Source organism: Miscanthus floridulus, chromosome 4 (genome assembly GCF_019320115.1).
Source record: "Miscanthus floridulus cultivar M001 chromosome 4, ASM1932011v1, whole genome shotgun sequence".
NCBI lineage: Eukaryota > Viridiplantae > Streptophyta > Magnoliopsida > Poales > Poaceae > Miscanthus > Miscanthus floridulus.
The window spans coordinates 38,108,029-38,180,117 of NC_089583.1; the positions used below are offsets into that span (position 1 = coordinate 38,108,029).

At 44.3% G+C, this 72,089-nt stretch overlaps 1 protein-coding gene and 2 pseudogenes across 1 annotated transcript; 2 read left to right on the forward strand and 1 right to left on the reverse strand.

Moving 5' to 3' along the window:
* Positions 1-29,155: 29,155 nt before the first annotated feature.
* On the forward strand, positions 29,156-29,645 carry LOC136551355 (zinc finger protein JAGGED-like). Its single transcript, XM_066542921.1, has one exon. The coding sequence runs from the start codon at positions 29,320-29,322 to the stop codon at positions 29,623-29,625; it is 306 nt and encodes a 101-aa protein (XP_066399018.1). The 5' UTR covers positions 29,156-29,319; the 3' UTR covers positions 29,626-29,645.
* Positions 29,646-53,314: 23,669 nt separating this feature from the next.
* LOC136548402 (uncharacterized) lies at positions 53,315-57,360 on the reverse strand (annotated as a pseudogene).
* Positions 57,361-59,357: 1,997 nt separating this feature from the next.
* On the forward strand, positions 59,358-63,251 carry LOC136548403 (uncharacterized; annotated as a pseudogene).
* The last annotated feature ends 8,838 nt before the right edge of the window (positions 63,252-72,089 follow it).

The window sequence follows — 72,089 nt, forward strand, 5'->3', positions numbered from 1 at the left end:
TCTCCAAATTCCCCGAAGTCCATCGAACTTCTCACTTCCCTTTCGGGATCCAAACCTTCTTGATGCTCTTCATGTTGGAAATGATTTCCTTTGGCACCCAAAAGTGTTTGACCCCATTGTTGGCTTGCTTGTTCACCTTGATGGCCACCACCTTGTCATTTTTCTTTTTCTTTAACAAGTATGGTGTGGAGGCCTTCTTGTCCACCTTGTTGGTGTAGGTGTTGGAGAGCTTGCTTGTTTGCTTCTTCTCTTTCTTCTTTGCTCCTCCCCCATTCTTCACCTTGCACAAATAGGACTTGTGACCCTCCTTGTGGCACACGTAGCAAACCACGGTTTGTCCTTCATCAAGCTTCTTCACTCCCTTGATAGTGTTATCTTGATGAAGTTGGGCTTGCTTCGCCTTGCCATTCACTTGAGTCAAGTCCTTGGTGAGGCGAGCTACTTCTTGCTTGAGATGCTCATTCTCCTTTGCAACATCTTGTGTGCATGTATCTACAATAGCTTTCTCAACACAAACTTGGTTGCACAAAGATGAGTCTAAACATAAATCATTACAAGAAATAGAGGCATCCTTTTTAGACATGTTAAAGATAGAACTTTTCTTTTTAGATGCCTTGGTGGTGGTTGTGCTAACGGCTTCAAGATTAGCAACTTTATTTGTTAGCTCATCACAATGTTTGCATATGGTTTCCATTTTAGCAAGCAAACTTTTATAAGTATCTTGTGAGCTAGCTAACTTTTCTTTTAATTTTTCATTTTTCTTTACAAGTTGCTCATCATTGATTGTGCATGCATTTGTTGTTGCACTAGCCTTAAGTTGCTCAATTTTAGTAGATAGTTCAATATTAAGATTAGCAAATGTCTCATATTGTTCAAGCAAAGTTTTATAAGCTTCTTGTGAACTATCTAGCTTTTCTTTTAATTTTTCAAGCTTCTTTTGTTTACTAGTGCAAACTTTAGCATAATTAAGATTTTGTTCCACAATTTCATCATAAGAAGGCATTTCATCATCACTATCACTTTCACTAGAGGATGAGCTTTCATTACCTCGTGCCATAAGGCACACACGAGAAGCGCTTGATGATGAGTGCTTGCGGCCTCGCCTCTTGTGATGGTGTTCTTCTTCACATGAAGAATCATCCCATGACCTTATTGATGTGAGGGCTTGGTTCTTGCATGCCATCTTCTTTGTCTTGGGTGTGGGCTTATTTGGACAAACTTCCACAAAGTGCCCTAACTCGCCACATCCATAGCATCCTCTCTTTCTTTGCTCATTTCTTTGATTGGTGAAGATGATATCTTGAATTTGGATGGGCACACCCTTGACATTGAGCCTTTGGATCATCTTCTCTACCTTGTTGATAAGTTTGATTGATTCTTCATCAAGGTCGGAGGTGGAGGAGGAAGATTGATCATCATCACTTGAATCTTCATCATCATCTTCTTTTTCATCTTCACTTGAGGAGCTTCAGCTTGAGCTTGTCTCAACTTTCTTGCCCTTCATCTTCTTTTTCTCGCTACATGCGAGAGCTTTGCCTTTGCTTGATGAAAAGGTTTCTTCTTGACCCATCTTGCGTGACATTTCAAATGCCACTATATTGCCAATGACTATGGCCGAGGTCATGGCGCTCAAGTCCTCCATGTTGTGAAGGATGGTGATGATGCTTGCATATTTCTTTTATGGTAGCACAGAGATGATCTTCCTTATGATGTCTGCATCATCTAGCTTTGTTAGTCCTATTCAATGGAGCTGAATTAATAATCAGATTCAAACGAGAATACATATCACAAACAAGCTCATCATCATTCATTATAAAGGAATCATAATTTTGTTTAGCTAGACAATGTTTTTGCTCACAGACATTAGATGTGCCATTATGGAGCTCTTGGAGTTTTAACCAAACTTCATGTGCCATATTTAAAGTAAACACTTGGTTAAACACATCCATGCTAAAAGATTCAAATAAGTAATTCTTAGCTCTAGCATTGAAATGTATTTCCTTTTCTTCACTCTTTGTGGGTTTATTAGGATTCTTAATGGGTTTCATCCCATCACGAGTGACTCTCCAAACTCCCAAATCAACCACCTCAAGGTAGCAAGCCATTCTAGCTTTATAATAGGGGAAGTTAGTGTCGTCAAATTGCGGAGGTCTAGAGGTATCCATCCCAACCACTCTAAATAGCATCGGCTCAATGGCGGTTAAGCCAAAGGTCCAAATTGAACCAACCGGCTCTGATACCACTTGTAGAGGACCGTGACGCCTAAGAGGGGGTGAATTAGGCAACTTAAAATTCTAACTCTAAACTATGGCCTTTTTTCTAACCTTAGCAAAACATATGCAAAAGATAAACTATCTAAATGTGCAACTATGGTTTTGCTAGTGTGTTGCTATCTCTACCGCAAAAGGAGTAAAGTAATCAATGTAAATGCGGAAGCTAAAGAGCAAGGTAGAGATATGCAAACTCCCGTCGACAACTCTGGTATTTTTATCAAGGTATTGAGAAGCGCTCAAGCTTCCCCCTAGTCCTCGTTGGAGCCCCTCACAAGGAATCCCTTACAAGGGCCAAGCTCCCGGTCGGGTAACTCCATGGATAGCCTCGGGCCTTCTCCACGCGTAAGTGGGTCTCTAATGTGCCTTTTGGCAAGCCTCTCCTGGATGCTCCCCAACGTCTTCACTATCAAGCTTCTAGCCAAAACGCCATAGGCCTTGTTCCCTCTGGTACATGGTGGCAGGCCACACCACAACCGTGGTTGGTGTGATCTCACAAGACTACAATGATGGTGCGCGCAAGCACGGAGTGGTAAGAGGTATGCAAACCTCACTAAACATTAAGCCTAAACCTAGAGCAAGTGCATAAGCGGTGGTCTAATCAACCTAAGCACTTCGCAAAGCACCTACGCTAATTACCTAATGAATCACTAAGCACTATGCAAGTGGAGATCACTAAAATGGTGTATCAACACCCTTGATATGTTTCCTTAGCTCCACACACTTCATTTGGTCGGTTGGGGTGTATTTATAAGCCCCACTTGCGAAAGTAGCCGTTGGGGATGAAATCCCGCTTTTCTACTACTGACCTGGACGCTTAGGTCGTCCTGATCAGACGCGTCCAGTTGTCCTAACCGTTAGAGCCTCGATCAACTGATTGAATGCTGCTAGCGTCCGGTCATATGCCATTGGACTGCATCCGGACGCAATTTCATCGCTCTAGAACCTCTTTGTACTCGACCGAACTCTGTTGTCCTACGTTCGGTCAATATGCTTGTTGAGTGTCCGATTGCTACTGTTGTCGAGCCTCTTGATCTGGGTGTCTGGTCACTGTGCTACCAGCATCCTGATCCATCATCCGGTCACCTCTGTGAGCTTGTTTCTTCACGATCTTGCGTCCGGCTTGGTTCCTATCTTCGTGCTTGGACTTTGCTTGATATCTTGGGTCTTCTCTTGTGCTTCTAAGGTCTTGCTTATGGTGTTGATCATCGGATCATGATGCCGCCTTTGTCCAAGTCACGTCTTGCACCCTATTGAACTACAAAATAATCACATGCAAATCCATTAGTCTAATTTGGTTGTGTTAGTCATCAAACACCAAAATCCAAAGTTAATGGGCCTAGGGTCCATTTTCCTTACACTAAAGAGCCCCTCTAGTTTTTTGTTGAAAAACCCATGGTCCAAAGTGTATTTTCAGGACACGCTTTCTTCTTTTGAAAGCGTAGTTTCCTCGGTTTAGATCCAAAATACGTTTTCACTTATTTACAGATTTGCCACTAATTTTGTTTTAGCCATAACTTCTCTGTTTCAACTCTGATTTGACCCATTGAAATTGTGTTAGGTTTGTAATTTCATAATCTACATGTTCATACTACTGTTAGATATATTTTTAACTTTTAAAATTCATGATTAGATTTAAACTATTATTTTATTAAAGGAAATCTTGTTTAATTCATATCTTCTACGTTTTAAGCTCTGTTTTAGCCCATTCAAGTTGCATTGGATTCGTAATAACATAAACTACACATTGCTAACAATGTTTATCATGTCACTATTTCTAGAATTTCATGGTTTAACTCCTAGCTTGAATAATAATTATGCAATTGGATTCTATAAATAAAATATGATTTGTTTTACTTTAGTTTTATAATTCGAATCTAAATTTGACTTAATTCAATTTATATAAGCTTTTATATAGTTAAAATAAATGAAGCCTATAGTTTTTTTCCATGTATAAACCAGATCTATCGGTAGATGTATCTTTTTAACCGTAGCTCCGATTAGTGTGCCTCTCGCGTATGTGTGTTCGTAGCGATGCGTAGAATCATATTTCAAACTCTTTCACTTATTTTTCTATGAATGGTGTAGTGTTGTAATTTAGATCTATTGGTTGCTTCATGTATGATTGCATGGATGCTTGTGTGGTGCTTCATGATTACGCCCAGTGAGTGAGATATATGTGGTGATCAAGAAGAAGAAGAAGAACGTTGAAGATTAAAGCTTACCGAAGGATCGATGTTTTAAGGCAAGTATAGCATGGGTCTTCCTTGTTATCCTATACACCTTTAATCATTTAATTCATACTACATGTGTCTACCTTGACTGCCACTAAGGATTTCCTAGTACTTTGTACCTTGTGCCTTGATTCCTATGGGGTATTGCATTGGGTAGTATGATGCTAGTGCTCAACTACAACCATGATCTTGTAACTTGACTAATGATATATGCAATAAACATTAAAATATGCTTTTTAGCAACATGGAACAAGGGGGGCTAGAGCATTGGGTTGTTTTTATGGTGCTCTAGATTCCTCTCACTAAGGAACTTATCTATAAGTGATCATCCGGGACTTACAGTACAATTATGAGGGATATATGGCTCTGGCTTTAGCTTAGTATGAGGAACCTTTTCTAGCTTGTTAGTGGTTACCTTTATTGGTATTAGAATGGCTTGCCAAATCAGGTATATGAATGCCTCTACTCTTATGTGTATGGCCATGATGGAATTGTGCCATTCGACAAGAGGGTTCCTATATCTATTTGTCGAGTGAATCTAATGGTCCTAACTTGTTAGACGAACCTTTGAAAGGCTTCATAGTGAACCCTGTCGACCTTCCTTGATAGTGGGTCAAGAGGCTGATCACCTCGGACGAAAGGGTAAATCACGACTCACAGTGAAAGTGTACAACCTCTATAGAGTGTAAAACTGGTATATCAGCCATGCTCATGGACACGAGTGGCATTGGAACATTTACGGAATAGATGATGAACACTGATGATACTGATGATAAAGATTCTCATTAATGATTACTATTTATGCTATTTATTATTCATGCTTACCTAATCATGTGTTTATGGGCTTGTGATAAACTTGTTGCTACTCCTATGCTAAAATTGTGACAATTAAAGCTAATCATAGTTAAACCTGTGTCAACCTTTTGAGCCTCATGAACCCCATGTTATATTTGTTGAGTACGACATGTACTTACGCTTGCTTTATTTTTTCAATTATTTGGATAAAAATCCCAGATGGGTGCCAGATTGCTAGAGTTTGGAGAAATTAGGCTTAGTGATCAACCAGTTAGTTGTCCCTGTGGATTTGGAGTACTTGCCTGAAGATTGAAGTTGTCTTTCCACTGTCTATACTCTGAGGTTATAATCTTTATACTAATACAGCTATGTACTTGAGCATTGTCTATTGATATTACCCTTATTTGTAGCTATATGTGATATTTGACTTCTAGGGATCACATATGGTGTGTATCTAGTTTTGTTCTTAAAATCGGGTGCTACAGAAGGTTAGTGACCATGCTCTTTGGCACTCAAATAGCTTTCTTCTTTGAGCTCATCCATGGTGCACCAATGAACTTAGCCTTCTATTTACACCAAAATTTGGAAGAAGAATCATAGGGACTCGAAAGCTCCCAAGATCATGTCATCAAGGAATCAATTACGTGTAGGTCGATATCAGCTGATTCGAATGCAACACTAGAATCAGCTTTCTTTAGATAGCTGCCAGCTGATAACGACAAAGGCTATGATCAGGCGCTGGGACAAGGCATGTTGGACTCTACAAAAAGGGAAAGATTAGAGTCCAAGTTATCTTAAATTCGGAATGTTTTCTCTAGGGCCAAAAATTGTGATGAGTCATGCTTAGGTAGGAATCATGCGTAGGTTCCAGGTATAAATATTGGACCCTGGCTATTGTAAAGGACACACAATCAATCAAATACAAGTTTCTTACTTTTTTGGCTCTAGCCACCCCTTAGGAGTAGGAGTAGAGTAGATCTTGGCGAGTTCTTTAGCAAGTAAGGCTGCATCGATCTGATCAACCTCTACTGCTTGCCTGTAAGTACTGTCATGGCTTATACTTCTATTCGTACGGCTACATCGATCTGGTCGACCTCCACTACTGACTCTAGTATAAGCTAGTTATCAACTCTTGTCTAGTTCAAGTAAGGCTGCATCGATCCGGTTGACCTCCACTGCTCGAACTAGATTAAGGTCAAGTTATCGGCTCTATCTAAGGGTGGCGTTCCTTCAGATAGATTCATTAAGTTATCGATATTGCTTATTGCTTCCATTATTTATTTGAATTACAGCAGTATCACTTCGCCTGATTGGGATTGACCTAGATCGGCCTTATATCCTTTTTAGCCCATCATTTGTTAATCTAAATTTGATCTAATCTACACTTTAAATGATGAGTTATGTTTCATTGGCTATTTTATGTCAATCTTGATTGTGCATAGTGTGCGGTTAAGGCATGTCTGATCTTGAGTAGATCTGTTGGCTAACGAAAACTATTTCATGGCCCGTTATCACGGCCTATGTGATTCTACCTCACATCCCACTGTTAGCACCGTGGAGTGGAGATCACTACTTGGTAGATTTGTTCCTGATAGGGCATGACCTTAACTATGCGCTATGCCTGAATAGGCTATTTTAGCCGATATCGAGTGCTTTCACGAATAGTTCACGTCAAGAGACCGTTGAAGTAAAGATAGGTTGAAAGATGTGTTAGCCCTATGATCTTATTATTGTATTATGGCCTGCATAATTCTGCCTCATGCCCCATTGATATTAGTAATAAGTTAGGGTCGTCGAATCTGTTGTTATTTGTATGACCTGCATGATTCTGCCTCATGCCCCACTGGTCATAGCGATAGATGAGATCTAATATGTTCATTAGATTTATCTTTATTAAATGGTTAAATGATGATGAGCTGTTTCTTTTATATAAAAAGGGATTTGGTTACTTGCAGTCATTGGCTTAGCATAAATTAATCATTGTTGGCATCCTTTTGCCATAGACTAATGTTTGTCTAAATAACGAGATCTATCCTGAGCGATAACTGATTTACCTTCCATAATTCTATGAGCTTTAATTGATTTATTCTTATGAGTATGATGAATCGACTATTTAGTCGATATCCTTTCATATCGGCTCTCAGAACCACACATTCAGGACTGTTTGGCAACACCAGCATGTTCTGTCTTAAATTACTGATTAGCTTTCTCTCCTTGTCAATTACAGGTTCAAATTAACTGGCACATCTCAAGAGGAGTGCATAGGATCCACCATCCCTATGCTAAAGCTAGGCGGATCTCCAGCTCCATCGAGCGGACCCTTCCGGCTTGCTCATGTGCCCTCAGCACAGGATGAAATTTCTTGCCGACACACATTCTTGGCATGCTCAGTGGGACACCACAATCATCATGGTGGTTCACAACAATAATGACATCCTTATGGTACATTATGAAGATCTACCTGATGAAGATAAAGATGTCATCGGCAAAGCTATAGAAGAGTTTCAGAACAAGTGTTTGTTGTCATACACCAAAACATGTGACAACACAATTGTTCAGAAATATCCACTACCAAGAGTTCTATTGCATGGGTAGATAGATAGAGTTGAAGCTGAAGACAGGTGTTTCTTTACTGGAAGCTATAAACAAATCTGTTCATGATGCCGTATCAAGCCATAATGAAGCTTTCTTGGATATGTTCCATAATGCCATGAAAGAGGTGTTTCATGGGTTTTCAGTTGGTCAAGTTGGGCCATCTTATTACAACATTCCACATCCGTCGACCCAAGGGACTAATCAAGTCGGTACCACCATCAAGAAGCAGCACCAATTGGTAATGATGATGCCCTAGGCGGTTCAGAGTTCATCTGAACAAGCTCAAGGTATTACTATGAATCAGATATAGTATAATCCTGGATTGTCGGTGCAGCATGTGCAATAGCCAATGGAGCAAGGTCAGAACTAGGTGATTAATTTTGGCACATCAGGCCACATACCGTCGTTGGCTCAAAAAATAGCACCATTAGTTTAAAGGATCCATAGAGATATAGATCCTCATGTCTATAATTAGAGACTTCAAGCAGCAAACCAACAAAGGACCCAGCAGATAGAGATTCCACAAGGGTATTATTATGGCACAGATTATAGCACCCTTCACATGATTATGAATCCAGGGTATCAAGGCACACAGGATTTCAATCCACAGATGGGTAAGCAGGTGCAGAGAAATCCAAATTCACATGCTGATGAGTTGTTGCTAAAGGTGACCGAGATGATGAAGAATCAGTTCGGTCTGAAGCCAAAAGGGCTGACCTTTTTGTACAAACGCCCATATCTAGAATGGTATGATTTGGTCGCTCTTTCTGCAAATTATAGGCTTCCAGAGTTTGCTAAGTTCACCAGCTAAGACAGTACAAGCACAATAGAATATGTCAGTCGATATCTTACACAATTGAGCGAGGCATCAGTTGAAGAGGCCCATCGAGTTTGTTTCTTCTCCTTGTCCCTGTCAAGGGCTAGCCTTCGCTTTGTTTTCATCAGCTGCCGATCAACTCCATTGCCAATTGGGCTGATCTAGAAAAGAAATTTTATACATATTTTTATACTAGGGACTAGAGAAAAGAAGATTACCGATCTTACAACTATAAGGTAGAAGACTAATGAATCGGGCACTGAGTTTCTTCAGAGGTTTCAAAAGACTAGGAACTTATGCTTCTCATTAAACTTGGCTGATGATCAGCTAGCTGCTTTAGCCGTTCAAGGAATGCTGCCAATGTGGAAAGAAAACTGTTGGGACAAGAATTTGACAACTTGGGTCAATTGGCTCAACGAGTGGCAACGCTCAATAGTTCCAGAGTATACGTAGAGATACCCGATTCCTAGAAGAGTACAACAGTGGCCAAAGCTTATAATCCATACTCAGTTGATGACAGCTATGAAGATGAAGAAGAAGAGGTTGCTGTGGCTGAATGGAATTGGGGTAAAAAGACAGTAATGGTGCCAAATCCTTGGGGAAGAGGAGTCGAGGAGAGTTATGACTTTGATGTCACAAAATCGATCAAGCTCTTTGATTTCTTACTTGAGAAGGGACAGATCAAGTTGCCCGATAATCATGTTATGTTGCTCCCTGATCAGCTGAAGAATAGGAAGTTCTGCAAGTTCCATAAAGCTGCTTCTCATTCCACTAAAGAATGTAGAATTTTTCGATAGCATATACAGAGGGCTATTCAGCAAGGAAGGCTCAAATTTGATACTGCCTTGGAAAATGAAAGTTGATGATAATCCTTTCCTAGGAGATCAAAACATGGTTGATGCTAGGCTGCTCAAAAGAAAGACTAAGGTCCTAACATCAACCAAATCAAGAGAAGCTGGAACAGTCGATCATGAGAGGTAAATATCGGCCGATGAATACAGGGAAATTAAAAGACGTCGTGACTAAGCAAAAGATATTCAACTCGGTTTGATCCAAGGACAAGCTTCTTCACACCTCATTTCAAGGATTATCTTGTACCATGTTGAGTTAAACACTTATAGCTCATTTTCTAGATTAAACACTAGGTTCAAATGCCCACAAACATGTCATATGCTACCACTAGATCAAGTCAAACATAGAAGCAATAGTGGTACCATATAAGCATCAAATTCATTTGATTTTCATAAATGAGCCTATAAGACATGAAGAATGACTAGATGCACTAAACAAGTCCTTAGCAAAGGATGTATGCATGCCAATCAACTTTTACCTTGGTTGCTCGAAGGAGAGGCATGTCATATAAAGGGGGGGTGCATCAACACATACTTGAGAAATCCAATATGTTCAACTCATTCCTTAGCTAGCAAAACCTCTTATAAGGCATCACGCACTTATATGAATCACACGCCTAACCCACAATTGGGTGCTGCACAACCAACACAAGATGAGGATCATACAAGCCACGAGCAATCCACTAGAGTACCTTTTGGCTCTCCACTGAGGAAAGGTCAAGAACCCCTCATAATCACTACAATCAGAGCTAGAGACAATCACCAACCTCTACTTGATGATCCTTGCTGCACCAAGCCATCTATGTGGTGGCAACCACCAAGAGTAACAAGCGAATCCCATAGCGAAACACTAGCACCAAGTGCCTCTAGATGCAATCACTCGAGCAATGCACTTGGATTCACTCCTAATCTCACAAAGATGATGAATCAATGATGGAGATGAGTGAGAGGGCTTTGGCTAAGCTCATAAGGTTGCTATGTCAATGTAAATAGCCAAGAGAGTGAGCTTGAGCCAGTTATGAGGCTTAAATAGAGAGCCCCCACGAATAGAGTCAATGGGCACCACGGGCCACTCGCTGCTGGCCGACCAGATGCGCCAGTCAGAGGTGATCAGACACATGCCTCTAGCGTCTAGTCACCAGATGAGCGCCATGTGGTCCCACCTTCAAACGTGAGCCATAGATCTCCAACAATCAACTCGCTCACACGTCGCTGCTTAAGTTATGACCGGATGCACCGCTCCAGGCGATCAGACGCGCCGGTGCTCACACTACTCACGTGCGCACCAGAGCCACCAAGGCCTGACCAAACGTGTTGCTCCCTCCAGCTCTCGTGCGTTAGGTCACTTCCAGAGAGGTTCTCCTCCTCTACCAGACCCAGCTCAGCATCCGGTGAGTTCTCCTCCTCTGCGCGCCAAGTTTCGCACCCGACATCAGCAGTACGTCACTTGTGACCGGACGCAGGCCCTGCACGTCTGGTCACTTTTACTGTATAGCATCTAGTCACAAGACCTGAAGCTAAGCCACTGCTCCACTACTGATCAGACACGTAGGTCCAGCGTTCGGTCAGCATAGTGACCTCCTCAACTTTCCAAACTTCAACCACCCTTGCTCAAATGTGCCAACCACCAAGTGTATCACCTTGTACATGTGTGTTAGCATATTTTCACACACATTTTCAAGGGTGCTAGCACTCACTAGAATCTACATGCATATGCAATGAGTTAGAACATCTAGTGGCACTTTGAATAACTGCATTTTGATACTTTCACCCCTCTTAATAGTACAGCCTATCGATCCTAAATGTGATCACACTAGCTAAGTGTCTCGATCACCAAACCAAAAAGCTCCTATCAAGTTTTACCTTTGCCTTGAGCTTTTTGTTTTTCTCTTTCTTCTTTTCCAAGCCAAGCACTTGATCACCATGGCCATCACCACCATCAACATGATCTTCATTTGCTCCACCCCTTGGAATTGTGCTACCTATTTCATGATCATGAGAGCAAATAGGTTAGCACATAGGGTTTCATCAATTCACCAAAACCAAACTAGAGCTTTCAACGGCGCTAGAAATGTTTGTTGGTATTTCTTAGCAGCATCGCTAAGATTGAGTAAACCTTAGCGACGTAGCCAAGAAACATCGACTACCATGGTTCTTAACAATTATAGAAAATATCCGCAAGCGCACAGGACTATTGTTGTAGCATTTCACCCAGAAGTATTCAGGGTATCGTTATTTATATTTTCCCAAAAGAGGGCAAGGTAGAAGAGTCTAGCATGAGCATGAACAAGATTACATACTCGCATTAGTAAACTAATAGTTTATGATAGGGGTAAAATAGTATTTTAAGGATAGTGGACACACATCTTGGCCAACCTCAAGGATAAAAGGAAAACAAAGAATAAAAGAATGGTCCTAAGTGGTGCAGGCATGGTCAAATATAGCCGTGCAAAGAATAGTTAATGATCATACAAATTATAAGACTAGAATTAGAACTAAGTGTAAGATGGACGAGGAGATCCCCGGGCACTGGTCTACTAGCAAGCCATGGAGACTTTACAACCTCCTACATGATACCCGAACGTGGAGGATTATAAGGGACGGATAGGGCAATCACCACCTGTTGCCTACCCTTCAACCGGGGGGGGGGCACTATCATATTCGAAGGTTCCCGTGCACTCGAGCACCACGCCCGTGTACAAAGAAACTACCCATATCCTCCTAGGACTCTGACCCTACGGATCGACAAGCATAGGAAATGGGCAAATCCGAAGGGACGACGAACCGCCACCTCAACCTAGCTCTACTTCTACTCATACAAGTCATATGAATGGTTAAGCATAAAGTTGAACATGTTAAGATCATAACATACAAACTATATGCCAGTTCATATGTCAAGATTATAACATGAAAACTATTCTAGTTCATATGCACTACTATATTGATAAAATGAGAACAAGGCTATAGAAGAACTCTTCATAGCATTCATACCAAAATTGCTCTTCTTCCAAGGAGCCAAGCTCTCCAAGGTAGCTCTTGCCTAGCTCACAAATGCTACTAAAAGGTAAAAAGAGTACAAGTAGAGATGTGAGGTGTTTGCCTCCAAATGAGGTGTTTCGCCTTTTGAACATTTTCCCATGTATTTGGTGTATATGTTCTGCAAAACACTAAGCATCCAATACATGTGGAAATATGTTAACAGTAAATGCATATGTATTAAAAGTTTGTTTATTTCTCCTATTTTAGATATTAATTGGTGGTCGGAATTAATCGTGAGTGGCTGCCAACATGTGCAAACAGCCATATGCTATGGCTTCATTATCGCGTTCATTGTTATTGTAGAGATTAGTAACTTTATTCTGTTACCGTCGGATATAAGCGTCATTGAAAAAATTGTATCACCTCCGCTATTCACCTTTAGGTGCTAACATTTTCTTGTTGTAACCTGCAAAACTAATGTTCATAATATTTTGTTCCTTTCTAACGTTCCATTTTTGTATGATACGCCCGTCATTAGGTGCTACGTACCATCTTCTTTAAGACCCAATCACCACCGCCAGTAGCCTTCACCGCCGATATTGTCAAAATTTGCAAGCCAGCATGAGACTCCCGCATGTTTTTAGAAAATTTGGTGAAACTGTTGTTCCCGCAAGTCCTATTTTGTAGTTAGCTTACAAAGACCGCTATCCACTCAGCCAACCTGTCCGTCTCCACCTCAAGTGCAGCTATTCCTCACCTACTCATCGGCGTGCAAGCCACCACTCACCGTCGACAAGCTAGTGCTCCGCGCTAGTACGCCTCACCAGCACGCCTGCACAGATCCACCAGTGACCAGGCTTCTACTCATCACCATCTAGGCGATGGCGATCACCAAGAGTAACAAGCACGAACTCTCACTTGACCCAACAAAGCCTAATGAGAAGAGTGGATGCACACTTACTACTCTCTATGCACTAATGAGGTCATTAATCTTGGATTAGCAAATCTCAACAACCCTAGTAGGCTCTTGCTCTCCCTTGCACACCAAATAGTTTCCTCAGCTGAACAAATGGGCAAGAGAACCTCAATGCAAGAGATGGAGGGGTATAAATAGTCCCAAGGGATGGAACTAGCTGTTGGCCCTCCACTCAACTTGTTTTGGGGTCACCGGACAGCAAGATGGCACACCGCCATCCCCTGTCTGGTGGCACCCCAACGGCTAGTTTGCAACTAGCCATTACTGTACTAGCACCGCCACCATAAGGGCGGTGGCACTGCCACCCCAAGGGCAGTGACCAAGCCCTAGTTTCTCTGCTCTCTAGAAAATATGGCGGTGGCACCGCCACCCCCAGGGTGGTGCTCAGTCTGGTGCCCCTCCAGGGCAAACACCCAAAGACCAAGCCTCTGGATAAATAGAGTGGTGGCACCACCACCCCTATGGTGGTGCCCTGTCCGATGCCACCCTATGCTCAAAATGAGATGGGCAGCCTCTGGAAAAAAGAGACGGTGGTACCACCACCCCCAAGGTGGTGCACCATCACACCTAGGGCGGTGCACACCGCCCTGTCCGGTGACATCAGCTACGCTGCTTTCTGATTCATATGCCATTTCGAAACGTCTTTGACCTTCCAATGATCTTGGGCTTCATCTGAGCTACCTAGTGCTAGATTAAACAAATGTGCACCACATTCTTCTCAATAGACTCACCTAGGTCAAGCTACCCATCCATGACCCCCTTTATAGTATGGCCAAAGGAGAAAACAAAGTCCTAAAACTAATCTAAGTGTCCCTCAACGCCAATCGACACTTAGAACTAGTCCGTCCTTAACCTTGTCGATCATCCTTTAAAGACCGAAACGATTTCCATCGATAAGGGGCATGAAAACCATAATTGTCCAATCAATCACCATTACCATGACCTAACTCAATTTGCCTCTGCAAAACACACGTTAGTCACAGTACTCTTGTGTAGTCATTAATCATTGAAACCCAACTAGGGGCCTAGATGCTTTCACATGGCATAGCTCTAGTTGAGACAAAAATAGACATATGGCATAGCACCAGAACTTCATCATTGAAACCCAATTTGAAGTCTAAATGATGAAGTTCTGGTGCTCAAAAAATCTCAAGATTAGGACACCTGATTTTGAAAGTCTAGGAGAAACGTTGCATAGATCCCCATGGGCTAAGCCTCCCCAACTTATATAAATTTAAAGGGCCAATATCAATTAAAATACACCAAATTGAACCAATGTACTATGAATTTACCTTTTTACCTCTAATCCCTAATCTCTTCCTAATAACCTTCATTGTTGTTCATTTACCGATCCCCACAATTATAGATGATGTCCTAGGCTTCACTACTACATAAATCTTTCTGGAGGCGGGCGTTTTCGATTATCTAAGGCGGGCAATGCAACCGCCTCGAACAAAAGGTCATGGTTAATACACGAACTACCGAGGTAGTTGCCTGCCCGCCTCAGTTAATCAAGAAAAAACAAAAAAATCTAGCGAGACTGTCGATGGAGCCGGATGAGCCCATCGACGAGGCCTGCCAAGCCCAGCCAAGCGCTTCCGCTCGTTGGATCCACGTGCACCGCCACCGCCGATGCTGCTTCAGATAGCCGCCGCCGCACCCTCGGGCCGCTCAGGGCCTAGAGCCGGTGGCCTTCCGCCGTGCGGGCACATGACCCCGACGTAGGTCCACCGCCGATGGCGCACATCCACCTCCCTGCACCGCCACCAGCTAGATCTGGCATCCCTACACCGCCACCGGCTGTGGGGGAGAAGGGTGCCGTCGGGCTTGGAGGGAGAAGGTGCACCGCCATGCTCGGGAGGGAGAGGGTGCATGTGCAGCCGTGCTCAGGAGGGAGAGGGGCTCAGGAGGGAGAGAGAGTAGAGGGAGGGGAGAGAGTGGAGGGCGCCGTCGGGCTCGCGGCTCGGGAGGGAGGAGCGCACCGCTCAGCTGCGACTGCTGGGAGAGGGAGACAGAAGTGCGATTGGAAAACCTAAGTACTCCTTATATACGTGGCTAAGCTAATGGGCCTGGCTGGGCTCCAGGCCTTTTTTTTAGGTGGGCCATTTAGAAGGTCCACCTTCAAAAATGGAGGCATTTTTGAAAGGCCCGCCTCGATTAATAGATTTTAGAAGGCGGTTGTGTTAGGGCAACCGCCTTGGTTAATAGGCATTAACTGAGACGGTTCTGTTAAGTTGCCCTGCCTCGGTTAAGTATTAACCTTAACCGAGGCAGTTGCTGGGATGGCTGCCCTGCCACGAATAACCGAGGCGGGCCTCGGAAGCCTTTTTCCAAACGCCTAAGTTTTTGTGTAGTAGTGCTTGCTAGCCTACATAGGGCACACCGATGATGTCCACACCCTGACGGGGTCCCTCCTAGGCAACAGGTTTGACGGCCTTTGCTAGTTTTCTTATAAAGTAGTCGATCTTCGTCACGTAATTATGATATTTATCTTTTACTAGTTTGCTCGTAAAGCTAGCCGTCCATCACCACATAACGGTAAACTTATCCCTTCTTAAGGGCAACCTGAGAAACCGGATCACTCGGTTTCTAAAAAAAAACGGATCACTCGGTTTCTAAAACCGGATCATCCTGTTTTGGTAGACAATACTACAAGGTTTTTACTTTACGATCTGCGCGTGTTCTCACAATTTGATGTGTGGTCACATTTTGCATCAACATACATCCCTCTCCAAAGTCCCATGGGCAATGTGACTTCTTTTTGCGCAATCTTTTGTTTAATTATTATTATCTTAACCATAACTCCTATCACAATATATATGTTGTATAGTAAAGAGTTGTACTATATACAACAAAACTCTACGTACTGAACTATGTTGGTAGTCTCGAAGAGGTCAGCAGCTATAAGTCTATAATAACAACCCTGGATATCGGAGGAGATGTGAACACATGGAAAACGAGTGCTCTCTTGCCACTTGTGTCCAAGTCATTACCCAACTGCCCCGCACAAGAACAATTCGCTGCCGTCCGTCCCTATTTCTATATGATTTATCTTCGTTCTTCTCTGTATGTTTGAAACCTTGGATCTGCAGACTAGCTTGGTGACGGTGACTAGACCTTTGCCGTATGATTCTTTTGTCCGATTACATGGTCACTCTTGGCCAAGTCTTCGCTTACGGAGTGAGCCAGACGGTTCAGTTTTTTATCCGAGGTAGTAAGAATCATAGCCCGGCCGGCCTGGTCAGTCTTGGTCTCACACCGGCGTATAGTTACCAACAAGTAATTATTTTTTTTATATCTGCAAACGACCAATAATGTCTTCTTGCTGGTGTGTGATTAGGATCTCAATCCAACGTCAATAATACCTCATGAGCAATACATATACTGCACATTTGGTGAGCCCGCGGAAAAGTCGATGCATTTTATTTTATGTTTATATTGCTTAAGTGAATGTAATACTCTCACCAGACAATACTAAAATAGAGTGTTTCCAATAATGTTACATTCAAAATTTCTGAAACCGAGCCCATTCGAATGTTGTGTCCATGGATACTGTATATGCCATCTATGTATGTATACGTTACTTTAAACTCGATCCGTGGTGGCTAGACAGCTCCAGGTATTCCAGCTTAAGAAGAAGATCTTCTCACGCAGATCGAAAAAACCCCTAAACCTCTGCCCCACCCATTTGAGAAAAATTAAAGAACTGATTGAAATTTAGAATTAATGTTTCTAGTTATAGATTATAGTGAAATTAAGGGCTTCTTTGGATTGCAACTAGATTATACGGAGTAGTATCTAGATTATTATACATCGGATTATAATAATATGGATTACGGATTCTAATAATCTAGACTGCTTGGACCCCTAAATTATAGCACGTGGATTATTGTTGGTTAGATGATAAATGACTAATAGTGCCCTTAGCATGCTGCAGTTTTTTGACCAACAGAGGATAAGGTGGAGGGAAAACTTGGTCTTTAATTTCTAGCACCCATAATCTCCAATGAGTCAATGACCTGATCTTAGGTGTGGATTGCAGGATTGTTGCAATATGGTGTTCTGATTATAACAATCTACCCCTTTGCTTGGGTCTCTATCAGATTATTTTAGCTGATTATTATGGTCTGGATCTAAGGCACATAAATATGAGAAAACAAAGGCTGCATGTCTGATACATTGATACCCTCGTTTCAAATTATTTAACAGTTTATTTTCCCACAAGAGGAGGAAATAAATGAAATGTTCAACTGGCTAGCAAAAAATTGACTGAATCTCAAGGACAGCCATAAGAGAAATTTCCATGTTCATATGTAAACAAGGCGTTTGTTATTAATGGAAGACATTTGAGACAAAAGGATCAGACAAAAACTAAGATATCACGGCAATTTGACTGAATCAAGGCATCATGCAGGTAATTCCTCGGGGAAAAATAAAAATCTTCTGTGTGCTCCTAACAGTATCATCATTTTATAATTTTTCAGAGTCCTCAGGGACAATCAAAGTAAACTCTTCACTGATGTGACTTTTTTGTCTCGTTGATTCAGTAATAACTGGAAGGGCAAATTTAAAGCTAATAAGTCATTCACATAGTTTACCTAGCACTAGCAGTATTAGAAAGAGAAATTCGTTTTCAGTTAATAATACAGTTCAGATGCCTCTGAAGCCACACCGGAGCTTTGCTAATGCATGATATGATACGGCGTTGCCGCCGGGAAGAGCGCAGAGGAGAATAGGAGGAGTAGGCTGGACTGGGAATTGGAGCGGAGAGGATAGCGTGGCAATGGCGCAGTGGGAAGATCGCCGGCGGCAGCGGCTGAACCGCGCGCAGCCACCGTTCGAAGAGGAACCCCACCCGCTCAGAAAGGTTCTATTCTTCTTCGATGCCAATTACATTATTCCTAAGCCACATTTATAGTTCAGGTGCTTTCCTAACAAACCAAGACTCAGATCCTAACAAACCAAGACCCAGATCCTAAAATTCCTCCCGCCTGATTGCCTTTCCAAACCAACTAAGACCGACTCAGCCACTGTTGGCCATGGTAGGCCTAGACCTACGCCGGTACTGCCGGCCTACAAATGAGTCCACAACATTTTCCTCCTCCCCAACAAACAGCTCGTCCGCGAGCTGAAACGCTGGGTAGCGCTCCTTGAAGTCGGCAATCGGTTCCCAAGTAGCATCAGCAGCGGAGCGTCCATCCCAGTGAACTAAGAGCTCCCAACGGCCCCTGTTAAGGCGAGCCCGGACCACTTGAGACGGCGAAGGAATCACACGGCCCCTCAAAATGTCTGGGAGCGGCATGATGGCAGAAGGAGGGTCACCAGTGTACTTCTTCAGCAGAGCAACATGAAAGACATTATGGATACGTGCCTTCGGAGGGAGCTACAGGCGATAGGAGACTGCACCAATTCGCTCGATCACCATATATGGCCCATAGAAACGCGGAGCAAGCTTGGAATGGTTGGCGGCCGTGATGCCCACAGCAGTCCGCTGATGGAGCCGAAGGAGCACCCAGTCGCCAACAGCAAACTCCACATTGCGGCGCCTCTGATTGTGATGCTCCCGCATAGTGTCCTGGGCAAAAACAAGACGATCACGGATCTCTGCCAAGAATGTGTCGTGATCCCGGAGCTGGTGATCAACAGCAGCCACACGTGCAGCGCCTGGCGTGTAGGACACCAGGGCCGGCGGAGCCCTGCCATAGACCACTTCAAACGGCGTGGCTCGAAGTGCAGATTGGTAGGATGTGTTGAAGCAAAACTCTGCCCAAGGCAGCCACTACAGCCAGGAGCACGGGCGGTCGCCTGCCAAACACCGCAGGTACATAACGATGATGCGGTTGGTGACTTCCGACTGGCCATCTGTTTGGGGATGAAAGGTCGAACTTCGCAAGAGCTTGACACCGGCCAGTTTGAACAATTCCTCCTAGAAGTGGCTAGTGAAGACCGTGTCACGATCGCTGACAATCGAGCACGGAAAAGCCATACAACCGGACGATGTTGTCGAAGAATGCCTGAGCCACGGACTGTGCGGAGTAGGGATGGCTCAAGGCCACAAAGTGGGCCATCTTGGAGAAGCGGTCGACGATGGTCATGATAACTAACTTCCCGCGGAACCCGGGGAAAGCCCTCGATGAAGTCCATGGCGATGTTGCTCCAGATAGAGGATGGTACAGGCAGGGGCTGAAGGAGGCCAGCCGGGTGGAGGTGCTCCGTCTTGTTGCGCTGACAGACGACGCACACCTTGATGAAGTCGCACACCAGCCGGTGCGCACGGCTGTTGTAGAACGAAGCCCGTAGCCGGTGCAAGGTCTTCTGGACTCCCTCATGGCCGGCCTCATGAGCATCCCGCAGCAGCTGTGGCCAGATGCTGGAGGTCTCGGGCACAAAGACCCGACCATGGTAGAGCAGCAACCCATCGATCAGCTGCCATCCATCCGGGGCTGTGCCAGCCGTTAGCTGATCCCGGAAGGCCTGAGCCGCCGGTCAGCCTGTAGCTCCTCGCGGAGGGTGTCGTAGTCTGCAAAGAGGGGCCCGGTCAGGGCCAATGCCATGCCCTCCTCATCTCGCCGAGACAGCGCGTCGGCGACGGTGTTGAACCTCCCGGCGTGGTACTCAACCGTGAGGTCGTACCCGAACAGCTTGGAGACCCAAGTATGCTGCGGAATGGTCGTCAGGCGTTGGTCAAGGAGAAACTTGAGGCTCCAGTGGTCGGTTCGGATGGTGAACGCTCAACCCCAGAGGTAAGGCCGCCAGTGATGGACGGCCTTGACCAGCCCAATGAGCTCCCGCTCATACGCTGGAAGCTTGGCATGGTGAGGCGCCACCGGTCGGCTGAAGAAGGCGATGGCGCCATCACCTTGGTGCAGCACAGCGCCAAACCCGGCACCGAACGCGTCGCAGTCCACCACAAATCGCTTGGTGAAGTCCGGAAGTTGCAGCAAGGGAGCGGTGACCAGGGCTGATTTGAGGGCGAGGAAGGCGGACTCCGCGTCAGCCGTCCAAGTGAAGGACTCCCGCTTGAGGAGGGCTGTAAGCGGCGCTGCCACACCGCCATAACCGGCAATGAATTTCTAGGTAGTAACCGGTGAGGCCCAGGAACCCCCGCAAGCGCTCAGGCCGTATGGGGGCTGTGGCCATGCCTCCACGGCCGCCACATTGTCGGCGTCCATGGCAACCCCCTCGGCTGAAATGATATGGCCGTGGTAGGCCACTGACGGCTTCGCCGAAGTAGCACTTGGACCTCTTGGCAAATAGAAGTGCAGGGGCGACGTGCCAGTGCCAAGAATAATATTTCTGTAGGGAAAACTAATTCATGGCAGCCCCGCACGACTACTACTCCAACTACACATGCTCCTATGCCAACATCCAATGACAAACCTCGTGCTACTTCCACAAATTCAGTGGCGAAGACGACCCAGAAGCCTGCTGCGAGTGCTTCATCCATGTCATCTACAGGTAGAACAAGAGACGTTCAGCATCACCGGTGCAAGGGATATGGACATGTGATGCATGACTGTCCAAGCAAGCGTGTTATGGTCGTCAAAGATGATGGTGAGTATTCCTCTGCTAGTGATTTTGATGAAGATACACTTGCTTTGCTTGCTGCTGACCATGTAGGAAGTGAGGAACAACCAGAAGAGCATATTGGAGAAGAGGATGCAGATCATTATGAGAGCCTCATTGTGCAGCGTGTGCTTAGCGCACAAATGGAGAAGGCGGAGCAAAATCAGCGGCGTACACTGTTCCAAACAAAGTGTGTCATTAAAGAGCGTTCGTGCCGTTTGATAATTGATGGAGGTAGCTGCAACAACTTAGCTAGCAGCGATATGATAGAGAAGCTTGCACTTACAACCAAATCGCACCCACATCCATATCACATTCGATGGCTCAACAATAGTGGTAAGGTTAAGGTAACGAGATTGGTACGAATTCATTTTGCTATTGGATCATATCATGATGTTGTTGAGTGTGATGTTGTGCCTATGGAAGCTTGTCATATTCTGCTAGGTAGACCATGGCAATTTGATACAGATTGTATGCATCATGGTAGATCAAATATGTATTCTCTCATACACCATGATAAGAAAAAAAATTTGCTTCCTATGTCTCCTGAAGCTATTGTGCGTGATGATGTTGCTAAAGCTAAGAAAACTAAATCTGAGATCGATAAAAATGTCAAATCTGTTAGTAGTAACAAAGATGAGATAAGATTAAAAGGACATTGCTTGCTTGCTACTAAATCTGAATATTAATGAATTGGTTGCTTCCACTTCTGTTGCCTATGCTTTGGTATGCAAGGGTGCTTTGATTTCAGTTCACGATATGCAGCATTCTTTGCCCCCTGCTGTTGCTAACATTTTGCAGGAGTTTTTGGATGTTTTTCAAGTGAGATACCAGCGGGGCTGCCACCAATACGAGAGATTGAGCACCAAATTGATCTTATTCCTGGTGCATCTTTGCCAAACCGTGCGCCATATAGGACTAATCTGGAAGAAACGAAGGAAATTCAATGACAAGTGCAAGAACTACTCGACAAAGGTTATGTGCGTGAGTCCCTTAGTCCTTGTGCTGTTCATGTCACTTTAGTGCCTAAGAAAGATCGAACATGGAGTATGTGTGTTGATTGTAGAGCTATTAATAATATCACCATTCGATATCGACGCCCTATTCCACGATTGGATGATATGCTTGATGAACTGAGTGGTGCTAATGTGTTTTCCAAAGTTGATTTGCGAAGTGGGTACCACCAGATTCGTATGAAATTGGGAGATGAATGGAAAATTGCTTTCAAAACTAAATTTGGTTTATATGAGTGGTTAGTCATGCCTTTTGGGTTAACTAATGCACCTAGTACCTTGATGAGGTTAATGAACGAGGTTCTGCGTGCTTTCATTAGGAAAATTTGTTGTAGTCTACTTTGATGATATATTGATTTACAGCAAATCTATGGATAACATCTTGATCACTTGCGTGCTGTTTTTAATGCTTTACGAGATGCATGTTTATTTGGTAACCTTGAGAAGTGCACCTTTTGCACCGATCGAGTGTCTTTTCTTGGCTATGTTGTGACTCCATAGGGAATTGAGGTTGATCAAGCCAAGGTAGAAGCTATACAGGGATGGCCTATACCAACGACTATCACACAAGTGCGGAGTTTCCTAGGACTTGCTGGTTTCTATCGCCAATTTGTGAAGGACTTCAGTACCATTGTTGCACCTTTGAATGAGCTTACAAAGAAGGGAGTGCCTTTTAGTTGGGGCAAAGTACAAGAGAACTCCTTCAATATGCTAAAAGATAAGTTGACACATGCACCTCTCCTCCAACTTCCTGATTTTAATAAGACTTTTGAGCTTGAATGTGATGCTAGAGGAATTGGACTGGGTGGTGCTTTGTTACAAGAAGGCAAACCTGTTGTGTATTTTAGTGAAAAATTGAGCTGGCCTGTTCTAAATTATTCTACATATGATAAGGAATTGTATGCTCTTGTTCGCACATTAGAAACATGGCAGCATTACTTGTGGCCCAAAGAGTTTGTTATTCATTCTAATCATGAGTCTTTGAAGCATATTCATAGTCAAGGGAAATTAAACCGTAGACATGCTAAGTGGGTTAAATTTATTGAATCTTTTCCTTATGTTATTAAGCACAAGATAGGGAAAGAGAATATTATTGCTGATGCTTTGTCTAGGAGATATACCTTGCTGAATCAACTTGATTATAAAATCTTTGGATTAGAAACAATTAAGGACCAATACGTTAATGATGCTTGATTTTAAAGATGTGTTACTGCATTGTAAAGATGGGAAAGGTTGGAACAAATTCATCTTTAGTGATGGGTTTGTGTTTAGAGCTAACAAGCTATGCATTCCTAGCTAGCTCATGTCATTTGTTGTTAGCTGTAGGAAGCGCATGGAGGTGGCTTGATGGGGCATTTTGGAGCTAAGAAAACTGGAGGATATACTTGCTGGTCATTTCTTTTGGTCAAAGATGAGAAGAGATGTGGAGAGGTTTGTTGCTCAGTTGCACGACATGTCAAAAGGCTAAGTCACGGTTAAATCCACACGGTTTGTATTTGCCTCTACCTGTTTCCTAGTGCCCCTTGGGAAGATATTTCTATAGATTTTATGTTGGGTTTGCCAAGGACTAGGAAGGGACGTGATAGTGTGTTTGTGGTTGTTGATAGATTTTCTAAGATGGCACATTTCATACCCTGTCATAAAACGGATGATGCTACTCATATTGCTGATTTGTTCTTTCGAGAAATTATTCAGTTTGCATGGTGTGCCCAACACAATTGTTTCTGATCAGTGATGCTAAATTTCTTAGTCATTTTTGGAAGACTTTATGGGGAAAACTGGGGACTAAGCTTTTGTTTTCTACTACATGTCATCCCTAAACCGATGGTCAAACTGAAGTTGTCAATAGAACTTTGTCTACTATGTTAAGGGTTGTTTTAAAGAAGAACATTAAGATGTGGGAAGATTGTTTGCCTCATATTGAATTTGCTTATAATCATTCGATGCATTCTACTACAAAGATGTGCCCATTTCAGATTGTCTATGGTTTCTTGCCTCGTGCTCCTATTGATTCGATGCCTTTGCCATCTTCTGAAAAACTAAATTTTGATGCTACTAAGCGTGCTGAATTGATGTTAAAACTGCATGAAACAACTAAAGAAAACATAGAGCGTATGAATGCTAAATATAAGTTTGCTGGTGATAAAGGTAGAAAGGAACTAATATTTGAACCTAGAGATTTAGTTTGGTTGCACTTGAGAAAGGATAGGTTTCCTGATTTCAGAAAGTCTAAATTGATGCCTAGGGCTGATGGACCATTTAAAGTGTTAGAGAAAATTAATGATAATGCATATAAACTCGATCTGCCTGCAGAATTTGGGGTTAGTCCCACATTTATAATTGCAGATTTGAAGCCATATTTGGGAGAAGAAGACGAGCTTGAGTCGAGGATGCCTCAAATGCAAGAAGGGGAGGATGATGAGGACATCAACACCAACGATACATCCACACCGACACAAGTACCAGTTTCTGGTCCTATTACTCGCGCCCGTGCTCGTCACATTAATCATCAAGTAAGTTCACTCTTGAGTTCATGTCCATCATATTTAGACCATGGAGACGCGTGCACTCTTGTTTTGGTTAGGAACCAAGGAGAGGACCGAAAGGGACAAGGATTTGTGGAGGCTGAATTTGGACTCCAGGACAACTCCAACTTGTGATGGTCACCATGGTCGCATACAGACTCGGATTGGGGCGTTCAAGTACTTTATGGAATCCTTATGAAGTCTATTTTCATATGGATCTAGAATCAAGTCTATATCTGTTTTGAGGCGGCCGCAATGACTGAATTACGACTGAGAACTTGTCTGTCCAAAGGTGCTGTGTCACCTTAGTTTGGTCCAATGGACCGTGTATCAAGTTGGGTCCATTAGGGACGCGTCCTAGGGTTGGAGAATGACCCCAACACCCCCCTGGTCGTCCTTCCACCTTCATATACTCCTTAGCCGCCACCAAGAATAGGCGGGTTTTTTAGATCAAGTTTAGCTCTCGCTACTTGCTTATAAGCGCGCGTGCTGGATCAGTCGCCCGTCTTCTTGTCTTCGGAACCCCACCTTAATTGAGATTGAGTTTGAAACTTTCATCTACATCTAGTAATTCAGTACTTGCTATACTTGTTCTTGCTAGTTCTTCGATTGTTTGCAGGACGAGTGCCCTAGTGGCGGGGTGACGCGCTCCACAAGATCACGGCAGCCATTGGAGGTGGTGTATCTGTTGCTAAGGCGCAGCTTGGAAGGCTGTAGTTGGGCCGTGAACGTCGTCTCCACCCATCAATCGAGTTATCCCACACCTCTCATTGAAAGATCGGGAACAAACCCTAGTAGGATCATATCAGCAGCTGCAGCACAGTCTTGACATGTTGTAAGTGCTCAGCCCACGTGGGGCTATAAATTAAGATATCATCAAAAAAACCAAAACAAAGCGGTGGAGGAACGGCTTCAGCATGTCGTTCATAAGCGCCTAAAACGTCGCCGGTGCGTTGGTGAGGCCGAAGGGCATGACGAGGAACTCGAAATGCCTATGATGCGTCCGAAAGGTGGCCTTGGCGATGTCGTCCGGATGCATGCGCACCTGATGGTATCCGCTACGAAGGTCGATCTTGGTGAAGAAGCGGGCACCCTTGAGCTCGTCGACCACCAGGATTGGGAACTTGTCTTTAACGGTGACGGCGTTGAGAGCGTGGTAGTCAACGCAGAAGCGCCAACTCTTGTCGTGCTTACGGACCAGGAGCACCGGGGAGGAGAATGGTGATGTCAACTCCTGGATGATCCCCTGGCCGAGCATGTCCTCGCACTGCCGCTCGATTTCATCCTTGAGGAGCTGTGGGTAGCGGTATGGCAGCACCGCCACAGGTGGGGATGCTGGCAGGAGGTGGATTTTGTGATCATGTCTGACGTGGTGGCGGTAAACCCCGGGGCTCCTCGAAGATGTCATGGTACGAATGCAACAGCTCCTCCAGCACGGCACGGGGGTCAGCGAGGGCGCGAGCAGCCACGCCCCGGTTGTGCACGCCGATCTAATGGTGGGAACGGCCATTGTACCAGAAGGACATCGCCAGGGTGCCGAAGTCCCAGACGATTGGTCCCAGCGTCCGAAGCCACTGGACGCCAAGCACCAGGTCGAAGCCACCCAAGTCCAACGTGAAGCAGTCGATGGCGAAGGCCTCGCCGCCGATGGTGACCGAGGTAGCGAGACAGACCCCCGGACTATGCACCCAATCACCGTTGGCCACCATGACGTTGAGGCCAGCGCGTGGGGTGACGTTGAGACCCAGGCGCTTCGCGAGCGTGGAGTGGATGAACGTGTGGGTGGAGCCTGTATCCACCAGGGTGCATAGCTGGACACCCCCCCACTGTCGCCTGCAGCAGCATAGAGTCAGCAGAATCGAGGCTAGTGAGGGCATGGAGGGAGATCTCCAGGTCATCGATCTTGCGGAGCGAATCTTCCTCGTCGTCCGCCAGGTCCATAAGGAAGACACCCTTGGCGGCGCACTTGTGGTCCTTGTTGTACGACTCGGGGCAGAAGTAGCACTGCCCATTCTGCCGTTTCTCCTGCATCTCCGCCGGCGTGAGCCGTCGAAAGCGTGGCCGCAGACCCTCCGTCCTGCCGTCCATCGCTACAGCGCCGGAGGGAGCGGCCGAGGCCGACGCCATAGCGCGACGGCTCGAGCCCTTAGGTGCCGCCGAGCTATTGACCGTGGACGACTCGGTCTGACGCTGGTCGAACACCCGAGCGAGACTCATGGCCTTCTGGAGGTTGGCCGGGTACTGCATCTGCACGTCAGTAGGCCAGCAGGCTGTCCCAACCTGCCCGTGTAGAGGTCGATGATGGTCCGTGTGGCGAGGTCAGTCAGCAGCGCGCGAGCTAGGGACTGGAAGCGCCGCGAGTATTCCTCCACCGTGCCCGTACGTACCAAAGCCTTGATCTCCGCGATCGAATTCGTGCGGATTGGGGGCCCGAAGCGGAGATTGACGAAGTCGACGAAGCATGGCCACCGCACCATGCCGAAGTCCCGTTCCATTTGATAGTACCACTCCGCTGCGATGCCGTCCAGGTGCAGGGAGGCCATCCAAACCTTCTCGTCTTCTGGAACTCGATGGCCGCGGAAGAAGTTCTCACACTTGTTCAGCCAAGTCAGGGGATCAGACTCGCCGTTGAAGGTGGGGAACGGAATCTTGGGAGGTCGGTGCGGCTCATGGTTGCGATCAAAGAAGCGGCCGCCGACGCGGTCGTAGTCACGATCGTGCACGCGGTCCCCGCGTCCAAAGTCACGCCCGCCATGATCCGCGTAGTCACGGCCGCCAGGATCCGCGTAGCTGCGCCCGCCGCGGATGTCGAAGTCGCGCTCGACGCAATCGTCATAGTCGCGTCCTCCGCGGCTGTAGAAGCCGCGATCGTAGCCGCGGCGGGCGGAGTCACGCGCGTCGAAGGGGCGGGTGAAGCGCTCGCGCAACGTGCGGTCGCGGAACGATGTCCAGGCGCGGTCGCGCTCCAGGTCAAGCACGTCATCTTCCTCGGTGGCGCGGAAGGGATCGTCGTCGCCGTAATCGTCATCACCGCTAGGGCCCTTGCCGGCGTCAGGCTTGCCCGTCTCCACACGGGCGATCCTGGAGTCATGTGAATTGAGGCGGTTGTTGATGGTGGAGAGCTGACCCAAAATACGATCAAGTTTTGCATCCATGGCCGTAGGATCAGGCGCGGTGCCGGGCATGGCTGCCGATGCACCGGAATTGTTCTCTAATACCAAATTGATACGGCGTTGCCACCGGGAAGAGCGCAGAGGAGAATGGAGTAGGCTGGACTGGGAATTGGAGCGGAGAGGATAGCGTGGCAATGGCGCAGTGGGGAGATCGCTGGCGGCAGCGGCTGAACCGCGCACAGCCACCGTCGAAGAGGAACCCCACCGGCTCAGGGAGGTTCTATTCTTCTTCGATGCCAATTACATTATTCCTAAGCCACATTTATAGTTCAGGTGCTTTCCTAACAAATCAAGACTCAGATCCTAACAAACCAAGACCCATATCCTAAAATTCCTCCCGCCTGATTGCCTTTCCAAACCAACTAAGACCGACTCAGCCACTGTTGGCCGTGGTAGGCCTGGACCTACGCCGGTACTGTCCGGCCTACAAATGAGTCCACAACATAATATAACTAACTAATGTATGTCCAGAATGAAAACGGTACAATCCGTATCATCATGTATCGGTCTAAGTTTTGGACAGGAATGAAAATGGTAATTATATTCTGACATATAACATCATTATTTATCATGTGCACACGAGCGGATTCACTGTCCTATCATATCATAAATGTAACAAGATTATATATATCATATGTTGGATTGTTGGGAAAATATCTGAAGTTGAGATAGATCCAGAGAGTAACATAGAGACCAGACCAGCTGCTGAATGAGGAGGAGCATCGGAGTGAAAGCAACAGAAACTCCAAAACAAACATGGGAAGAGATACGGCTGAGCAAAAAATACTCATCATATGGATACAGTGATCGACTCTTTCAGAGTGTATATTTGCCCTGTCTTATAATACTGTTTGGCCCACAAATTAGCTAGGTTTTGTAAAGTCGTCGTCTTTTCTAAATGATTTTTCCATTTCCTGCTTATTGACGCCACCATATACACAAGTCGATTGGATTCTTCTAAGCAAAGATTCAAATTCAAAATTCGATTTGCACATGCTGCAAAAAGGAAAATGACGGATCCATCAACTGCAACCAGCTGTCAGCAGTCGTGACTTGTTACGACAGGCGACGCCAAACCCGAGAACAAGAACCGTTCGCATGCACCCACTATGCGCTGGGCAAGGAGGTGATCGAGGGCGGCAGCCTAGCTACACTGGCAGGGCCGCCGGCCGGCGTCGGCCGGCCGAATTGTTTTATTCGATTCTCATCCTTGTCGCCATCGAAATGCCAGAACTAGACGTCAAAGCCGTGTCGATTACTCTCCAAATAAAACTAGCAACTTGCAGCTGCACCTGTCATTATATAAGGCACCTGCAGTCCTTGCGTTTGGAGTCTCCCAGACCATCCCCAGCTACAGCGAGCCCACCTCTCCACGAACCCTAAAAACTTCACTGACGACCGCACCGGCCGGCATTCAATTCATCAGCTTATTTGATTTGATACGGTATTTCTTCCGATCCATAGCAATACTATATAGCGCCAGCTCTAGCAATATATCTGCTGCTCCGATCGATCCGGCCTACCCATGGAACGTGGGTTCAACAAGAGCGGCTCACCTGAGGCGGAAGGCTCGAGGCGGGCGCCCGCGGGGGCCTACTACGAGTGCTCCTTCTGCAAGAGGGGGTTCACCAACGCGCAGGCGCTGGGCGGCCACATGAACATCCACCGCAAGGACCGCGGAGGCGGCGGCAAGACCGCTCCGCCGCAGCAGGACGACGCTGGCGGTGGCTCGCGGACCTACGGCGGCGGGGACGTGCACCTGGGCCTGTCCCTGGGGAGGAAGGAGGATGTGGATTTGGAGCTCAGGCTTGGCAGCTATCCTGATAACTAGCTACCACACTTCGATCTCCTCAATTTATTTGCTATATATATACATGCAGTACTTATTAGCCAAGAAATTAATCAGCGATGTGCTGATGATGAGTTGCTGATTAATATAAAATAGGTATGAATTCAAGCTACCGAGTCTCATGCTACTACATATGGCTTGTTTAATTTTGTGCGCTGCTCGATCGATTTTTCGTTATTTTGTAGTTTGGTTCCTGCTTAATTGTCCTATCTGCTGCCATTTGAGAATGCTTGTTTGAGAGGAAAAGCGATTGCTGTAGCAGGATCAAATAATTCCTGGAGCTCCTAGCTAGCTAGCTGATGTACATAAGTACGTGTGTGTGTGTGGAGTGTGCATGCATTGGACCATCAGGGACTTACTAGCTACTCACCCTTAAGAAACATCATCTATCAAGAGAAGATTTTTTATGTTTTGTCCCTTGTGCATGGTAACTTCCGGTCCAGATCAGAGTTCAGACGGAGAATACGAGATAACAAGGTTGTGGGAAAAAAAATCCTTCTCGTTGTTAATTAGCTCTGTAAGCTCATCCCCCGCTGCATCAAATCTTTAACTACTTTACAGTACTTTTCTTGTTTTTGCAATAAACTAGCTAGAGGTTGCTTTATTGTTTGATTAGTTCCTCCAATCCTCCAAAAAAACAAGCACAAAACTAGTAGTACAGTAAAATCTCCGGGTTGCAATAAAATATTTTTGTGTACTAATTACCTAGCTTTGTCTATGAAATACTCCTATATATGTTCTGTTGGATCGGAGTTTATCTACCTATCATAATGAACTCTGACTAAATGGATTTCATTTTAGTTCAGACATCATAACAGTTCTGAATCTACGTAAGATTATCGATTTACTAATGGCTGCCTACCTAATTGGTACGTGATATCAATTGAAATTTCTTTGAAATACTTCTTATGAATTATTCATTAGTATTATTAGTACAAATGTCCATAACCTCTATACTATCAAAGCTATAACCCCTTTGACATCAATGTTGTAATTCTCGTAGTATATATCATTTCCTATAACTCTGTTGTTTACTTCACGCTCTCTCATGTATATGGGGAGCTTATTGTATGCACTGATGTGAATAAGAAGATCTCTTTTCAGTTCTCTCTCATTTTTGTTCTCTGCATTCTTGGATACCAATTTAGTAGTTATTCTATATAACACATTATCATCATGACGACTGTCTTCAAAGACTATTGTCATATAGGTAACAAACATGTTTGTGCATCATTATATCCTTTTATGCAGTAATAAACCATTTTGATTCTTGTTATTTATACTATACTGTTGTGCAATTATTTATACTATGTTATTCTATATGTTGTAGTTTACTATGTGGAATGTTGCCAAGCTTTATTTTGACATTACTAACAAGAATTATTTATCATGGGTGCTAGTTGTTGAAACTCACTTGCAGTCCAATGGGCTTGGTGAAGTGATCAAATCAAACAATAGTGCATATAGCCAAGATAAATCTAAACTTTGCTTTTTATTTGCCACCACCTGCATGAAGATCTTATTAGGTTTAGTACCACATGGGAAGTTGGTATTGAGGGAGCATAACTTATGAGGTGGGAGAAGTCCTTAACTAAACAACTCTTTTAGGTTGAGTTAGACACTCCTCGCGGTATTGTTTTGTTCTGGGCTCTAGCAGACTTAGGTCCAGTGTGGTGGCGGCTCACGTGGGTATAGCGAGCTGGACTAGAGCTGATATGCATTATTATAATAGGTCTAATGGCTAAAGACCTTACAGACAAAGATCCACGTGTTCTTTTGTAACAAAAAAACTGAAAGAATGATACGACCACCAAAAAATTATGATCCTCCCCCTAAACCTTGTTACGAGTGGTTGCACCTAATGTTCTGGCAGTCACAGTACGGACAATATATACCCTTTGTCTGCTTAATCAACATATGCTTTTTGGGAGGTTTAATAAATTTATTCACATCTTGGATATATAAAAGAGACACTGTTCCTTCATTTTGTGTACATCCATGCCCTATCCATGTGTGGGCCTTAATGAAAACATATAATTGCATCAAAATATTATTCCCATTTAACTAGAGAAAATTTAATTAAATGACCATCATAAATTGATATCAAATTTTGGCAAAAAAATGGGGCTCTTGCGTTTGTACCATTGTTTTGTATCGAAATTGTGATTTTGTCCCTGTTTTTTTTACTTTGTGAATTTGCCCCTATGATTTCAAAACGAAGCACCAGTTTACCCCTGCTCCGTCATCCACCCCTAACAGTGTTAAACTTTGTACAAAAGGACATGAATGCCCATGCGATTTTGCCCCTGTTTGTTATGCCTAATTGTGATTTTACCCTGATTTGATATTAGACTTTTTTATTGTATGCTGACAATTGATTAAATTTGGTAAAACATATTTGGCACAACTTGCAATTATTTAAACTCGAATTTAATATTGATAAATATTCAAAATTTTGGGACCAAAAGATTCATAATGATGACAGATGTAACGCCGTAAGAAATATTTCGATATAATCTTTTGTGTGGGACCAAAAATCTTCAATGTATAAGAATGCATGTAGAACATCGGTTAACAAACTATACAAGTAGATGCATGCACTGATAACCTTAGTAGCTTACCACATCAGAATGTCATACAGTACATGTTTTTTCAGCAAAAGTAACCGCCATACAATTTGGTTCTTGTAACACTACAAGCACTAAAACACTCCAAGGGCAAGCTGTCAGATCAAGACAGGAAGTTGTCGGCCATTCCCGACGAGCCGTGAAGCAAGGTGCCGGCATGGCCATCCTTGCGGTGCTGCGGGGAAGAGCAAGCATACGCGAGTGCCAGTCTAGCGCCTGTGCGCGCGCCCGGGTCCAGCAGCTTGGCCGCGGCCGCGTGCACGAGCCGACAGGTCGGCCCCGTGGTGGCTCCTCGCTGTCGACGCGTGCGCGGGCGTGAGAGGGCGACGGCTTCGGGTCATAGGCAGCACCAGCACGACCGTCGAGTCGACGGCGCCGTCCGAACGCGATGCCTCCACCTTCCTCTCTTCTGCGGTCTAGGCGACGCGGCGGTGGTGATGGCGGTGGCGGTGGCGGGCCAGGACTCTAGGCCCATGAGGCGCGCGATGACGCCCGGGGCGGCCCCATCGGTGGTCGGGTGCGGCGCCGTCAGCGGGGCAGTAGGAGACGGGCACGGGAGCCTGCGTGGGGGGGAGGGGAGGAGGCGGCGCGGAGACCCGCTGCCAAGTGCCGTCGGGAGCCGCATCTAGGCACCAGAGCAGTCCGCTCCGCCCGCCCTGCAGCTATCCCAGAGGTGCCCGACTGGAGCAGCAGATGGTGCGGCCGTGACCCTATGGGGCGGGGGACAGGGCGGCGGCCGAGGCCCCCAGCCGCGCCGCAGCAGGCGCGAGCCGGGGGGAGGGGTCAGGGCGGAGCCCGCCGTAGGCCATGCGGCGCCCTAGCCACTGCGGGCACGAGCCTAGGGAGGAGCAGGGCAAAGTGAGGATGAGCTGTGCCACCACCGGTAGTCGCGCCGCCGTCGGTACTCCCCAAACCCTAACACGCGAGTTGCGCCATCGGAGTGTGGCAGAGGGAGGAGGAGACGCGCCGGGGGGAGCAGGAAGGAGGGAGGATGAGCCACGTAGGGGGGAGCGGGAAGGAGGGAGGAGGAGCTGCGCCGCTGCCAGGCCACGAAACCTTCTGCGAGCCGCAACTTCTCGTCGGGAACGGGTCGAGCGAACGGGTGAGAAAGGAGAAAGGGACTGAGGGGTATCATTGTCTTTTCATGTAGGTGTCTTTTCTTTTTACAATTTAATCCAAGCATTTTAGACAGTGATACAAAGCAAGGGTAGACGGGAGCTTCGTTTGAAAAAAGCGAGGGTAAAATTACAAAGTAAAAAAAAGAGGGGCAAAATCACAATTGGAGTACTGGACAAGGGGAAGAATGCAATTTTCCCCAAAAAAATCAACACACACAATACTGTTTGTAAATTTATAGACACTTTATTTTCATTAAACAAAAAAATCGCCTCTCTCTTACTCTCTCACCTCTCCATGCATGGCTACATATAGATATAGATTTAGATCTACAAATATCTTCATAAATGGACACCATTATATAACCCAATAAAGAGCAAGAAACAAAATAACTAGAGATTGATGTGAACCTACTCCATACAAGTAAGTTGGGAAAAAAATTAGTCAAAACTAGTAACAAAATGTAAAAGTAACAAGCATGTCTCCCTTTAGATGGAAACCATAATTAACCAAGAGAAATGTATGTGTGGGCCTTTAAAAAGAAGTTCGGATGGCATGAACTTACCTCTTAAAGGCAACTCCTTCAAAGTGCAAAGACTCTTCCTCTATCTTTGCAACCTTTTATTCACCAAATGAGCTCCCAACAGAGTGATCTATAGATTTATTGAGAGGAAGAAGAAAAAATTATAGGCAGTTATTTTCAGTGGCAGTTCACTAAAAGGACCAGTCATGTAAATTATTTTTTAGAAAAGAACTGCTCCTAGAAAAAAATGATTTTTAGGACTAGTTCTCTTAATAAGATCGACCCTGAAATTGCATTTGCAGGGGGCGGTTCTGTTAATAGAACGTCCTTGAAAACGGTTATATTTCTAGGGGTGGTTTTTATAACACACAGGGGTTAGAGGGCTAGGGCCTTTTCTCTAGTGACCCTTAGGGCCTTGCATTGGATAAATCTGGTGACTAGAAAAAACATTGCAAACAACCATCTCCCCAGAAAGTTTTTTCAACTACACTAACTCCAAATGTGTTCCACAACAACACTAACATCTTAAGCACTTGAGTTAGCATTTTCAAAACATTTTCACTTGCTTCCGATCCTAACCACGTCATTAGGTCTAATCCATATCCAAAGAATGTCATCACCTAACTAGGTAACCGCAATTACTTTAGAGCTCCCATATTAATAGTACAACTATCTATACCAAATCCGACTGTGCACCCCATTGCATCTTGGCGGGCGAAACAAAATCCCTATTGCATATACCTTTGCCTTTGGGCTTGTTTCCATCTCCAAATCATTCTCCTCTAAAGTTGAACACTTGCATATGGCATGATCATCATCTCCACCATCTCCTTGCCTATCTTAACTTCTTCATGTCGACCTAGCTCAATCATCTCAATTAAAACTATTAGTCTACTAGTTGTCACTTAATTACTAAAACCAAACTGGGGCCTTCAAAGACAAGGCCAATTTTTACTATGTTAATGCTAGTTGTTCAAGTTGATATGTCATTTTTTATGTGAGCTTTTATACTTGTTTTGTTGTATAAAACTTTAAAGCTTGGTTCCTAAGACATCTTTCCTCAAAACTGGCTTATCTTGTATTCATATTAATTTTCAAGTAGCACATCTTATCGACAACAACATATATTTTAGACTCCCTATAGATGAAACTAAATGGTTGTTTTTTGAGATGAAAGAAGAATTATATTAAATTATAGCTAAGTACATCATCATGTTATAAGCAATCTGGAATCCAATATGTATACCTAGAAACTATTCTTCATCTATATTGTACTCATGCTTTGTATAGCTCCAAATCTCAATTCTAAACTTGTATGACGATTCATGTGGATGACCGCACAGGCAAACACTCAACAAAAGGCCTGAGAAGAAATGCTCAACAAATGATGACCAACATTCTTGCAGGCGGAGTTGAGAAACTTCTTTTTTCTTGTGTCTTCCTTCTTCTTTCTTTTACCATAGAAGAATAAGGAAAACTGATCTAAAAAATCTTCCTAACTCAATACTAGTAATTGGCATGAGGGGTAGATTTATTCTCACTAGTCCTTCATCATGGTCAGATCTAACCACAACAAAATAGAGAAGAGACTTAAGAAAATTATTCCATGGTAGCAGCAGCATCTTTGCCTTGATGTCACCGTTTGGAAATCTAAGTCTCCATGTCATCATGCCAAGGAAGTTGCTGACGCCATAGTTGTTGCCCTCATCTTCGTCAGAATCACCATGGAGAAACCAAATCCACTCTACCCCCTCCCCGTGTCGGGAAGGAAGAGGAGATAAATCCCCACTACCAAGAAACTATTTTTTGAAAGGCAAAACCATGAAACTTGGCATGGAGACATCCTAACCCTAAAGGGCTCGATTGTGGGGTATGACCCCTGATACCCTTAGGGTTGTACATGGGCTGAGCCACCAGGGGAGGCCCAGCCCGCAAGATCAAGCAGTACAGGGCATGGCATAGGTCGGCGTGCGCCACAAGACTACGTGAAGCATCCTTGATGACAAAGGAAGATCTGATCCGATATGCTAGATATTGTATTCCTTATAAACACATATCATGTAAACCGATCAGGATAGATTCAACCGACCTATAACCCTACCCCTCGAGCTATATAAGGCGGGTAGGGACCCCCTCATTTTCATATCCCATCTCATAATACAATCCACCAAAGACACAGGACGTAGGATATTACGTCAAACTGACGGCCTGAACCTGCCTAATCGCTGTCTCTTGCGTTCTATGTCACTGTCTAGCTCCTGTCACGTGCACCTCCACCAATTCATCTACTACCATGGGCATACCCCTCGGTAGACTATCGGACATATTTCGTCAACAGTGGCATGCCAGGTAGGGGGTGTGCGTGCTGATTCCATGGCGAGCCAGATGGTCCACTTCTTGAGCTCCATGATCCTTCTAGAGCCAGGTCAGACCTTCATGGTTAGATCTATGACCTGGGTCATCGGTGCCAATGGCGTCGAGGAAATTGTGGAGGCGGTGCAGAATCACCCTACGCCGATCATGCCAACATCTTCAACGACATGTCTGATCTTGGCGTCTCACCGCTGGGTTAGGAGATCCATCGACAACGACGATATGATCGCATCTATCAATCGTGTCATAGACCGCTTAGCAGAATGTAAGCTCCTCATGGACTCGGTCTTAGATCAGTCTACTATGAGCAATGAAGTCCTAGTGCCCCAAGATCGTCGAGCCACTATGACCGAGTGATCTGCTTGGCCATGATGTCTAGGGTGGCAAGATTCAGATTTGGTGACCACGGCAACTCCAGAAGGGCGTACGGTGCGACGCCGACCACTTCCAGCTATTGGCCTGTGCTTGGTCAACTACAAAGCCCCGATGGAGAACATGTCGAGGCCCTATCCCATTGGGATGGTGGGCGCGGGATCTACGTATCAAGATGGCATCCACCACCTCTTCATCGACCATGTTGAGCGTGACCACATCAATGACCTCTACAGCATTGATTTGCCTAAGGTCGATCAGCCTACGCCCGTGGTGAACATGGTAGCTATCTACCAAATTCCGGATGACTCAATCAATGACATATTGGAAGAGAGCCCTGATGCATATTCTGAGGGCTCCACCAAGACCGTCTCCACCTGCCCCACTTTTCTGCCATGATTCGGGGGCAGGATTTTTCATATCAGCCATGACAACATCACCCAAGACGGCAAAATCAGAACCAGTGTGATGCTCGCCTAGCAAGGAATGCCAATCATCAACATCGCTGAGATGAAGAAGCCGCCTGCAGGGCTAATGGGGATCCTAATGCCCTACACCTCACGCATCACAATCTAGAGGAAGAATTTGACATGGTGGGAAGCCAGCCGGTGCAGAAGACGTCAAACGCTAATCTTGTGGTCATTTTCAATGATTTGGAGATGCTCCCACAGACTCCAGAACTCGAGAAGATCCAGGCGCATATCAAAGTGGCTCAAGTTCAAGTCAATGAGATCTGACATCTAGCTCCATCCTACTCGATCATGTTGGCTCACAGCTGTCACTCCCACCACGATAGAGGAAGTCAACATTAGGGCTCTGAGCTCCCTCAACCCCAAGCCAATGGCCCCTACCTTTATCAAGGATCTAGGGGCAACTATGAAGCATATCCTGACCAGGGCGAACGCCCTCCTCGTCCACCAGGGGGCCGAGGCGGCAACCATAGCGCCAACCAAGAGGTGAATCAACCCCTACCGTATGATGTCCATGAACACATCAATGACAACATCGACGCCTACGGTCGTATCAAGAATAGCAGGGCCACACGCTATGACATGAAGATGGAACATCGACGCTAGTTCGATGCTGAGCATAGAGCACCTAGTGCCACCCGAGCACCACCTGTCCCCGGCGCCTCGAACTTTGTCCCTTCACAGCAAGACTCCAAGCTATCCGATGGCCCGCGAGCTTCAAGATTTTTGAGGTGGACACCTACAATAGCAAGGCCAACCCTATGTAGTGGTTAACGCGATGTGATGGCAAATTATCTGCTCGTCATGCTTAACCAATCTACGAACATTGGGCTCCTTAGCCTATGGGAGGACTCCATCTGATCTTGGGATGACCTTAAGAAGGTCTTCACCGAGAACTACATGGCAAACTGCGAATAGCTAGGCACCAAGTATGACTTGGAAAAGCTTCATCAGACCTCCGAGGAGCCCTTGCATAGCTTCATCAGGCGCTTCTCAAAGACAAGGAACTCCATCCCCAACATCAGCGATAGCGAGGCCATTGCCGTGTTCACCAAGGGGCTCGTCTACCACGAGCAGCTCCATGGAAAATTATACCGCAAGAGGCCTACAACCATCGGTGAGCTAATACAGATAGCAAACAGCTATGCTGATGGCAAAGAAGCTGAATGGGCCGCCTGCTCCGATCACCCCCAATGTTGTCATGATGATCGTCGTGAAGAAAGGTGCTATGATGATCGTGATCACTGCCATGATGACCATGACTGCCACCATGAAGAGCATGATCGTCGCCCTAATGATCGTGAGCACCGGCGCGATGATCGCCTGGAGAGCTCTAGAGGTAGGCAAAATCACCACCGCAGGCCTAATAACTCGATCAACGCCATCAATGCTCCTCGCGCTAAGCGCACCTATGACACTGACTACGCCAAGCTCCTAGATGGTTCATGCCCTATCTACAAAGGCGCCAAGCACACCATGGCAGAGTACAAGGGCCTGAACAAGGCTTTTCGTGCAGAGGATGTAAAGAGCCACGGCACAACGACGACGAAATAGACGACGGCCAAGGCGGATAATGGGAGAAGGATGCAGGCCCTCCCTACCAAGATGTCACCAAGACTATCACCTCCATCCTCGGTGGTAGAGCCACCTCCAAGAATAGGTGGGAACAAAAGCTCACCCGCATGGTAAATCATATCGGTCACCACCTACGATGGCAAAGTCATAGATCCAAAGTACCTAAACTGGTTGGAGCACCTGATCACCTTCTCTAGGGCCGACCAGTGGTTAGATATCCCATACCCTAGGCATTTCTCCCTTGTCCTAGATCCTATCACCCAGGGCATGCATTTCTAGAAGGAAGACCTCACCCTCATGGACTCTCCATTCTAGGGGATCATTCATAGGAAGGCATCCCAACCTCTCAGGCAGATCACTCTGCCAGTACAGTTTGGCACCGCCAAGCACTTTCACACTGACTATGTCAACTTCTTGGTTGTTGACTTCAACACAACATACCACACCATTCTTGGCTGACCAGCCCTCGCCAAGTTCATGGTTGTGCTGCACTACACGTACCTAGTGTTGAAGATGCCGATGGAGCAGGGGATCCTCTCCCTACGTGTGAACCTTGACATTGCCTACGCCTGTAAGAAGGAAAGCTTCACGCTCACCGAGGCTACTGACATCTCCATCCACATGTAGGACTGCCTCGCTTCCTCATAGCAGATACCACCGAAGGAGCTATAGATCTCCACAATGGAGGCCGCCCAAGCATCGACCAAGTCCAAGGAGGTGAAGGAGGTGGTCCTCATCCCTAGTGACCGGAGCAAGACTGCTCAGATTGGGGCCGACCTCGATCCTAAATAGGAAGACGCGCTCATCAGGATTCTAAGGGAGCACGACAATGTGTTCGCATGGAAACCTACAGACATGCCTAGTGTACCTTGGGAGCTCATCAAGCACTCTTTAAACGTCTTGATGATTGCCAAGCTGATCAAGCAAAAGCTTTGATGATTCATGCAGAACAAAAAGGAGGCCATTAGGGTAGAAATAACACGGCTCTTAGTTGCTGGTTTTATTAAAGAGGTGTATCATCTAGAGTGGTTAGCCAACCTAGTTCTTGTAAGAAAGAAGAATAAAGAATGGAGAATGTGTGTTGATTATACCGATCTCAACAAACACTACCCTAAAGACCCCTTTGGCTTACCTCGCATTGATGAGGTCATAGATTCCATAGCTGGTTGCGAGCTCCTATGCTTTTTAGATTGCTAGTCTGGTTATCACCAGATCACTCTAATGGAAGAAGACCAGATCAAGACATCATTCATTATGCCCTTCGATGCCAACTGCTACACAATCATGTCCTTTGGGCTTAAGAACATGGGTGCTACTTATCAAAGAACCATTCAGTGTTGCCTTAAGGACTAGATCGAGAAGAACATTGAGGCCTATGTCGATGATGTGGTGGTTAAGTCTAAGACTGCCGATACCCTCATCACCGACCTCACTAAAACCTTCAAAGCCTTGAAGGTGTACCGATGGAAGTTGAATCCCACTAAGTGTTATCGAAGCCAATCCAGAGAAGATAGAGGCGGTAACCAAGATGAAACCACTGACCTATGTTAAGGATGTCTAAAAGCTAACGGGGTGCATGGCGGCTTTTAGTCATTTCATATCCTGTCTAGGTGAAAAGGGACTCCCCTTCTTCAAGCTACTCAAGGCTTAAGAAAAGTTTGTCTGTTTGGAGGATGCTGACAACGCATTCGCAAAGCTAAAATGATTCCTCACCTCACCTTCGATCATGACCGTGCCCCAAGCCAGTGAAACCCTGCTAGTCTACATTGCGGCCACTAACTAGGTGGTCAGCACAGCCATCGTTGTCGAGCGTGAAGAGGTCGGGCATGAGTATAAAGTCCAACGCCCGGTGTATTTCATCAGGAAGGTCCTGAATGAGTCTAAGACTCGCTATCCTTAGGTCTAGAAGCTATTGTATGCTATCCTAATCACATCCTGGAAGCTCCACCATTACTTCAAGGCTTACCCCATAGCAGTGGTTACTGAGTATCCACTCAGTGACATCCTCCACAACAACAAAGCCAATGGCCACATCATTAAATGGGTGGCTAAGCTCGGCACCTACACCATTGAGTTTAGGCCACGCCAGACGATCAATTCTTAGGCGCTCGCTAATTTCATCACTGAGTGGATGGATATGCAGACCCCTATCCTAGTCGATCACCCTGAACACTAGACCATCTACTTCGATGGATCCCTCAATCTCAATGGCACTGGGGTAGGCGTATACTTCATCTCCCCATTAGGGGACAAACTTCGCTATGTCCTCCGCATCCACTTCCGGGCATCCAACAACACCGTGAAATATCAGGAGACACTACATGGTCTCCGTATAGCTATAGAGCTTGGCATCAAGTGCCTCATGGTGTACAGCGACTCCGCAATCATAATTAACCAACTCAACAAAGATTGGAGCTACACCAACAAGAAGATGGACGCTTACTGCGTGGCGATAAGGAAACTTGATTACAAGTTCTATGGAATCAAATACCATCATGTGATTTGGGCTGACAATCAAGCAGCCAATGAGCTATCGAAGTTAGGGTCAACTCGAGCAAAAGTTCCAGTCGGTGTGTTCATCTAGGACCTTGTGATCCCTTCCATCAAGTAGGGGCAAGAAGGTGTTGAAGAAAAGCCACCCACCAAATAGATAGTCGTAGCGGCTCCTTGGCCGAGCAGTAATTGGAGGGTTCCTTTCATCAAATACCTAACCACTATAGACGTCCCAGCTAACAACATGGAGAGAGAGCACCACACCCACCGTAGCAAGCATTATGTCCTAGTTGAAGGAAAGCTGATGCGCAAGAATTCCAAGGAGGAGCTACTCTAGAAGTGCATCTCTAAGGAAGAAGGAGAGAAGATACTCAAAGAGATACATGTCAGCACCTGCAGCAACCACAAAACCTCGAGAACACTGGTCGGCAAAGCCTTTTGAGCTGGTTTCTATTGGCCTTCAGCCATCGCCAATGCGGAGGCACTCGTTCGCCGATGCGAGAATTGCCAGTTTTTCGCTAAGCAAATCTGTGTCCTAGCCTAGGCCCTATAGACAATTCCTTCTTAGCCCTTTGCATGCAGGGGACTGGATATGATTAGGCCATTCAAGCCTGCGCCAAGAGGATTCTGCTCAGTCTATGTCTGCATTGACAAGTTCTCCAAATAGATTGAATACAAACCCCTTGTATAGGCCACAGTGAAGAAGGCAGCCGAGCTGCTCGACAACATTATACATAGGTTTGGCCTATCGAATAGTATCATCACTGACCTAGGGTCCACATTCACCAAAAGCAACTTCTCAGATTTCTGCGATGAAAGGTGCATCTTAGTCAAGTGCATCTTGGTGGCACACCCTAGGGCAAATGGCTAGGTCGAATGCACCAATGGCATGATTCTAGATGCATTGAAGAAGAGGCTCTATGAGGAGTATAAGCACCTAGGCAAATGGCTTAAGGAACTACCGGCTGTGGTCTAGGGACTAAGGACCCAACCTAATCGTAACATCGACGTCTCCCCATACATCATGGTTTTTGGCTCCAAGGCAATTTTACCTACCGACGTCGCCTTCCGAGCACCCAAGGTGGAGCACTATGATAAGGAGAATTCTGACCAAGCTCAGGCTGATGATATCAATCGCCTAGAAGAAGAGCGCTTGGTCACATGTGTTCGGACAGCAAAGTACCTCAATGGCCTATGTAGATACTACAGCCGCAATGTCAACGACAGATTCTTCATTGTCGAAGACTTAATTAGTACTCCATAGAAAATAGAAGACTGAAGGCATGCATAAGCTCTCATCACCTTGGGAGGGCCCCTACATCATCAAGGCAGTCACCCGACTAGGGTCTTATAGACTATGCTGACATGGATGAACTAGACGTCCCAAACTCCTAGCACATTGATCTCCTTAGGCGTTTCTTTCCTTGAAACATTCCATATAAAGATATGTACCTTTTCATATTCAAATATTCAATAAAGTTTTCGCTCTTATGTTTCTTCATGTTGTATTCTCCACAATTGTTCGCTAAGCGATCTTTTCTTCATGTATAACATCTTAAAGATGACATACGACTAAGACATCCATCAAGGGATGCTTACATGTATCTTCTCGATCATCTCAACAAAATGAGTGAATTGTTCATCCACGGCATGCTTGTGGTTCCTTGTGGGAAATGGCAGGTAGCTGGTGTCGACAAAGTCTTTTGGTGTCGTCTCCTCTTCTTGTTCTTTTTCTTTTCCTTTTGTCCAAGGTTTGCCCTCCTAGAGCTCTTTTGCCTTTCCTATAGACTGGTTCAAGTTTGGTGGCTCACGAGTGATCTTACCATCCCTCGTGGTCACCACTTTTACATTTTCATAAGGATTTTCAAGTTGAGCAGGAATTTTTTCATTACTATCAATAGGAATTGCGGCTGCTATTTGAGCTAGTTGTGTTTTCTATCATTCTATTAAAGCTCAATTAGTTTTTAACAGTAGAAGTTAAACCTTTGATTTGATTATTTATATTTTCAAGCATTTCATCATTTGACATTAATTTCTTTGTAACATTTTCATTAATTTTTTATTGGCCTAATACCAAATCTTTGAAGGAAGGTTGATTCAAATTGTAATTTGAGTTGTAGTTCGAATTACCTTGTGGGTGGGATTGGTTATTCCACCCGTTATTACCTGGTTGGTGAAACCCGTTGTTGATGAAAGTAGCTTCTTCGTGGGTTTTAGGGCAATCATTCCCCAAATGGTCAACGTTCCCACAGACCTCACACATCATGTGTGAGTCCATGGCCTGGACGGTGCCCATCATGGCATCTTTCTCTTGGGCCCATTCCTCCAGTCTTTTCATCAAAAGATCTATTTTTGTGGAAAGCATGTCCGTCTCTATCGCACCCAATTTTACATAGCAAAATCAAGTACTCATATATGTGCGCCCAAGATGTCCAAACACACATATACCATCAAATTGTAATAATATCAAAGTAAAGTACTTTATTACATCGCATATCTCATCATATCACATAGTCTTGCTCATTAGCAACATTATTACACAAAGCAGAAAACTAGCCCATACTACCACAGGGACTCCAACTGGTGAACATCAATCTAGTATTCCTAGACATCTTCGGTAAACTCTTCATACAGGTTATCTGTTACCCATCCGGGATTTTCATTGAATGTAAAACAAGTGTAAGCTCACCATGCTTAGCAAGTATATCAAAGGGATCTATGAGGCTCAAAGGCTAGATATGGTTTGACTGCGGTTAGCACTTTTAGTTGGTCAAGTTTTAGCATCCTAAATCACTACTTTAGTGAATAAACCTATCCCAAGTGGTAATAATGAATAATCAAGATTATATCAAGTCTCAACCATCCACAGTAACCACTAATCATGAAGGATCTAGATCGCTCGTATCCGTGAGCATGGCTGTTATAACAGGTTAAATATTTCTGCAGAAATTGTATAACTTTACCCACTGAGCCATGATTCCCAATGCCAGGGTTTGCAAAGCCCACAACACCTCTACCTAGGAAGTGTGGCAGGGTTTCACTATGTAACCCTTCACTAGTCGCACTAACAAGTCATAGCTGCTAAGGTTCTAGCCGTCTAGCCGTATGTGGCCCTCCTCTAGGAGTGGCATGTGTGGTCACAGCATGGTACACACCCTAGCAGGAAAAGAAACATACCAACTAGTGCCCCCTCTTGCTCTTACAGAAAGCTACAAACGAGCTAGTTCAATCTAGTTAATAGGTTAAAGTCAGAGCCATATGACACTCGAGGTTGTATGAAACCTCCTGGATGGCCGCTTTAGGATTAAGTCCTTATGGAGAGGCACTAGAGCACTCAACCCCGTACTCTAGCCCCCTAATTGTTGCTAAAAAGCTCCATTTTATCACATTGCATAATACCTTTAGTCATGTTTAACAATTATTTTATGTTGAGTGCTGTAGCATCTATCCAAAATGCATCCCAAACCATAGGTAACAAGGATATGTGGTACAAGTAGTAATCTAGGTAAAGTCCTTAAAGGTAATTCAAATTTAGACACATGCATGTAAATGAATTGTAGAGTTCATAGGTACAAGGGGCCTTTGCTGCACTTGCCTTCCTCAAAGTCTTCCTCCTGATACTATTGATCTCCCTGCTGATCCTCAGTAACCATGAACTAATCACCCTCTAAACGTGTTCCAATTCACCAATCAAGCATCCAATCCAATCATTACATGCATACAAATATACTTCTATTAGAACAGTACACCAAATAGTAGAAACAAAGATTGAAAAGCTTATAGAACTAATCTATGTACTGCTATGAACATATGAGTTAAAGAATCACTCAAATCAGACTTAAAACGCAAAAGTTGTGCATAAAACAAGTTTCAATGGCATTTATGTAAATAAACCGAACTCATTTTTTAATTTAAACTAATAAAATTTGAATTTAAATGAATTATGGATGGTGCGCACTATTTCCTAAAACTATAGGGACTAAAATGAATAAAAACATGACTAAAAAGTAATCCTTTTGAACTGTACTAGACCGCGGGTTGATTCACTAAAAACCGAGGGGCTAATTTGCAAAAGAACCCGGCTGACTATAGGTTGACCGCGTGGCTGCTGACTGGATGGCCATGTGGCCCACTCTGGTTGGTGCGGTGCGCCATGTGTGCATGGGCACACTGATGCGGCGTTGTGGACCATGTCCATGGATCCACGGTGAACCGTTATGACCCCAAAGGGGTATGTTTTAATCTTGGCCGTTCACGTGAATCCAACAGCGAGGAATGAACGGGATAACCCTCGCCACCTACACTATGTCTCTAGTGAGCCCGCCATGGCCAGCGGTGAGCCGAGCGCCACGACGAACGCCGGTATGGCGTTTCAGACCACCCCAGATCAAATCGAACACATAGAAATGAAGTACAGGCTCTCGTGAACTCGCTCGGGTACTGAAATAGGGATGGGGAGCACATCGAGACAATGGCCCCATAGCGGCACCATGACTAGCACAACTGGAGCTCGCCGATACAGTGCTCCAGAGCGACATTCGAGTAAAGGAAGGCACGTGAAGATGGAGTAGCTCACCGCGAGTCCGACGGAGGTGGTCGTGGCGTTTGAGAGAGCTCTGAAGGGGTTCGGTGATGTACGACAGCGGATGGAGAGAAAAAGGACATGGGTGAGGGTGAATCCGAGCAATTCAATACCAAAATGGAGAAATGAAGGCACCCACAGTACCGGTGAGTCATGGCGAAGCTCCAAGTTGTGTCGGTGACGTTGATTGGGCACTAGAACGGCGGATTGCGGGGCGGCGGTGCGAGCTCGAATGGTGAATGGGAAAAGGAGAGAGGGAGGGGCTCAGCTCAGGGTTTTGTAGGTGAGTGGGGTGCTGCGGTAGAAGGAAGGGAGCATGATGATGGTGGATTTGGATGCCCTCCTTGCCTGGCATGGTGGCTCAACGGGTGCGGCTGCCTCTGATGGCAAGCACACCATCACCGACGAGGCGGGGAAGGAAAGGGAGAAGAATGGCTAATGCATAGGTCCCGGTTGCTAGAGAAAGAGAGCAGGCGTGTGGGCATGGGTGCTGAGAGCTAGGTCGAGCGCCGAGCTGGGCCACGGGGTGAGCTGCAGGCGCGCGTGGAGCGACGCGAAGCGAAGGCATGGAGCGGGCTGCAAGCAGGCCGTGAGCATGAAGGAAAGGAAGGGAGGGAAGGCACGGGGTGGGCTGGTTCTAGAGTTGGGTTGGAAAGGAGGAATAAGAGAGTTTTTCAAAATAAATCATTTTCCATTTCTAGTTTTCAAATCGAAGCCAAAATTCAAATGAAATTTGAATTCCACCTCAAACAACCTAGCCCTAAACTCAACCAAAAACAGTATGCTTCAGTATGAATGCAACAAACATGTTTTTAAACCTTATAGTTAATTTTAATTAACCAAAATTTATTATTTGGCCTAGGTTAAAATGAATAGAAAATCAAATAAATGCTCAAATTTAATTTCTAATTTGCAAATGAAATTTTAGGGTGTTACAGTCTCCTTCATGGTATGCATTCCTTTTTGTGTTTTTCTTTCCTCCCCCCAGCTTTGATTCGACACCATTTTATTGATGAGAGCCATGGATTCATCAATGGTGAGGGAAAGGAAAGTACCTCTAGCAGCAGCGTCGAGGTGGCCCCCAGACATGGGTATTAATCCATCATAAAAAATTTTGAGCACTAACTAGTTTTCAATTCCATGGTGCGGGCATGCTTGGATGTAGTCCTGCAGCCTCTCCCATGCCACGGGAATGGTTTCAATGGAGCTTTGCTGGAAGTTTGAAATTTGTCCCCTCATAGCACTGGTTTTGCCTTTGGGAAGAACTTGGCGAGGAATGTCGTAGAACATATGCACTTACGCTCAAGATCTACGGTGGCCCTCTCGGCTTTCTCCTCCGCCTCTTCCTTCCCCTTGAGGAGTTGGCCCACAACTTCACGGGAGAGGTTGAGCTCTATTTCTAGGGCTGCGCACCATAGGCAAACATCTCACAATGTTGAGCATCAATAGAGCAAGATGCAAAGACATACCTTTCTGCTCATTAGCGCTGTGATTACACTGCTCAGCCAACGATTGGTTCTCTGCCTCCATCAGCTGGCAATCCTTCTCCAACGCCAGGACCTTTACCTCCAAATCCTCCCTATGGTGGCATTTGTTGACATTTCTAAATGCAATCACCAAGTATGGAGATAGAATCCATCCCCGGCAACAGCGCTAGAAATGCTTATTGACATTTCTAAACGCAATCACCAAATATGGAGATAGAATCCAACCCCGGCAATGGCTCCAAAAATGCTTGTTGGTATTTCTTAGCGTCATCACTAATAATTAGCAATGCCACTAAGTAATAGCCTTGATAGTTCCTTAACAATTTTAGATATTTATCCGCAAGCACACAAAGCTATCATTGTAGCATTTCACCCAGAAGTATTCAGGGTATTGTTATTTATATTTTCCCAAAGGAAGGCATTTTATTAAGAGTCTAGTATGGATATGAACTTGAATAATAATGCTTGGAAGTACGCCAATGTTTATAGTAGGGGTAAAAACAGATATTTCAAGATAGTGGACACACACTTGGCATTCCTCAAATGACAAAATAGAAAAGAAAGAATAAAAGAATAACCCTAAGGCAAGGAGGCATTGGTCTACTATAGTCATACAAAGATTAGTTAATGGTCATACAAGTTACATAATTAGTCTTAGGGCTAAGTGTGAAGCAGGTCAGGAGGCCACCGAGTACTGGTCTACCAGCAACCACATGTGACAATTTAGACTCCTACACCCTAGTTGAACATGGGGGATGACAAGGGACGGACAGGGCTGTCACCACCTGCCGCCTACCCCTCAACCATGGAAAGGGACAATTCATTCACCTGTATCTCCATACCCAAGCACCACGCTTGTGTATACAAAAACTACCCAAATTCCCCTAGGTCCCTGACCCTACAGATCGACGGGTAAAGAACTTGGGCACACCTAATGGCACAATGAACCGCCACCTAAACTCTGCTCTAATTCCGATTATATAAGATATATGAGTGTTTAACAATAAAGTTAAGTGTGCTACTTTCATGACATAAAAACTATAGGCTAGTTCATATATCAAGATTATAACACAACAACTATACTCTAGTTCATAAGTATGACTATAAATATCATATGAGAGCATAACTCTGGAAGAACTCATATCTCTATTCATACCAAAAGGTTTCTTCTTCCAAGGAGCCAAGCTATCCAAGGTAGCTTTGTCTTGCTCTAAATCTACCAAAAAGTAAAGCTACTACTACTAGAGAGTGAGGTGTGTGAAGTGATGCTCAAGTGAAGTGTGTGTTTAGAGAGGGGGGTACCCCTCTACTTATACAAGAGTGAAGGTGGTACTTCTATCTATGTTTGGTGCAAAACTCCTGGCTGCACCGCCTTAGCATAGGGGCATGCCACCTCCATAGCAAGGAGAGGCAGAGCGGCATCCAGAGGGGAGCGGCCACCCCCTAGGAGCGGCAGGCCCTTGGCCACCGCCTTTGCGTGGTAGGCCTTGGGCAAGTCATGGGTCGTTGCCCCATGGGGTTTTCCCATTTTTAGTCGATATGGTGGGCATCTCCCTTGCTTCTTTGTGTCAATCAGCGTCAGAAAGCATCTTTTAGTGTATTATTCCATGTATTCATGTTTGTGACTTGCAAAATAATGCTCTTCAAATACATGTGGAACTTGGTTGATAGTGAATGCATGTGTGATTATGTTTGCTAATTTCTCCTCTTTTTGTCACTTAATTGGCGGTCAGATTTGATCGGTAAAGATCGCCAACAGCATTCTTGGGTTAGGCACGCCTAGAGGTCGTTCACCGACGCCTACAATTTCTTATTGTCCTCGAGCACCGGGGCCATCTCTTCCAATTGCCACCGGCGTTGCTCAGACACTTTCATCACATTCTACAAAAGCAAAGGTTCAAAGACTACATTCCACAAACAACACAAGACAAGATTGCTTTGGGCTTACCTTAATCTGGCCAATCATTGCCAACAGGTTGGCTCTCATCCTCATTGTCTCCAAGCTCACCTCTCCCTCCTCTAGCATGTCGAACTCATTGCCACGATGGACAATAGTGCAGAGGAGCTGGGGTGGCTAAGTAGGTTCCTAAACAATTTCTTCAACATCACCAGCAGCTATCCTTGGAGGCAGCTTCCTCAGCCGCTGCCGTGCTCTAACAGGACATCCGAGCCTTGTCCCGGCCACCGGCACTGTCACGGGTGTCGCTTGCTCAGCAGCTGCTGGTGGATCCTACACTGCGCTACTTGGCGCATTCCCCATGGCCTCCATCCCCACTCCGATAAGATTAGCCAATGATCCTACCATGGTCCATGCTTCATTGCCGCCTGACATGTTGGCAGGGTCACCCTCATCATGTGCCCCACCATCGAGAAAGGTCAGCCTAGTGGCTGGCGGCTCCTCAACCACAAGGGCGATTGGTTCCACAACTGGCGTCTGCTCCACAATGGGGGCGATCGGATCTGCCCTTGCTCATCCCTACACAGTGCTAGGAGCCTTTGGCACCGCTACACACTGCTTGTTGGCAGCGGTCGATGACTGTAGGTCTTCAGTCGACTCCGCGCTACAACAAAGAGACAATCCATCAAGCAACATCCCCGTACTCACAAAATTATCAAAACAAAGGATACTTACAACTGTGATTCATGTCGGGCCATCCTGAACCAGCGTGCCCTTCCTAAGCTACCCTACCCCACGGTAGAGCCACCCGACACCTCCACTGTCCTCGGGCTAGTCATCTCAGCCACCACGGGCATCTCCACTCGAGTTGGCACGGGGACTAGGGCCGGAGTTACCCATGCCTACTCGGGAACTCGCCCGCCGATCCTTGTCATTGTTGTCACTGTGGTCCCCCAAGCACCCCCGGGGACTGCTGCCACAGCCTCCCATGCTCGCCGCCGCTCCCACGTCTCTGCTCCTACTGGGATAGACGATGGAGGTGTCTCAGTGCTCGGAGGAGGAGGAATCACTGGCTCATCATCATCAAACGTGTCCAACAAAACCATCTGCCTCCTCTAGGCCTAGGTGGAACCACCAATGCTAATTGGACCCTCCTCACCTCAAGAGGGCCACGCTGTTTTTCTCCTCCTCATCAGCTGGTCGCTTTCCACGAAGCTTCTCATGGACATACTCTGTCTATGCATCATCACCTCTGGCTTCATGGCTGTCTGAGCCCTTGTCATTAGCATCCATGCTCGGATGATGCTGGGGACTGCTCGACCGTGTGTCCACAGCTCTTGACCAATCCTCCGATGGGATCGTCGAGAAGTACATCACCCGGTCCTGCCCATGAATCTTCAACAACATGAATCATTACATTGCCTAATAACAAGGACCAAGCAAACACCACGAATGGACTCTTACCACCAGAGGGAGGATCCTGACGCTGTAGGCACGCTGTGGATCCTAGATTGACAGTTGACCCATGAGATTAAAGAGCATCGAGATTCGACGCTTGACCTCGCCCTGGTCAATCTCCTCGGGTACCGCATGGGTCCCAATGATGTCTCCCCAGAACTCAAAGCCAGGGTGTGCCCTCTCTTTGTAGGGCTAAATTCGCCAGAAGGTGAAGTTTGTTGCAACAATAACTCTATCCAGCCTCTTGCGGTTGATCAACCTCAGGAGCTCCCTCACCTGCTCCATCCCATTAGAGCTCGGCCTCTCCAGCCACTTAGAGCTGCTTACTAGGATCTAGTCTATGTCACACGCCACATATGGCTCCACTTGCCTGATACAAAACCACTTCGAAGCCCAATACTTCACATTAGTGTTAAGCGGGGCGGTGATGTACTAACTCGCCATCCTATCCTAAAGCTATAGATATGCACCACCGACAACCCTAGATCCTGATCCCCCCTAGATTTTAAGGCAGAAGAAATGATGGAAGAGGTCAAAATGGGGAAGGATTCCCAGATACACTTCGCAAAAATTAATGAAGATGGCAACACAAAGGATGGAATTCGGGCTGAGATTACAGAGACTAATCCTATAGTAATCGATCAGCCCATGAAGAAAGGAATGAATGGGAACACCTAAACCTTGGTAGAAGTAATCCTCGAAGACAACTAACTCATCGGTTCAGGGTGTGGGGAATTCCTCACCAAACGCAGGGCACCATCCTATCATCGCCCTATCGAGTAGCACGTCGTGCACCACTAGGGTGTTAAGCATCGCCTCGTCACTAATGGACCATGCCCACTCCTCACGGTTGATCCCATGCACCGCTGCCACTATAGGAAGACCGAGCATCAGTGATAAAATGTGGTGGCGAAATCTTAATTTGTCACTGATTCCCATGTTATTAGTGGCCAAACTAATTTTCATCACTATTGCGTTGATTATTAGTGGCAAACTACTATATCGCCACAGGATGCACCTTCAGTGGCGAATTTAGTGATGAAACATTAATTTGTCACTAATAAATAGGTTAATTGTGACTAAATATTTATTTCCTCACAGTTTTGCCATCTACCGGTGACAAAATATTATATCACCACACGGTTCAAGGTCAGTGAGAAAATGTTGTGGCAAAATTGTATTTTGCCACTATTTACCATCTTAATTGTGACTAAACAATTTCCCCCCACTATTAGTACATTAATATGTGACAAAATTTTGCTTCGCCACATGGTAGCTGATGACTGAGAAATTTTTGTGGCAAAATATTCTTTTGTCACTTGATACCAAGTTAATTGTGAGAAAATAAATTTTCTTGTTATATAATATTTATATTAGTGATAAAAACATGTGTTCCGTATGATAAATAATTAGTGGCAAATATTGTATTATCATGGGTCCCACTTGTCAGTCAAACTCCACCTTATCTTCTTCCGTTTTCTGCAGCTGCAATTACTGGACGAGCAAAATCCACCTTATCTCCGGCTGCCCCCAAGCTTAGAGCTCCGCCAAGCGCTGACGAGGTCGCCCATAGTCGCCGGCCATCGATGCCCTTTCCCATGGCTGCACCGAAGCTCGCACGTGCAGCGCTTAGCAAGCTCTCCCACGGCCGCAGCCGCCTATCTCGACGAGTGTCTCCGGCCGCCCCAGCTCAATGCTTCTGCTCCGCGCCGACGAGCTCGCCCATGGTCTCCGGCCATCCCCGCTCCCACCTGGATCCACCGAATCTCGCCTCGCACTCGACGAGCTCACCCATGGTCGCCGCCGCCAATCTCGACGAGCTCACAAAAGGTCGGATTCGCTGCGTCCCTGGCCGCGACCATCTACGCGCGAGGAGGAAGACGTCGAGCCTCTTGCTCGCGCCGTACTGTGAGCCAGGTACGGTCATCTTGCGGGCATCAACACGGGTAGGGATGCGGGCAGCCCGCTCAGGCGTGTGGCGGGCGGCCGCGTTTGGCGGGTGGTCGTAGCTCGGGCGTGTCCGTAGTGGAGCACTGGAGCTTCAGGGCCGCCTGTGCAGCTAGCGGCTCGTGTGGCCAGGGGCCTAACACGGCGGCTCATCCGAGGTCATAGGATTGGATAGTAAGCACTGTTGCTCTCCAGTTTAGATTATTTGATCAATTCACCATATTTGCCTATTCGATTCTCTGGAGTTTGAATGTAGGCTAGACACTCAATTGCCAAATGCCTTAGTGATGTTTAATTGGCATTGATTGGGCACTTGAACCTTGGTCATTGCATACGGGAAATGCCTTAGTTATGTTTAGTTACATAATACTAGTATATTATGTTGTAATTCTGTAATTGAAGTACAAATTAGACCTCTATTATCTTAGGTTTTAGTGACTTTATGTACCAGTTAATTTGGTTGTGGGAACAAAAAGACACAAGTTTGTCTTGTAGGGATCCAGAATAGAAGTAAAATTAGTGACCATGAATATATATCATATTACCAGGGCTTGGAAAACTGATAAGTATTAGGAAATAAAACATAGCTGAAAATGCCAGAGTGACCATGATATCCTAAATGCTTATTTGTTTGACACTACTGTGTAGTGTTTGTAAAGCAAGTGACCAAGGAGATGAAGCTGCATCTCATATATATATTCCCTTTAGAAATTTCAGCTTCATTATCATTTATTTGCTAGTCGTTATCTATTTATTCTTCTGATTCACTGTCTTCGTCATCTGAATCCATGTACTCACCACCTTCGTTGTCATCAATTTCAGATTCTTGTTGCTCATCTTCATCCTGAACGTCACCCTCGTAATGGAGTATCGGATTACCTTCCACAGCCACAGGCATACCTTCAGCTTCCGCTTCAACTTGAGGTGTGTCCAATATACTTGTGTCATCATCTTCTATTGTATTTGGATTCGGCACAGTTATTACTTCATTTTCTTGGCAAGCTTCAGGACTGGATTTACTTGATTTAGTAGTGGCATCTTCTTCATTAGTGGGAGGAGTGTCAAAATAATCACGAGGTTTAGTCTTTACCACGACATACCATTTTGGATCTTGAGTATCATTCACATAATATACTTGCTCTGCTTGCGAAGCCAAAACATATGGCTCATCTGTTGACAGCCTACGAGTAGTATTTATCATTATGAACCCATACTTATCTTCTTTAACTCCCCTTGTTGTATGTACATCCCACCATTCACATTTAAAAAGAACAACCTTATGAGTCCCATATAAAAGCTCCACAATATCTGTCAAGACACCAAAGTAATCTTTGTTTCTAGTTCCTTCATCGCCCTTGACAAATACTCCACTGTTTTGTGCTTGAAATAGGGCGTCTCTGTCCCTTGTGTTAAATCTCCATCCATTGACCATATAACTTGAGAAATGTGTCACTCTAGTATCGGGTCCTCTTGCTAGATCAAACAATTCATCAGAAACAGAAGGATCTCCTTTGGAATACATAGTTGATATCTACATGAAGCACAGTAGTTAATTAAGCTACCCTAAAGAAATAATGTAATAAATACATCCTTATACTTACATGGTTCTTGAACCACTGAAAGAACTCTTTCTCATGCCGCTTGTCTACATTTTTGGTGCTCTGTGTCCTTAAATATTCCTTGTGAATGCTGTGACATAGGAGAATAGATGTTACAAAATTGGAGGTCCACAGTTGAATGAACATCTTAGGAGTGGCTTACCCTGTATATGGAGAAGCCTCTTCATAGTTTTTAGAATGTAGGCTTGTGCTTTGTTCAATTCATTCATCTCCATCTGACAATATCTATTCCCAATAAGCCGTCTTCCAATTTTGGCAAAAATCTGGAGCTGTGTGTTGCTATTGTTATCACCACTGTCATCATTACAGCTTGGCCTGTTGATTCTTGTCTCAATTCCATGCAAGTACATAGAACAAAGAGTCACACATTCCTGTAACACTACAGCCTCAGCAATTGCTCCCTCTGGACGAGCTTTGTTTTTTACAAATGACTTTAGTCTACGCAAGAATCTCTCGATGGGATACATCCATCGATATTGCACAGGACCACCTATCATTGCTTGTTGAGCTAAATGGATTGGTAGATGCATCATTACATCAAACATGGATGGAGGAAATATCTTTTCTAATTTGCAAAGAGTAATAGCAATTGAAGAATGAAGCCTTTTAAGGATCTCCACATCTAACACTTTTGAGCAAATTTCTCGAAAAAAGTTGCATAGCTCAATTATTGGAAGACAAATATCAGCCGGAAGCATGCCGCGAATAGATAGTGGAAGGTATCTATGCAGAAACACATGGTAATCATGGCACTTCATCCCTGATATTTTAACATTTATTGCATCTACATAATTAGATACCTTTGCAGAATAACCATCTGGGACTTTGATTTTTGTCAAGAACTCACAAAATGCTTTCCTTTTAGGTCCAAAAAGTGTATAAGGTGCATTGTGAAATAAAAATTTTCCATCATCTGTGGGAGTCGCATGAAGTTTTGGTTGTATTCCCATGATTTCCATATCAAATCGAGAATTAATGTTATCCTTTGTCTTCCCCTCCTATCCAAGCAAGGTACCCGCCAAACTTTCACCAACATTCTTTTCAATGTGCATGACATCTAGGTTATGTCTTAGTGTCAATTTGCTCCAATAAGGGAGTTGAAAAAATATACTCTTTTTCTTCCAAACACCATACACTGTGCTGGAACGTTTCCTTTTCTTGTCAGATTTCCCAAATATAACCTGAATGGCAGCATAATGATAGCAATGTTACACCTTTGAAATTACATCAAAATATCATAACTCGTATCATATTTATTTACAAAAAGAAAGCTGCATAGACTTAAATCTTTTTGTATGTGTACCTGAGTAAACTTTTCGTATTGTGAAAGAACTTCAGCGCCTGATAATGGTTTTGGAGCACATCTCCTTTCCCTTTGGCCATTAAAAGAAGTAGTATTGTTCCTCCAACTATGTCTTGCTGGTAGGAATCTCCTGTGTCCCATGTAGCAACCTTTTCTTCCATTGGCTAGCCATTGGTAGCAAGTGTCGGTATGACAGGATGGACATGCATATTTTCCCTTTGTGGACATTCCTGATAAATTCCCTAAAGCAGGGAAGTCATTAATTGTCCAGAGCAATGCAGCTTTTAGTGTGAATTTACGCTTCATCGAAGCATCATAGGCCTCCACCCCACCCCACAACTCAATCAGCTCATCAATTAATGGTTGTAGATATACATCAATGTCGTTGCCAGGTGCTTTAGGGCCAGGAATGAGCATTGAAGTTATCATATAAGGATCTTTCATGCACATCCAAGGAGGTAGGTTATACATCACAATAACAACGGGCCATATGTTGTATGATGTGCTCATATGTCCAAAAGGATTGAATCCGTCACTAGCAAGCCCAAGCCTAACACTGCGCGCATCTGATGCAAATGATGGGAAATTTTTGTCAAAATCCTTCCATTCCTTTGAATCTGCCAGGTGTCTCAAATATCCATCATCAACTAGCTCCTCTTTGTGCCAACGCATATTAGTTGCAGTTTTGGAACACATATACATCCTTTTCAATCTTGGTATCAATGGGAAATAGCGCAGCACCTTCTGTGCAACCTTTCGAACTCTTCGCCTTCGTGATTTGGATGCATTGTTCTGGTCATCACTTTTCCACCTAGAAAGCTTGCACACTGGACATGACTCAGCTTTAGCATAATCACCTCTGTACAGAATGCAATCATTTGGGCATGCGTCTATACGCTTGTAATCCAATCCCAAATCTGACATGACTTTCTTAGCATCGTTGAATGACTTTGGAGCCTTATTCTTGGTAGGAAGTACCTTCCAAAACAGAGTAAATAGAGCATCCATTGCATTTCCACTCAAATCATATAGGCACTTGATGTTCATCATTTGCACAATGAACGATAGTGTAGAGAAGGTACTTGAAGCCTCCTATTGGATATGTCCATCCAACTTTTGTCCACAACCATCCTGTCATTGAGGAATGAATTGTTTACAAAACTACAGTTTGTCAAGTTATTGCATTAAGAAGAATCTTCCATTTTTTTTCTTGAATACGCAGTATCATTGCATTAAGAAGAATCTTCCATTTTATAATTCCTGGATGTTAGTATCTAGATTATTTTGATATTGCATTTTCCTACCTACAGGTTTGTGAGTCTTATTACATCTCTTGTTTGATGTTTTTAATATTGTTGTTTATGAACCAGGTATCAGACAATGCGCCATTATATGGTGTTTGTTTGCATGTTCAGGAAATAGTTCAAAAGGCACCTGGTATACTAGGTGCAGTTTTACCCTTAAACCCTACTTCCTATAAGCCAAGTCGTTTCTGCACCACGTTGTTACTGTCTACTTACAAAGGTACCTTTTTTTGAGCTACACTGAGATGCTAAACAGGTTCGTTTTCAGATCTAACATATATTTATATATTTGGATCCAAGATTTCATCAATTCAGTTCTAAGGATATGGTGGTGTGTCTATTCTATGAACAACATTATTGCACAGGAGAGGCTTGACAGGATAACGCAGTTTGCAAGTGAAATTGCTCTGCCTGAGCCAGTTCCTCGTCCTGTGAAAGAACAAGATGGAGTAGACGGTGATTTTGATTCCTCAAATGGGATTCCATACATTGACTGGACAGAATATGATGTACCTGTCAACAGTATATCAGGTCTCATTTCTTCATCAAGTGTTCCATCAGAAAGGGACATGTCTTCATTTTTGTTCAGGAGCTGGGAGCCTAATTCTTCCCAGAGTATATTTGCTAGTGAGATTTCAGATTCTAGTTATGTAAGAGAAGTTGAGAAGGAGGCAAGGCATAGTTTCCAGCATTATGAAGACTGTATATCAGGGAACTTGGAACCACGTTGTACGGTCTTGAAAGGGGAGAGGCTTCAGATGGAAACAGGAATGATAGTGCGGACAACTTGTATTTTGATCAAAAGTATTACCTGACGGCAGAGGTGTTGGACATCAGCATCTCAGCTCTGCACCAGTGGATCGGTGACAAGAAGCAAATGGATCAACGGGCGGCGGCCATAGCAATTTGGGGGCTGTTTAGGGTTTAAGCGGTAGCCATTGAGTATTGAGTTCAGATTCGTGGGCTACCAGATCTGGGTCCAAAAATGTAGGAGGTTTTCGCTCTATTTTCTTTTTCTTTCTATTTTTGTGGTGAACATTAATGCCGATGAATATGGCAGGCAGCCTGGTTACTTGTTAAGGACTTGATTTTGTATTTTACAAAGATTTAATAATTAATAAAGCACCAAAATTTGCTTTATTAGTCATCGAAATATGAGTTAGTTATTTGCAAACAAAATGTTTGCCAAAACAAAACTAATATGGCGAATGTTGATATTTGGCATGATATTGTGAGTAGAAAACTATGATATTCTATATTATTTTTTATAAATATTTAATCTATGATCTAAATAATCATTTGTTTATGATTTTTATATATTTAATTATTAGTTTAACACTTTATTTGTTATATACTCATACTTTAATCCTAACTTGTTTAATGACATTTGTTATATACGCATACACGCACACTCGTCCAAATTGATCACCACACTGGAATAAATTTAGAAAAATAGGAGCAACTACATCGTGACTAACACGGCTCGCCAGGTTCCACCATAAGAACCTAAACAGATGAGTCTCAATTCAACTTGTTTGGTTTGGTCCCCAACTCTTATATATGCAAGCTCTAGTTAACAATTTTTGACATGTTTGGTCGCCCTGTTGGGCTCATTAGACAGGCTTCTTGAAGCCACCGACCACCTGTTAGTCAGGCCAGCCAGGAACGAGGTGGGTGGCCGTTTCTGTGAAGCTTGGCCCGAGCTAGCCCTTTTATCCGCTCGCCTCACCTCCCGCTACAAGATAAAGCAACCAACAAAAACGTAACATTTCTTATACTGACTAAGCTAGGTCATGCAACCAAACAAGTTCATCTTGTATTGTTGAAGCCGGGCTTGAGCTAACCAGGCTTAATTGGCTAACCGAACACACCCATATTGAATATCTTTGACTGACCCCCTCTATGTATAATTTCTAGCCACATATGTCTTTTTATTTGTTGAAATTTAGTTATATGGACCTTGTTTAATTGTCAAGTGATGCGTCTTATTCGAAGAGATTTGAAGTCGAATTTTATTCTATCTAAAAAATAACAATTTTTTTCCAATAAACACACATTAAAATAAATTTGGTATTAAAAATTATAATTTCTAGTAGAAATATTATGGACCTTGTTTATATTTTTTCACATTATATCTCTAGTAGAAATATTATTGGCCTTGTTTATCGTTTTTTTCAAACCGAGCGCACTCTTTTTCGCTTAATAATTATAATTGGTGAAAAATTGTTCCCTCCAAATATCCATTCACCTTTCCCTCCAATTAATCCGTGAATTTTTTTTACTCCCGCCATATTGCATTGGACATCAAGTATATATATATACATACATGGAGTCCTTTCCATCATCTACGGATCTACCAAACAATCAAAGCCAACTGACGGGGAGAAACAGGCGACCCACAAAGGTGCACTGCATACTACTACTAGTTTTTTTTTGCCAAGTCTTCCTCCATCCGGCCAGCATCGTCATTATTAGCCCCCAATGATTACTCCTATCCTGTGTCAAAGCCAAGGCCATGTATCGCGCACGCCCAGATGCCTCCGGCCACCCCACGGATCCATGATGCCGATGCGGAAAATCCACCACCGTGATCCATCGTTGCGGCCTCCGATCCAGTTCGTCGTGGCCGCCGCCGCTGCCACCACGGCCGCCGTGCCCGTGGCCAGTGCCGCCATCGCCACGGCCACGGCAAGAAGATGCGATACCCCACGGATCCATGATGCCGATGTGGAAAATCCCCGGCCTCCGATCCAGTTCGTCGTGGCCGCCGCCGCCGCCACCACGACCGCCATGCCCGCGGCCAGTGCCGCCATCACCACGACCACGGCCACCGTCGCCGCGGCGGCCACCGCCACGGCCGCCGCCACTGCGGCTTGCACAACTTCCATACTGATATCTTGATTTCGATCTATGAATATGCATCACATCCATACCATATTTGTACTGGACACCAACCTACGACACCCATGCCTCCAGCCCAGTCCAACTTTATATTTCTCAAATTATTTTTTGATAGATTGTTTCCATCCTTTGTATATGTCTCAAATTATTTTTTTTCATCAGATTGTTTCTTTTGGTAAAATATCCATTAATTTGATGGCTATATTTCTCCATCAATTCCATTGTTGTTTTGCAGGGAAAATGGCTCCACGGGTGCCTCAACGAACAGTTGCTGAAATGGATACGGAATTTGATGAGCTTGCCTCTGCTTTATCCAAAGATCCAAGGGACCAATTGACCTCTGGTATAGGTTTGTTTTATACATTCAGCACCACCAAATATTTCTTTGCGTAAAAATTCTGATGTATTGTAGCATGTTGCATCAAAGGAAATTAGGAAAGCTACAATTTTCTGCAGCCTCGTTTGTAATATAATGTTTCTATATTGCTTCTAGTGTATAAGAAAACTTACATGATCTTTTGTTAAGTTCATATGATGTGTCTTCTAGTTATCAGCAACTCGACTTATTAGTACTGATAGCGATTCCATTAATAATCTCCATGAGAACATGCAAGTTCTTGACTTCTTGTTTAATTGAATGCACCATTACTTGTTCATAGATCTGAACGAGAGCTACTATGAACAAACACATGGGGTTTGTGTTCATGCCGATGTCAAAAATCCTAGTTATATTACTTGCAACTGTGTTCACTTGCATTACTTCGTGTGCTGATGGTACAATAAAAGATAGCCATTTCTGTTGTATTTAGTTATGTAAAATTTACAAAATGCCTATTTTTGTTTCTACAGGTGAAATAACAACCAGGTTATGTTCACGTGGCTCTCGAACTGACAATGAACGTGATCAATTTGATTCAGATGTGGCAATGGATGAAAATAATCAAATAAATGCTGCAACACACAACACTGAAGGTGTTTTGCTAATCTGAAACCTGCTTCTTTACACCATTGTTTATTTCGCTGATTTAGCTAGGTACCGTTATGTTGATCTACATTTATTTCTTTATACGACATAATAACAAGTGCTACATTTAGCATGTCACAACATGTTATACTAATCTAAAATTTGATTCTTGACACTATAGAGTACAAACATTACATTTAATTACCCTTGTTCTTTTCCCTAAATTAACTAGGCCTTGCTAAGAGTGGAAGAAAACTTACAATTAACAATCAACTTCGCAAGAGAAGAGCAAAAGGAAAGCATATTGATATAAAGTTCCCTAAAGAGTTTGCAAAAGTGTGTGGAGAACATGCTAGTTTATTTAAAAGTGAGATAACAGTTCTTGTAAGAACTGTACCACTCCAAGTGAAGAAGTGGAGGGACATGGATAAGTTTTATCCTGGTACTACTACATCTATTTGGAGAAAACTAAAAGTGACCTACTTTTCATATGAAATGAATATATTTGGCATGCATAGGTTATCATTGCATTCAGTGGCCGGTTATTACAATATATCTTTGCTGTACAGCAAAAGTTTCCTAAGCTTTCAGAAGAAGATAAAGATTGTGCCATGAGACAAGTAGAGAGTCAATATAATAATCGGCGTTACCGTCTACTTCAAGCTTACCGAAACAACAAGCCAAGGCCACAACATGTCTCACCAGAAGGTTGGCAATGGTTGATAAGGAATTTGTGGACGGATGATGATTTTCAGGTACATACAACTCATGTCCTAAATTACAGTGCTGCATAATTATTAATGATACATTTATGCAATTTGTAAACCAGAAAAGGAGCAACCAAAACTCTATCAACAGAGGAAAGCAAGAGATGGGGTCCAAAGTAGGAACTAGATCAATTGCTCAAATCGCTTACGATCTGGTGAGGAAAATAGTTACTAGGCAGATTTTTTTCTATTACACATCGTTCTGTATTAGTGAATATATGCTTTTGTTATTCTAATGCAGCGACACCCAGAAACTGGTGAATGGCCTACTGCTATGCAAGTTTGGAAGGCTACATATCAAAAGGCTGATGGGACATGGTCCATTCCAACAGGTGAAGAAATAATGGTATGACCATATTACTTCCCTTCTTGATGGCATCTTTGGGTTTCACATTTGTCAATCTGTATCCTACCTTTTGAACTAGGATTAGGTGGAAATGGTGTGTTTTTTGTATGAAAAAGTATGGTAGTAGAATTATGTATGACTCTTTCATGGTTATTATCTCTGCAATGTAGTCTCTATATTGTTCATTTAATGAGTTGAAAAGTCTAGGCACTACGAAAAGTTTGTAGTATCTCTAATCATGAACAATATCGTTTTATTAAGCTGTTTGTAAATTTCATATATTATTTAATTTGTCTGCAATTTTCAATTATTAGATAACATGTTTGTAGATTTTTTTGAACAGTATCAACTCTGAGAACATTTGGATGTTACACTATCCTATGCTAGTGTTCTTTGGCCGCTTAGAGTGTGATTGGTTGTGTTCGTATCCGGGAGCAGGCCCCTCGGGGGATAGCTTGGGTAAATACAACACTACCATGTTTCGTTGCTTGCATCCAGTAGAGGGTCGAGCTGAGATGATGTTTGTTTGCTTGCACGAGAAATTAGGCAAGTAAACACAATCACGGTAGTATTTGTTATATGCAACCATTTTTTATTGCTCTTAATTTATCTTACTCATGCTTAATATTGTTTGAAGTACATTAATATCACTTAAAATATGCTAATAATGTCCTTACCTAGTAACTGTTCGCATCTGGTGAGCCAGGCTCTGAAGAAACACCTAAAATCCCTGTATCTCGAGAGCTAGGCTAAGAGAGTTTTTGCATGAACAGAACTAGGCCCGTGGAGCCATACAACCAACTAATCATCTAACTTGAATCCCGTGAGCCTAGCTGGCATATATGCAACAAACCAATCATACCCTTATCATCTTGCATAGTTTTCATCATACCGAGATTTGATCCGGTGCTTCAGACTATTCTAGAGGATGTTGTAGACAATAATGTCTAATTTACTTACATGAACGTTTTTGCCTGCTGTGTAGTATATGGGTTCTTAATTAGTTTGTTTTTCATGCTTTGCAGACCAAACTACATGAAGCTGCTGGGATACATCAAGAAAAGATTTCTTCTGCGCCCGTGCCAATAGTGGAGCACTTCGCACTAGTTCTTGGTCGAAAGCCAAACCATTCACGTGGTGTTGGCATTCGTGCTGTAAACCGAGTGGCTGAGGAAAGAATCAGATTGCAGGTGCAAATTGAGGCTTTAGAACAGCGTGAAGCTGCAGCTCGAGCACGTGCAGATGCTGCTGAGCAACGTGCTGAGGCTGCTGAGCAACGAGCACAAGCTTTGGAAGGCCAAGTTTCCACGGTGGTCGAAACAAATGCACAACTGCAAGAAGAGCAGCAATCCCAACGTGATGAGATGAGTTCTTTGCGTCAAGCACAGAGTGGAGAAGTTGCTCGCCTAGTGAGGGAACAACTTGATCATCAAATGGCTGCATTAATTGCACGCATTGGTGCCTCACAGCCTCCGGCATCTTAGAGTTTAAACACTTTAGTTGAATAATTATTGTGAGACTTTAAAGTAGTGTCAAGAGAGTTATTTTGAGGTTTGAGTGTTCTTAGTTTTATGTAATGCTTAATGCCAAATTTGAATTATTGAAATAAATATTATTGGTGCAGATTTGAAATAATCATATTGCTATAATGTACATTTGTTGAGCTATTTTTGTCACTACAACAAGGATAATAATGATAACTTGGTCGCCACAACATCTAATGTGTTTCACACAATTGAAACTTATCTTGTGACAAAACTTGTCCAGACTAATATTTTCCTACAAATGCTATGCTTTTTTGTGATGAAACTATTGATACATTTTGTCTTGTCAGTTCTCACAAAAAGATAATTTTTTGTGATAAAGGTTTGCCACCGTAGTTTACATGTGAGGATTAGTTTGCATCACAAATGAAAAGTATTTGTGTTAACAAGTTACCACTTTTTCCCATACATATTGTGGTAAACAATTAGACACAATTATAATTTAATAGTGAGAATAAGCATCGACACGACAAACTCAAGTAATGGCGAAACTTCTATCACTAATATGTAGTCTTTAGTGACCACAAAATTTGTCACTTTTACAATGGTAATTGTGACAATTATATTGCCATAGATTCTGTATAGTTGTGGCAACTATTATCACCACTAAAAACATTATGAGTGGCATCATTTTTTGCCACTAATGCATATGTTTTTGTGACAACGAATGAGCCACAAATGGTCCCGTTACTAGTGACAGTACAATTTGTCACTAATGAGTATGGTCATTTGCGGGGAACAAAAATTCATCACTAGAGTATCTGTGAGGCAAGTATTTGTGGCGACTAGTGGCGATTTAAAAATTCGCCACAAAGGCTTGTTTGTGGCGAAAAAATAAGCTTTTGTGATGAAAATTTTCGCCACAAAAACCCTTTGCCCTTGTGGTGCGCCCTCGAGCTCCCATGGCTCCTCTTTAGTGCCATCAAGCAGATCTGAGGAGAAGAGGTAGCTCTTGTGCTTGGAGTAGCCCCAATGGCGGCATGGTTGCAAGGCGCAGAGGCATGAGTGCAAGGTGGAAGATGATGCAACGGTGAAATGGTGGGGAGTGTGCGCTGCGGCTATGGCGCCTTTATAACGGTTCGACCCCAACTCTTTGGCTTCTAGGGTTTTTGGAAAACCATGCCCACCGTGCCATTTTCACTCCCAAAACCTTTGCCAGCTATCCTAGGTCGTTAACTGGGCCTAGTGGATCCACAATTGAAGCCGCGTTGCACGTGGGCCACCAAACGGATTTAAGTGTTAAGCACTGTTCCACCTATTTACTTGGGAATTTCAGAGCAAATTTTTTTTTAGATCCTGCTACAAGATTTCTTCTCAATCTTCTAGTAGGCTCGGGGACTACGTGTGTACATGTCATCTTGTGATGACTGTACTATTTTCTACATTGTTTTCTCTCAGCTAAGCTATGGACTAGTGTCTAGCCAAGCTGGGGACTGGTTTAGCACCTGAAGAATACTTTTCTAGACCCTAGCACCATGTGAATACTTCACCTACTGTCAGGCTCAGGGACTAAGTGGGCACACTTCACCTAGCAGTGAATGTGCTTATTTCTCAAACTCCCTGCTCTCCTAAACAACTAAGTCGCCAATGATAATCGTCAACATTCTTCGTTTGACTCTAAGAGTCTCTTTTCCCTAAGGCATGGATGCTAAGCATCTACTGTTGCCACATGAGGGACTAAGTTCCTTCGCGCTGACTAAGTCAAGGACGCTAAGCATCCAACTTTGTCGCCCAGAACCTAAGTGGGCACACTTCACCTGATGATGAGGACATGAGCTCCATGCATAAGACCATGCTTGGAGATAGAGGACGAGGAGATAGTGAGGGTGTCCTAACTGAGAAGGAGGCCCGAAGCTCATCCCGTTCGAGTCACCAAGGTGGAGGCCCAAATCAAGTTTGAGCCCATCTTGGGTTCTAGGACCAGTCTGTCAGAAAACTAGTCTCACAGGCGTGTCTGGGCTTGGTTTTTGATGATTCACATATGGATGGAAAGCTAATTAGATAAGGAAGCCAATGCAAGTGGTCTCACGTCAAAAGCCCTTTGGAATCAACAGAAATCATCAAAACAAGTCAACGTCCAGAATCTGGCAGGGTGCTGCGACATCGTCTTTTGGTCCGTTGGACCGTGTATCATGTTTAGGCCCATTAGGGGCGTGTCCAGGGGGTGACGTCCAGGGCTCTATAATTAGCAGCCATCGCTCTCCTTAGGGTTTGGGTTTTGTTTAGTTCTTGATTTCCTCGTGAAACAGACGTCGTTTTGCTGCAATTGTGTCGCCAAGGCCGCTTGCTGTGAACCAGGGCCCCAGTTCTTGATCTTGTTCACCTGTGGCAATTAGTCCTTTCGAATAAAGACTTGAACTCCTTCTCGCTATCATAAGCCTCATATTTATTTGCAATTTTAGATTGCGTTCATCCCATTCTTGCTTGTGTTCTCGATTTGCTTGTAGGAAAGCCTTCTCGATGAGGCCAATCACGTTCACGGGTTGATAACCAACGAAGCAGTGCTGTAACAGTTACAGGGGTCCAAATCAGTCTTGGTTCGAAGCCTAGATCGTGAATGTCGAGTCTCCACCAATCGACGCTATCATGCCTATCGAAAGATTGGGCCTTGTCTACATCACCTGAGGTGAAGGCTTCAAAAAATTTTTACTTGAGCTCCTTACATCCTTCTGGCAAACCTGAGCTGTGAGTGAGTCCGAGCTCGGCTCCTAGTTGAACTGCTCGGACATATGCTTTGACTACTCGGACACCGGTTTCAACTGCTCGGATGCTCCTTTCAACAGCTCAGCTCCTAGTTAAACTGGTCGGAAGCCTGCTTCTAGTGATCAGCAGCAAGTTGGACAGCTCGGACAAGCTCAAGATAGTGTTGCTCAGTGGATATAAGGCGCTCGGGGACTAGCTATGGGGGTATGACCCCTGATACCCTTAGGGTTGTACATGGGCCGAGCCACTAGGGGAGGCTCAGCCCGCAAGATCAAGTCACGTGGGGCACGGCACAGGTCGACATGCGCCGCAAGACTGCGTGAAGCATCCTTGATGACAAAGGAAGATCTGATCGGATATGCCAGATATTGTATTCCTTGTAAAAACTGATCAGAATAGATTCAACCGACCTATAACCCTACCCCTCAAGCTATATAAGGCGGGTAGAGACCCCCCCCTCGTTTTCATATCCCATCTCATAATACAATCCACCAAAGACACAGGACATAGGGTATTACATCAAGCTGACAGCCTAAACCTGCCTAATCGTTGTCTCTTACATTCTGTGTCACCGTCTAGCTCCCGTCACACGCACCTCCACCGATTCATATTGTTGACACCGTTTTTTGCACGTGTCAAAATGATCAAAGTGGGCTAATCGGTAGGAGGAAAGTTACTGTATACACTGACAGCCGATGAAAATCAGCTTGTAAAGATGGTTGCCAATGAATGGTGGTGATCGATGGAGAGGTTGATTTAGACTCGGGCGTTGCCGATAAGGTTGGAAATGTTATTGTCGATGCCGATGAAGGAAGGCTTGAAGACTACTGCCGATGGAATAGGAAGTATGCCGATGGAGAGGAGGTCGGTGAGATTTCCATCATAATCAAGGCGGACAGGGAAATAGATAGGAGTTGATTTCTTTTCTATATTTGTTAGAGTATGATTCATGTAAGAGTCGCATGTTTCCTTAGATATGGTCTTGGTGTCCTAGTTGTGTTTGGTTATGTCTCTTTAGATCAGGGTATAAATATAGATTGAGGGGCAATGTAATAAAATATATATCAATCAATATCAAAACCAATTTTTACTCCTATTTTGCATCTACTTACTTTTCGGCGATTTCGTCAATTTGCATATTTTCCTTTTTTACGAGTTCTCATTGATTCGGCGAGTTGCATAGCTTCAGTGCAACCTTCGGCGATTCTTGAGTTCCGCGTGAGTACCTCTTGGCCGTGACTTCCAGGCGTATCGCTGTTGTCAGGACCAAAGTGCTCGTATCTTCATCCTTGTCGATTAACAGGTCAAATCGACTAGCACGCTTTGGATATCGATTCGGGTATTAGCCCTTTGTGTTTGCAAGATCCACTTTTACATCAACACATCTTTTGGCACACCCAGTGGGACAAATCAATCTGATCAATATGTTTAATTCCGAGATCGATTCAGGGAACATTATCGCGGTATCAGAAGAAGATCTTAAGGAAGAGTAGAGGCAGGCTATGGAAAAGGTTGTAGAAGAATACAGGCAGCTTTGTCTGAAATCGTTTAGCCTGAACAAGAGTGGACAAGTCATCCAGAAGCAAGATTTGCCATTGCCTCGGCAGGTTACCTTTGACTCCAATCCTGGTAAACTTCAAGAGATGGTTAATTCTGCAGTAAATTATGCTTTGATTAATCATTCCAATGTACTGTCCAATATTGTTCATAATGCTGTGGTTCGAACTCTCAAAGAAGGACAAGCGTCACAGCATTACGTTGGGCCTGCCTATCACCAACCAGAGCCGGCATCTGTTAATACTCCATCGGCTCCCTCGGTCGTTGTGGGTACAGAAGTTACTTCTCCTCCAGTATCGGTAGGCTTACCTAATATTCAATCTACACCGATACGATCAGATCTGGTACTATCAGGAGGACGAGTTCAGCTTAATACAGATCTAGCGGCATCAGCTATGTCAGGCCCTGTGTCTCAGAATAGCCAGATTCCTGCTAATTGGTGGGGATATGGTATGCCTCCGGAGTCATCTGCTTTCAATCCTGGGTTACCTCAAGTGTTTGACGTAGTAGGAAAAGCTCCTATACCATCGGCTATTTCACCGATGGCTCAAGTGCCTCAATATGCCACAGCAACTATTGTGCAACCAACTCCAGGAGGTTTCCAGATGCCTTTGGTTCAAACACCCAATTCAAGTCCATCGGCAAGCTTACTACCGATGCAGCAGAAAGCCCCTGTTATGAGTCAAACTGGGGTTCAGTTCATGCCTCAAGCTGGTTATAATTATCCAACAATGTCAGCAAATTACTAGCCATCGGTTGCAGGGATTCAACAAGGTCATATGCAAGCTGGTTTCCAGAATCAAGCAGCGGTAGCTCAGCCGATGAATCCTTTCCAACAGGTTAATGGGCCACAAGTAACGGCAAATATGCCGATTGCTGGAGATCGTGGGCCACAAAGACATGTGGAGGGATATCAGCAGGCACCTCCCGTAGAAATTCAGCCAGTTCGTCAGCAGGAGGCTGATGCTTTTTGGGCCGATAAGATAGCAGAGATTATGAAGGATCAGTTTGGAATAAAACCCAAGGTCAATACTTATTCTTATCGGACTCCATACCCTCCTACATATGATTTAATTCCTCTCCCAAATCGGTACAAGGTACCAGATTTCACTAAATTCTCTAGGCAAGATGACACATCAACAATGGAACACGTCAATCGCTTCATTATTCAATGTGGAGAGGCGGCTAGCAGAGATGAATTAAGAGTTCGATTATTTTCATCATCTTTGTCTGGATCGGCATTTACATGGTTCATTTCATTACCACCAAATTCTATTATTACTTGGGTTGATTTAGAAAAACAATTTCATAAGTATTTTTTTGCTAGAATCCATGAAAAGAAGCTTACCGATTTAGTAAAATTAAGACGGCGTAATGATGAATCGGTAGAGAGCTTTGTGCAAAGGCTATGAGATGTAAAAAATAAGTGCTACAGCCTGGTGCTGGATGATCGGCAGCTTGCCGATCTGGCTTTCCAAGGATTATTGCCACATCTTAAAGACAGATATGCTTCTCAGGAGTTTGAAAGCCTCAGTCATCTTGTGCAAAGGATCTCTGATCAAGATACTAGGGTCTTTGAACCTAAAAAGAATTGGAGTAAAAAAGTATCATTTGTTGAAGAAGTAGGAGATTCTGATTCTGATGAAGAACCAGTTATCGGCTTAGCTGAGTGGGTTAAGAATAAAAAGCCGATATCTTGTCCCTTTGGTTAGAAAGAGCCAGAAAAGTTTACCTTTGATATCACCAAGGCCGACAAAATATTTGATCTTCTGCTTCAAGAGGGCCAAATTAAGCTGTCACCTAATCATGTTATCCCATCGGCAGAAGAGTTGAAGAAGATCTTGTACTGCAAATGGCACAATGCAACTTCACACAGTACAAATGAGTGCAAGGTGTTCAGGCAACAGTTACAATCGGCTATTGAATCTGGGAGAATTAAGTTTGGTACTTCCAAAGCCCAGAAGCCGATGAAAATTGATCAACACCCTTTTCCAGCAAATATGTTGGAGGCCAAAGGGAAGACCAAGGTATTGACGTCAGAGGCTGCTGAGAAAAACGCATCAGTGGATCCCCAACATCGGATAACTACCGATGATGCAAAAAGTAAGGGTTTGCTAGGAGAAAGCAGTAGTTCCAAAAATCCTCCTCGACCTGGCATTGTGATTACTCATCGAAGGCAGCAGGAGGATTGGCGTCAGCGTAAGGACTGATATCAACAACAGCAAGAAGAGAGACGTCGGAAAGAATGGTATCGGCATAAAAATCATTGGAGGTGCCCGTTTTTCATCCATTGTTGGGAAGAAGGTATTAAATTGCCAACTGTCGAAAATTGCCCTGAATGCAATGGTTATTATGGGGTCAATTGGTCAGAAAGGAGGTTTCAACCTGGCAATTAGGGTTTATTTATTAATGAGCTGATCAGAGGCAGAGCATCAGTGCATGATCGGCTAGGGGGCAGACTTAGTGTACATGAAAGGCTTGGTAAACGCGCTGGATATTTTCCAAGGAATCAAGAGGAGCTTGAGGAGATGGCAAACGCAAGAGTTCCCGATGAAGAAATATTCTATAGGGACCCTAATATACGCCATGTAGAATCAACTGGGACCTGTTATCAGCCGGTTTGGAAGACCAAGTTTCCTCAATGGTGCCTGGAGGGTCTGACAAAGACACAGAGAAGAAGGATGCAACGTGAGCATCAGGAGGATTTATACCGAGAGGAAAATTCCTCCAATGAGAGGTCCGATCATCAGCAGTGGCAGGTAAAACACAAAAATAAGGGTCCATCGGCAGATGTTAATATGGTATTCATGTTGCCGATGGAGTTTTTGGCACTATCTGATAATGAGGACGAAGTTGTTCTCTGTGATCAAGTAGCTCAGTTGACACTAGATCCAATGATGGCTGTTTTTGAGAAACCTACTAATGACGAGAGACAGCATCTTAAAGCTTTGTTTGTGAAAGGCAGAGTTGATGGGCAGCCTGTATCTAAGATACTTATCGATGGAGGGGCTGCGATTAATATTATGCCTTATGTGATGTATCGGAAACTTGGTAAGGGAGATCAAGACTTGACCAAAACCGATATGATGCTGAAGGATTTTGAAGGCAATGTGTCACCGGCTAAACGGGCAATATGCGTTGAATTGACCATCGGTAGCAAAACCTTGCCGACGGCATTCTTTGTTATTAATGGCAAGGGTGCATATAATCTACTTCTAGGGAGGGATTGGATTCATGCTAATTGTTGTGTTCCTTCTACAATGCATCAATGCCTCATACAGTGGATTGGGGATAAGATTGAGGTTGTTCCTGGTGATTCTTCTTATATCATCGCATCGGCAGAATCAGATACTTATGAGCGAACTAAATGCATATCAGGAGAAGTTTGGGAAAAAGAGTTTCTTAGAGTTGCTGATTATGAAATTCCACCGATCCAAGCAGTCAGTTCTGAAGAAGAGTTTTAATGGATAGGTTTGCCGATGATGGAAAATTAGGTCAAGGGTTCACATCGGCAGATGATTTAGTAGAAGTAGATATTGGTGATGGCAATAGGCCAAGACCTACTTTTATTAGTGCTAAGTTAGATTCCAAGTGTAAGCAGCAAATGACTGATTTGTTAAAAGAGTATAAAGATTGTTTTCCTTGGGATTATACTGAGATGCCTGGATTAGACCGATCGATAGTTGAACATCGGTTACCTATCAAATCTAGATTTCAGCCACATCAGCAGCCAGCGCGCCGATGCAACCCTAATATACTTCCTGACATTAAGGCCGAAATAACTAAATTAATTGAGGCAAAGTTTATTCGGTAGTGTCGATATGCAGAGTGGATCTCTAATGTGGTTCCTGTTTATAAGAAAAATGGAAAACTTCGTGTTTGTATTGATTTCAGGAATCTTAACAAAGCCACACCGATGGATGGCTATCCAATGCCGATTGCTGATTTGTTGATTGATGCTACAGCCGGACATCAAATTATCAGCTTCATGGATGGTAATGCAGGTTACAATCAAATATTCATGGCTGAAGAAGATATTCCCAAGACTGCTTTCAGATGTCCAGGTCATGTAGGGTTGTTTGAGTGGGTAGTCATGACGTTTGGTTTGAAAAATGCTGGCGCTACTTATCAAAGAGCTATGAACTTTATTTTTCATGAATACATTGGCACATTAGTGGAGATCTACATCGATGATGTAGTGATTAAGTCTGGAGATATCACAAAACATCTAGCCGATTTACGAAAGATATTGGAGTGCACAAGGAAGCATGGATTGAAGATGAATCCTAATAAATGTGCATTTGGTGTATCGGTAGGTCAATTTTTGGGTTTTATGGTGCATCAGCGGGGCATCAAAATCAGTAGGAAGTCTATTGATGCAATTAACAAGGTGGTTGCTCCTACCACTAAAACTGAATTGCAATCTTTGATCGGTAAGATTAATTTCATTAGAAGATTCATATCTAATCTGTCGGGAAGGATCAAGGCTTTCAGTCCATTACTTAAATTGAAAGCCAA

Excerpts from the sequence above, each read along its gene's own strand:
- LOC136551355 (XM_066542921.1), top strand. The coding sequence starts at position 29,320 with ATGGAACGTGGGTTCAACAAGAGCGGCTCACCTGAGGCGGAAGGCTCG.